Source organism: Nelumbo lutea, chromosome 1 (genome assembly GCF_056320005.1).
Source record: "Nelumbo lutea isolate HS-2025 chromosome 1, American lotus-T2T, whole genome shotgun sequence".
Taxonomy (NCBI): domain Eukaryota; kingdom Viridiplantae; phylum Streptophyta; class Magnoliopsida; order Proteales; family Nelumbonaceae; genus Nelumbo; species Nelumbo lutea.
The window spans coordinates 122,353,339-122,425,427 of NC_142684.1; the positions used below are offsets into that span (position 1 = coordinate 122,353,339).

The 72,089-nt window shown below is 38.2% G+C and overlaps 3 protein-coding genes and 1 long non-coding RNA gene across 7 annotated transcripts; 1 reads left to right on the top strand and 3 right to left on the bottom strand.

Annotated features, from left to right (window-relative positions):
- Window positions 1–13,437: 13,437 nt before the first annotated feature.
- LOC148877233 (uncharacterized) lies at window positions 13,438–24,900 on the bottom strand. Its single transcript, XM_088983265.1, has 3 exons — window positions 24,234–24,900; window positions 23,304–23,410; window positions 13,438–14,630 (listed from the first exon to the last, which is right to left on the bottom strand). The coding sequence occupies exons 1-3, from the start codon at window positions 24,729–24,731 to the stop codon at window positions 13,886–13,888; spliced, it is 1,350 nt and encodes a 449-aa protein (XP_088839391.1). The 5' UTR covers window positions 24,732–24,900; the 3' UTR covers window positions 13,438–13,885.
- A 9,375-nt stretch (window positions 24,901–34,275) lies between these two features.
- On the bottom strand, window positions 34,276–36,685 carry LOC148877234 (putative WRKY transcription factor 7). The gene is made up of 3 exons (XM_088983279.1): window positions 35,531–36,685; window positions 35,308–35,433; window positions 34,276–34,869 (listed from the first exon to the last, which is right to left on the bottom strand). Exons 1-3 carry the CDS (start codon window positions 36,319–36,321, stop codon window positions 34,704–34,706), a joined length of 1,083 nt encoding a protein of 360 aa, XP_088839405.1. The 5' UTR covers window positions 36,322–36,685; the 3' UTR covers window positions 34,276–34,703.
- A 9,824-nt stretch (window positions 36,686–46,509) lies between these two features.
- On the bottom strand, window positions 46,510–47,994 carry LOC148877235 (uncharacterized). 2 transcript variants are annotated; one of them, XR_016112661.1, is made up of 4 exons: window positions 47,670–47,994; window positions 47,380–47,510; window positions 47,070–47,226; window positions 46,510–46,974 (listed from the first exon to the last, which is right to left on the bottom strand). It is a non-coding gene; the product is annotated as an uncharacterized LOC148877235 (long non-coding RNA). The 2 variants fall into 2 exon arrangements; XR_016112659.1 differs by lacking the exon at window positions 47,380–47,510 and having other exon boundaries at window positions 47,670–47,885.
- On the top strand, window positions 47,976–53,694 carry LOC148877236 (putative beta-1,4-xylosyltransferase IRX14H). Of its 3 annotated transcripts, none has more exons than XR_016112657.1 (4): window positions 48,599–49,774; window positions 49,877–50,431; window positions 52,063–52,172; window positions 53,090–53,694. XR_016112657.1 is itself a non-coding variant. In XM_088983291.1 (3 exons), the coding sequence occupies exons 1-3, from the start codon at window positions 49,029–49,031 to the stop codon at window positions 53,322–53,324; spliced, it is 1,536 nt and encodes a 511-aa protein (XP_088839417.1). In that variant the 5' UTR covers window positions 47,976–49,028; the 3' UTR covers window positions 53,325–53,694. The 3 variants fall into 3 exon arrangements, 1 of the variants encoding a protein (XP_088839417.1); XR_016112658.1 differs by lacking the exon at window positions 53,090–53,694 and adding an exon at window positions 52,684–52,807 and having other exon boundaries at window positions 48,764–49,774; XM_088983291.1 differs by lacking the exon at window positions 52,063–52,172 and having other exon boundaries at window positions 47,976–49,774.
- The last annotated feature ends 18,395 nt before the right edge of the window (window positions 53,695–72,089 follow it).

The following is a 72,089-nucleotide window of genomic DNA, read 5'->3' on the forward strand; positions in this document are numbered from 1 at the left end:
CTTAGCGACTGCATTAGCCAAGGAATTACATTAAGGACTAATGTGAGAAAAGGAAATCAGTCTTCATAAGCAAGGAGATATCGTGCTAGATGGCCTCAAGAGGGGAGAAGGATAGAGACTCTGGGGAGGATTTGGCAAGGTCCACCGCTTCAACTGCAACCTTAGAATTTGATTCAAACATGACCTTCTAAAATCCTCCTCGATCTGCCTCTAGACAGACAAGTCTTAGCACTCGTCTTTCAGCCTCCTCAACTAAACCACATAGAAAGAATAAGACACAACCTCCTATAATTCAACTCGAGTGGTCTCTGACTATACAGGCCATCGAGCCACTACTCGTACTCACAATAGAACTAGCATCCGAATATATTTTGATCCAGCCTTGAGGGGGGCACCAAAACATGTCTATTCTCACCAAAGGTAGTTGTTGTGAGTCTAGGGAGGTTAAGGCAAGCAACTCCTTCAACAAGGTAGAACCCAACTCTATCACTCGCTTGGGGGTGATTCTCCACCTTTGGAATGCCAAGGTATTGCGAGCTCACTAGATGCCCCAACAATTAATTACAAATTTTTAGAACCACTCCTCTAAAATAGAGAACTCCGATTGGGAAGGATGAATACCGAACTCCATCCACTCTTTGAAGGATTCCTGAGTAATGTCACCCGAGCGAATGGCTAACCCCCACTAGCTAGCCATAAAGCCCTTGCAAACAGGAACCTACACAACAAGTGCATGACGCCTTCAACAGGGTCGTCACAATGAGGGCAGCATGAGGAAGGAATAATTTTCCTGCTATAACATTAGAGATTGCTCGCCAAATGAAATTTTTTAGCTTGGAGGGAACTTTAAGCTTCCAAATTTTAGCCCACACTTTGCAGCAATAGATCTTGCAAGCTGACAATTGGATTTCATTGAATATTTTCCATCATTGGTCGACTTCCAATGTTTAGGATTATTCAACATGAGCTCTTTGACCATGTGAATGTCACAGTTTGTAGGCATAGGGGTGAAAGGTTTGTGGCCCGATAGATCTGGTATCCAATTATCTTCCCAGATATGGGCTGAGCTTCCATCACCTATGTGCCAAATAAGACCTTTATTAAGCAGAGAGAGCCTGTAACAGATACTCCAAGACCAAGAGGGGCATTGACCAGGGCTAGCTGAAAGTAAAGAGCCACTTGGAAAATAAATTCTTTGAAGGACAGTCTCCCAACAAGAATCTGGATTTTCAAGGAGTTGCCAACCAGCTTTAGAAAGGAGAAGCCAATTAAAGCTCTTTAAATCACGAAAACCTAGTCCTCCATGCCTCTTGTATGAACAGAGACGTCTCTAGCTAATCCAACTTCTCTTTTTCTCCTGATTTTTCTAGCCCCAATAAAAACCGACAAGTTTACCATTTTAAGTGGTTTAAAGCTTATCCAAAATTTTGAAATGGCTCATAATGTAAATTAGAGTGGAGATCGTAGCTACTTTGATTAGCACTTCTCTACCTGCATGGTTCAACGATAATCTTTTCCAGCCCTAAAGCTTGAAGTCAAATCTCTCCATTATATTAGCAAAGGTATCAGATTTGTTCCTTTCGATACTGCTTGGCAGACCTAGGTACTTGGGTAGACCATGCCCCTCTTTGATACCAAGAATTCTTAAGATGATCCTTTTGAACATGCAAGGGGTATTCTTACTAGTTGACCAGAAGCCTTTGCATAGTCTACTAGGTTTTCTGAGATGCACCGCATTCTGGAAATCCACCTTGAAGAATAATAGGTAGTCATCAGCATAAAAGAGATGGAAGACTTCAAGGCTATTGTGCTTGAGTTTCCGAGGCTAGAGACTCCCTTCCAAGATAACATTCTTTATAGATTTCGAGAGAGCCGGAGCTGGCAAAATGAAAATATAAGGAGAAAGAGGGAAAAATGAAAATATAAGGAGAAAGAGGGTCTCCTTGACGGATCCCCTAGTAGGATGAACTTTGCCCCATTGAGTCCCATTAATGTTGAAGGTGTACATGAGTGTGATTAGACAACTCCAAATCAAGTTCCTCCAATGCCCGTTCAATCCCATGCACTCAAGAACTTTCAAAACAAAAGACCATTCAAGATGGTCATAGGCCTTGTTGAGATCTAATTTAATGGCCACGTAAAAGGTTATCCTTTTTTTCAATTCTTTAAGGAGTGCAATTCTAATATTATCAAAGATGAACATACTTTTGACAAAAGCACACTGAGACTGATCCACTAATTGAGGCAACAGGTGTTGAAGTCTAAAAACCAAACAATTAGCGAGAATCCAATAGGAGACATTGGAAGACTAATTGGGTGATACTGTCCCACCTCAATTCTGCATTGGAGAACCAATGTTGAATGGTATAGATCAGGTCCGGATTGATTGTTTGCCAGTAATTTTGGAAGAAAATTATGGAGAAGCCGTCTGGTCCTAGCGCTTTGAGTCCCCAATAGAGCAAGTTGCTTTGCGAATTTCATTCGTTGATAAAGGAGCACAGAGGCCCTCATTCATTTCCTCAAAAAACACAAGAGCTATCAGATCAGTGATACCATTATCCAGATTTGGATGGGAGGTAGAAAACAAACTTTCAAAGTAGTCCAAAATAACAAATTCTATTTCAGTAGGAGTATTAACAATCTGCTACTAGTGGAGTGATTGCACTGAGGTTCTACATCAAGATGCTTCTAGAGAAGCTGTTGTTGGTACCTTGAGGTGCTATTATCATTTTGAAGAGCTGGCAGCCTATTCTTGAGATTTGCAATTCTGGACTGAATGCTTCCAAAATCCTCTCTGTTCCAATTCTGGAGGGCTTTCTTACACTTAATTATCTTGGCACCCAATGATCAAGCAGGATGAGACCATGAGTTTTCAATATCTAGTTTGCAATTCTGGTGAGACATCCACATTGCTTCAAAGCGGAATGGCCTAAAGTCCCTCCACACATATGGGAAGCAATTAAGGATAATAGGGGCATGGTCCGATCCCTGAGTAATTTTGTTGTAAACCCAGGCCTCAAGGTATAGAGTATGCCAAGAGATTGAAGCAAGAAAGTGATCAAGCCATTCCCATATTCTACCATAAAAACATTGGTTGGCCCACATGAAGGCTTGGCCAAAGCACCTCAAATCCACTAATTGGCAATCATTAATAAAATCATTGAAGTCCCTCATGCTTCCGTTGATTGTAGAAGATCCACCCTCTTTTTCAGACAGAGAAATAATAGCATTGAAGTCACTCATAAGAAGCCAAGGGCTAGACAGGTTATTTGTGATACTCCTGAGCTCCTTCCAGACTCTACAATGGAACCTGTGATCTGGGTTACCATAAATAAAGGAAGACCTCCAAGTGCAGTTTAAAGTTAAGATTGTGAGTTATATATCAATGATATTTGTAGAAGAAGAGAGGACATTAATATTGATACCATTTGACCATGCAATTAATAATCCTCCAAAGAGGCCCACTGGATCCACTATGAAAAGGTTTGGAGTTCTAGAGCGAGTAAAGATCTGAGTGAGCTTACTAGTTTGAAATTTTGTTTCAAAAAGAAAGATCACTTGAGGGTCATGGGACCTGATATGCTCCTTAAGAGCTCGAATTGTTGAGGATCGATCCAAGCCCTGGCACTTCGAACAGAGGATCTTCATTTCTCCCGATAACCCTGACTTCTCTTCAGGGTCGTCAATCCTTCCAGGTTTTGTTGAGAGCAAGATATCAAAGCATAAAGACTCTAGGGATAGAGGTGTAAAACGGATCGTGTTGTGAAAGCCTACGAACCATCCTGGGCCATGCCACCCTCTCCAATGATAATTTGGGGGTCAGCCTGGCATGGTCCACAGCTTAAGCTTGTGTAGGCCCATGCCGTGCCGTGCCTCAAGCCTAGGCTAAGCGGGCTATAGGTCGTGTTGTTGGCCTAGGTCATGCCAGGCTGGGCCATAGGTTGAGCCTTGGGCATGAGCCAAACCGGGCCATACTGGTTATCTTTTTTGGCATTTTTTCTTTTTTAATTTCTTTGCTAAGAAAAACTAAAATATTTAACTTTTCTTTGGGAACTAGTTGAAAAAATAAGAAATCTAACAAAGAAATGAAAAAAATAATACTTAACCAAATAAGAAGTCGAAGAGACAAAGACTCAAAGTGAATAAAAAATTGGAAGAAAAATAAGAATTTTATTTCATTTAAATTTGAATGATACAAAGCATAAAATGGTTGGACAAATGAAATATGAAAATTGGAAAATAGAATAAATTAATAAAATATAAAAAATACAACATAGTTACGAATTGAAAATAAAAAATAATTATGTTATTAAAAAATATCAAATAAATTAAATAAAATTAAAACAAAATTGACAATAATTTAAAAAAAAATGCTATACAACTATTGAGTATACAAAAAATATTGACTTCATCATTTTCTCCTATTGTTCTTGACTTTGATCATCTGTTTCAGGTGAAACATTAGGTGTAGTGTCATGCCCTCAATTATAATCAATCTTTAGCATCCATCCAACCTTTAAAGTAGATGCACATCTCTAGACTATCATCATTCATACAGCTTTTCTTGTTGTCAATCACCCTAGTTCTTGCACTAAAATATGACTCTGATGGAACTGTACACACCATAGGGGTTAGTAGATCATGTGCCATGGCAACGAGAACTAGATAATTTTTTCATGTTCATGCGACCAAGCTAAAATATCAAAATTATTTGTTCCTTCTGAGATGAAAAAAAATCACCTAAACTAGAAAAGTTTGCTTGTAAATAAAATTTAAGTTCAGTAAATGAATTTTTTGTCTAAGGCAATGGATTTTTGCCTCTTACTTATTAAATAAAAAGGTTTTTCCCTTCCACTACTGGACTCAAGTTTAGAAGTGGAATATGTAGTTGTGCAAGTTGTAGAATTTTTATTATTCTCTCATACTTTAGATTCATATAAACTATCCATTTCAAATACTAAACTATTAATTTCTTCTTTTTAATTCCAATTTCAATATTCATATTTTCACAATTTGTTTCAAGTAAAATATCTAAACCATCTTTCCTAATCCTAGGATCTAATATTGTAGCTAAGCAATAAAGATGAGAAATATTCTCCCAATATTATTTAAATTTATTTTCCATTATTTTAACAGTACTTTTAAATTATGGATTCTTTCTATATTTTGCAAAATAATCACTAATCATCATTAATTGATAAGCTAAATTATAACTAGATGGATGATAAATACCCGATAATTCATTGGTTGCATTATAAAAAGTTTTGAAAAAAATCTCTTATACAAATTGCCATGTCCTAATCTTCCTCAAATATAATATCAATAGGCATTTTTGCATTATAAAAATCACTAAGAATTTGTTTGTGAGAAATACAACTTTCTAACATTGCATAGGTAGAATTCCATCTATGTTTAACATCTAATATAAAATGTTTATATTTTAAACTATAATTTTAATGTAAATATTTAAATTCTTGTTTTCTTGCTCCAGAACATTTAATATATATAATACAATTTCTAATTTTAGAAATATGAGTAGAAGTAATATTTAAAGCATCTTGAATACATAAATTTAAGATGTGACATGCACATATGGTATGAAATAATTTACCATTTAAATATGGTTTTAATTGAGATTTAAAATATTTATTGTTGAACCATTATTACTAGCATTATCAAAACTAATAGAAAATAATTTATTGCCAATTCCATAAGCATGTAAAGTATTTAAAATACTTACAACAATAGATGGGCTAGTATGTGGCCATTCAAGCCTAGTAAAACTTAAAATTCTTTTATTTAAAATCCAATTTTCATTAATAAAATGATCGGTAACACAAATATAGCTTATGTTAAATTTAAAAGTCCAAATATCAAAAGTAATTGCTACTTTAGAATTAATTTGATAATATATAAATTAAATTTTTTATATGAATAAAATTTTTTTAAAGCATCTAATTTAATAGTATTACTAAAAACTTTTTTAAATTGTGGGTTTATAGAATTTTGGAATCATTTTTCAAGTTTAGTATTTTCAGCTAACAAAAATGGTTGTTCGGCATGTACAATGTATTTTGTGAATTTTTGCCTCATTGTTCGGCATGTACAATTTGTGTTTGTGTTGTTTCTCTCCCTTCTTCTTCTTCTTTCTCATGGGTGAGCAAATGTCTGCCTAAATGGCCAATACCACCCTTGCTACAATAGCTGAAGTCTTTCTTACATTTTTGCAAATAGCTCTTTCTCCCTTCCCCTAAACCTCCTTTACTTTAAATATTTTCCAAATTGGGCTAATCAAGTTAGTGACCTTCTTTTTCTTTCCTCTAATATTAGTACTAGGCGTGGAAGTTCTATCAATATCAATAGCATCCATGTCGGTGAACATGTTGGGGAATTGGTTTCTGGAGGAGCTAACCATTTTTTTTTAATTCTAAAAAATAAAAATTAATTTAATTGTACTTACCTAAATTGCCGGTTCAGAATCCAAACTTAATTTCAACGATTGAAGCCTTTCAACTTCAAGAGACCAAGCCTCCAAAATTGCTAACTTGGGATACTTAAGCTGTTAAGCAAACATTTTTCTTGTTGAAACATCAATAAAGTTGAGAATTGGAGAATCAAAGAATGTATGAGAGATTAAGAAATTGAAACTTAAGAAAGTATGAGAACTAGAGAAGAGGTTAAGAAAATTGCTGAATTGGTGTGATGCGAATGGTAGAGGATAAGGCTATCTATAGGAATTGAAAATAATTTAATTTCCCAAATACCCTAAAAACTAGTTAGTTGTTAGGAGAGGTATTTTGGTCATTGTAAAGTTATTTATCTCTTTACCCAAAATGCCCCCCTAAACTAGTTGTTATATAGTTGTTAGGGGCATTTGTGTCATTCTTTCTCCCCCCAAAACCAAAATATATAAATACCCTTATATAGTTCTTTATAGTTGTTGGAGGGCATTTGTGTCATTCTTTCTCTCCCCCAAAATCAAAATATATAAATACTCCCTGTCTAGTTGTTGGGGGGTATATCTGAAAAAAAAAACCCAAAAAGCTAAAACTAGCCATTGGGACTAGTTCATCGAGCGGCCCAAGCATGGTCTACGAGTGATGTCATGCCAAACCATGGACCTGAAACCCCAGGCCAAGCACAGCCTGAACCATCGTGTCGGGCCTAGCATAGCCCATGTGTTGTCATGTCGTGTTATGCCGTGCCATGCTGGATCGGTTCAAATTCGGGTTGGGTCGTGCTTGGCTACAAGCAACATGCCCAATTTACACCTCTATCTCGGGATGCCCTTTACGAGCGTCTGCCATGAATTCAGAGGTCCTATTGGTAGTTGTTGGTCTATCAATGCCAAACACCTTCTCCGTGTCATCCCCCAACTCTACAATCTTAGCCTTCTTAATAGGTCCTTGGTTAATAGGGTGGAAGGCTCTTTTAAGTTTTTTTACGTCCAGCCGGGTCCATTTCTTCCGATCAGATTTGGGGGCATGGTGGTCCGGGTCCGTAGCCTCCTAGGTTGCAGATTAAAGGGTAGAGGGCTGACCTGAATAAAGTGGTAATATGATCAATGATAACTTCCTTTTTGGTTGCATTCTGTGAAAGGATGTCCAAAGAAGTTATGGTATTTGTCTGATATGGTACTGATCCCAAGCATCCGTCACAGACACCACCTTGTCGCTTAGTTTTATTTTCATACTCAACCGAAGGGCCAACCATCACCTTAGTACTATTGATACGCTTCTGTCTCTTCCTGGTACTCAAATTGATTTGGTGATTTTCTACACACCTTTGATTGCCAGTTGCTTGTAGGTGCTCAAATGTTGTCTTGGGCTAGTGAATGGCTACATCCGCCCGTTGTTGGGTAATTGCTGCGAGCATTAGTATGAACTCTTGCGCTTACTCCCCTATCTCCAGTGTATGGATCGTCACCTTCCACCTCTTGAAGGAGAAACTGACGTTCTTTTTTAAGATGATATTCTGTCCGCAACCAAGGTTCCCAAGGTTTGGAGTTGAACTTCTTAAGTCTTGGACCTTCCTAACCAGAACCCATATCGTCTTCCATATTCGACTTGGTATTACTAGATGTAGCTCGATACGAATAGTTCCTTTCATCATGTCCTAATCTTCCGTAGTTGTAACAAAAAATAGGAAGTTTCTTAGGGCTCTCTACGTTTCCCCTTTAGTGGATACCCTGCCTTCAAAGGTAGGGACACCTCTAGTTGGACCAGTATAGGAATATAATCTTTCCATGTGTGCCTCTTCATGGGTAATTTTAACTACTTGATGACCTCTCCCATGATCGCCCCAAACTTCCAAGCCATGATTTCAATCATCTGGTCCACCGGGAGACCTTGCAATTGTACCCAAAAAATACAATGGTGTAGGGGAATCTCCTTCAAGCTAAGACCAGTCATATAACGTTGACAAAGGATCAGGTTTTCATGAAGCTCCAAGGACCTTTTTTGGCAAAGCATTTAAGCTCCACCTCCTCTGCAAAAGCAAGAAGGAACCTACCATCCACTTCATCCCCGACATTCATCCCCTATCATCCCCAACCCTGAACTAGCATTCTTTTCAAACCATTATGGTTTATTTTCTTCCTGGTGAACACCATGCAAACTAAAGCAAATCCTCTAGGGGTATCGATTAGAGTCTCTTCCTTTCCATCATTTTCTTCTAATGCTTTGAATTTCTTGTTCCATCCCTTGGATCGAAAGGAAGAAAAACAAAGGGGTGAAAATAGGAAGGTGACAAAAAAAAACACTGATGGGGAGAAAAAGGAAATATATAAAAAAAAAAAAAAAAAAAAAAAACTTGCACGATCTACACTTGATCAGTGATGATGCACAATCTACTCGCTCCCTCATGTCTAGGGATTGGGCTCGAATAGGGTTCTGATCTGGTAGTGTCGAGCTGGTATCTATACGTCCGAGCTAGAAAGAGTTGTAAAGAAAAAATGATTATAGTGTCTGGGTAGGTTTTATCCAAGAGAATACTCTGATGCTTAAGTTAGTATGGGGATTTCGTGAGAATGTGTGAGAGATTATAAGTTTGGTGGATTTGGGGTCCTTTTATAGTTATCTGATGTTCAGGTGCCATTAGGCAACATCTTTGAGTCTCTAGCGGAGTTGTTTCTACAATTTAAGGCATACTAGCGTGTCAGTTGCTAGATTTGGGCAGTAGTTATAGGTCGCCCGCGAGTCTTGTAGCGCACAGTTCGACGAGCTACTCCTATGGTCACAGTAACGGTGCCTATAGGGGTGTGGTGCGCAGAATGGTTTAGGTGAGCTCATGTTTGCGATGGCCCGAGCTTGCCCCAACTCGGCTACCCACCTAATGTTGGGTATCACATGTTGACTTGTCAAGATGTCCTGTTGACCTGAACACTGTGTTGTCAACAGCGTCCATGTGCCATTAGTTGAGCAAGGTGACCAAAATACCCCTGATCAATCGGCAAGAGAAAACCTTCACTGACTACACCCAATAAGCAGGAATAGTCATGGTAAGAAACCTGTTTGCCTTGTTCCAAGGTTGAAGATGAAGGTTTTTTCTCTAAATTAATTACAAATCAATTTAATCCCGAATTTAAGCTGGGGTATTTTAATCACTTTACTTTTTCTATTAAGATAACAGTTTATAAATCTAAGTGTAAGTCCAATTTGAAAAGTGAAGATGCTTTAATATTTAGTTGAAATATCAAGGGAGGTTAAAGTCTTTTAAACCCCCCTCCCCCACTCAAGAAAAAAAAAAAAACAAAAAAAACAAAACAAAACAAAACAGAAACAAAAACCTAGTGATCACAAGCCCATTTCTAATAGGACTCTAATATTCCAACCTAACCATTACATTTTCTACATGTGGCAAAAACCATGAAATGAAAGTATTGATACGACCCCACCTTGATTCATGGGTCTTTGGCCCTGTTCGTTTTTCGGTTAGTTATTTACCCATGTTCTTTTATTTCTCATGTAAAAAAAGTAATGTCCATTTTAGCCATAAAAATCCATTATTAAAAAGGGTATTTTTGCCCCATTTAAGTGTTGGCAATTTTTCCTAACCCCACATAAATCTGAAAAAAGAACATAGAATTCTTTGTCAATGAGAACTAAAATCCTATTGACCAACTTTTCCCCCTCTCAGAATCCAAAAAAAGAACACCCCCTTAGTCTTGTACTAAAACAGTGTTGTAAGAAAAAGGAACACTTTCGAAGCAAACCCGGCTCAACCTGCCACCAACGCACACTAAAATCTTACACACCTAAACAAGCATAACGGGTGAAACCTTCACCAAAATTCTGAGGACCCGAGCGCCTCCCATCCGGATGTGGAAATGATAATGCTGTAAGGCCCTACCCGATTACTGGACCCGGTACGAATGCATGATAGACTTTGTATGATCTGAGAGAGAGAGAGAGCATGGTAGGACTTTGTATGAGCCATGTTATCATGTGAGCTATCTATAACTAGGGGAAGAGGACCCCTCACTTATCCTCTTTCCTCTTTCTAATATAAATATAGATATAGATTCTAATTACCACTTAATTAATTAATTAATTCCTCATCATAAAGTAAAACTTCCTGGACCTCTGCTCACTCATTTATCGTCCCTTCGGTTCTACCATGAGAACGAATGAAGACCAGAAATAAGTTAAGACTGCAGCTAACTCGCACATGGTGGTTGGTATCTGATAATTAACAAGGCTTTGAGAATTAAACCACCATATTCGCATAATTAGGAGTTAGTTACATAGAAATATATAATGAGATGAACAAAAAAAGTTGACCAACCCCTTCATCCAATTCCATACACGATAAGGTAAAAGCGTATAATTGAACTATATTTCTTTTGCCAAGTTGCCAACTTGCATGAAGACCAAATAAAAGAGCAAAAAAAAATATCATTTCAACTTCAAGGATTTAATTATTCTTGATTATCATATTTGTTTTTCCAGTCTTAGATGATTCGTCTGAGGGTTTGGACTATGCATTTGTATACAGTTCTGATTGAACATAGAATTTCTCCAGCTGACACCGGGAGAAGGCCTCTGCTCTTAGCTAGTGTTATCTCTTTAGGTGATCTGTTGGAGTCCATCAGTCGATCAACATGAAAAGAATTTTCTTTTTTGCTTCTTCGTGGGGAGGAGAATAACAAAGTTAAAGTGCTTCGTCTTTGAAAGAATCTTACATTAATGGATGTGATGTCATGAGTTACATTAGGGGTGTTCATGGGCAGGGTTGGGCTCAGACCGGGTTTAGCACCTATACAAAGGTCTTTAGTTTGGGCTGGCCCTATCCCTGCCCGGACCAGGCCTAAACGGGCTTGGTTCCGGGCCTATGATCTAGTCATTGTTTTGTTTTTCTAGTACAACTCAAAGATTAGATTTGAAATTTAAAATATTTGCAAAAAAAAATACATTTTAGATTTATTAAAATATTCTAATTTTACTAAGGTGTTGGGCCATGCATAAAGCTAGGCCCAGCTCAGGCCGGGGCATGCATACCGAAGTTTTCCACCAGTTGATGGTCTTTCAGTCCAACTAAAACCATTAAAATGTGATGGTTTGAAGTTGGAGACGATCGTCCAAACAAGCTGCTGTTTTGGTCTAGCAGATCACCCTTTATATTAACGAGTAAAAATACCGTCCAGCTTAAAAGGATTTTTAACCGGTTATAGTTGTCTCAAATAAACTAGGTAGCATTCATATTTAAATAGTATTTTAGGGCTATTCAAAACTTGGACAGAAAAACAATGTCCAACGTTAGAACAAAGATGGCAATTGCAACCAACCACTTCATAATTTTTGTAATAGAGTAGTTGAGATTTTTTTTTTTTCTTTTTTGTAATAGAGTAGTTGATATCGATGTCACTTGATTAAGGGTCCATTTGGTGTGCTTTTTTGGGAAGATCTTCTAGTAGCTTTGACAGTCAAAAGACGTATTAAACTTTTGCATGAAGATCTGAGTAGCCTGAAGCATGTTTGGTAGATGTGCGTCTTTCTGTATCTTTTTACACGAGAATAATACCCGAAAGACACGAGAAGTTTTATTTGGAGCTTCCCGAAATCAGTCCAAAATGGGTTTTTCATGTCTTTTTGGAGTTCCATCTTTTGGTGGCTAGATCTTTCATGTGCCAAACGGAAATAGACGGTCTTCTCGACTTATAAGCAGCCAAAAAATCACACGGAAAGATATGCCAAACAGGTCCTAAAAAAATTTAGAATGCTTAAAAATTTATTAAAAGGTATTATTCCCAAGGCTGCAACCGATATAACAAAAGTTTGGAGCATAAAATCCCCTCCCAAATACAAAGTATTCATGTTCTTACTGCTTAACAAGAAGCTTTCAACGAAAAGAATGTTAATTTTTAGAGGGTTGGATATTGGTGGATCATGTGGTATTTGTGGGGACGAAGTGGGCACTGACCATATATTAATCAACTGCCCCAGTGCTAGACAAGTGTGATTAACTGCTCAGAATACTCTTAAATTGCCTACTGGTTTTAATGGTTCAGTTCAGAATTGATGGAAATACCTTTGAAGTCCCAGAAACGGTCTTCTCTTAGCACAGTTATCAGAGAGAAAATCGTTATTCTTTTATGGCACTCATGGAAAAATCAAGATGAAAAAAAAAAAATTCAACAATAGGAATGTGCCTCTTCCCATCATTCTGGAGAGAAAACTAAATACCGTTTTTTCTTTTAATGGAAAGAGCACTAAACACTTTTATAGAAATAAAATCCTGCTCCAATCCTAGAATTTGCAAAGAGATGTGCTGGATTCCAGTCAAATGGAGGAGCCTATGTTTAGATGCTATTAAAATCAACTTCAATGCTTCTTGTGTTAATTTAAAGGCTTATAGTATAGACTCTACTACGAACAATTTAGCAGAAAGTATGAGCTGTTTGGGAAGCCCAAAGTATAGCTCTCAACTTCAACAAGTGGATTACTATTGAAGGTGATTCCAAGGTCATTAAAAATCGAGTAGAACCCTGTGGAGATTGAAGACGATCATTGAAGATTGCAAGCAATTACTCGTGAAAATAGATAGAGGTGGAGTCTCATCATATCTTTAGAGAAGCAAATAAAGCCGTGGATTGGCTAGCTAATTGTGCTCATTCATCCTCTATAAATGTTAAAAACCTTATGAAAGATTTATTATTAATTTTTGGATTTTTGGGGAAATGCTACCCCCGTTTCTCTGTAGCGGTGTAGCCCCTCATCTCGAGTTATCAGAAGAAAAAAAAGAAAATTTAGCAGTAGTTTGGCCATTCAAAATTTAATTAAAAGAACATTATTTACAATGTCATTAAATTTGAAATTAACACATGCAACCAACAATCGTATAAATTACTTGTTTGAGTGTTGGTGTGGAGTGTGGTGATGGTGTGAAGATGTGATGACAAGAAAAATAAAACAGTAAGAAACAATTCAAAAGCAAAAATAAACAAAATGAGATTCTCTTCTGTCTTGTTAAACAATTGCAGCCAGGAAAATAACAATCATATGTAGTACCACTACCTACTCAAGAAATTGATTAGTTTCCAAGGTATTTTTCCAAAATCCCAACAAATCACGGCCTAATAGTTGGCCAAAACAAAATTTAACAATTAAGCAATTAGTTTCATTATAAAAGAGATATCACAATCTAATCAAAGCTAAAATAAGCTAAGACTTGTATAATTACCAAAGGAATCATTCGCATCGCTACTGGTGCCAACCACCATGAAAGTAACTCTAAATTCTAACAAAAATAGGTCACAGCTACAGGGGCGAATGATCAAGCGATCAAAACCGGGTACAGAGCCTAGTGTTCTCTTCAGCCAGACAGCAACTCCATTTGGTTAGTAGTTGCTTAAAGGTTAAAGCCATTTCCTTTGAACTCAAAATCACTAATTGCGTATATCAACTCCATTTTCCGTTGGCCCTCCTGCATGGCTGCCCTTCACATAAAGTGGAATCCTTGTGCCTAATTCCCTCAGCCGATTTACCATATCATATAGAAACTCAAAGGTAAGCCTGGATTGTGCATTGAGGTCCTCTCTCACCTGCGGATGAATCCTGAACCAGTCTCCTAACATCTTGTGCACATGTGAACGGATTATTCTCCATGGAACAGGGTAGCTCTCACAGAGTTTCAAATACTCCACCAATAGATCTGTTTGGTCTAGTTTGCCATCTATATTGCTTTCCTCATCAGCCTCCACCCACTCAGCAGTCCGAAATCCAGCAAAGAGAGCTGGATTCTCAAGAAGAGACTCTGCTGAAAGCACACCATCAGCACCTGTCTCCTCCAAACATCTGTGAACATCATCCATGTGGCGTATGTTCCCATTGGCCAGGACTGGAATCTTGACTGCACCTTTTACCGCTTTGATGGCATTCCAATCAGCTCGGAATTTCTTTCCATCTTTTTCATCTCTAGTTCGTCCATGGACAGCCAAGAGAGAACAACCAGCATCCTCTAGCATTCTGGCATATGTTATGGTATCTTGTAAATTTGAGAATATCCTGATTTTGCAAGACACGGGAACATGGAGGTTGTCTGCCAACTTCTGCACTAGAGATTTTATAAGAGGGAGATTGTCCATTAAGAAAGCTCCATAGTTCCCTCGCCTTGCAATACGCTGTGGACACCTGCACATTAATTAAAATCTGTAAATTGAAGCCATTAACTCTTTACTTCAATGTTGATACATCTTACACCGATTAAAAAAAAAATAGAAAATCTGTAATCTTAAACATTACCTACAAAAATTCCTTTGGAGTTAATCAGCATATGATAACATGTATAAGATAATAAGTTACAAAATCTGGACACGGAACAACAAACTTCCACATGATGCATGAAAAAACACATTACCCTTCCTCCATTTTCCCTCTTTTTCCATAGCCAACAACTAACTCAATCACAGTTTCACCAAGGAGATCCCTATACACTCAAACAACAAAAACTAGGTCTTCCTACCTACTGAAGAACACAAGGAAACCATATACCCAGGTGAGCATTTAGAACCTCTGAAAACCATTAGACTTCTTGGAAGCTCTATCTCTCTCCTTTTTCCTTTTCTTTTTTGATGAGTAAGAAGCTATATCTCATTTCTGCAATGTTTTTTTTTCTTCTTTCAATGTATTATGGCTTTCCTTTGCCAATGTTTAACGCCATAATAACATGACTGTTAACAGCTGTTATTTTTTCCTATGTATAGTACCACGGGTACTATTGTACTTTTGCTCCTTTTTATTTTAGTTGCTGTCGCCCTAGTATATATATTAAAAAGCTGCGCCACCAGCAGTAATCTTTTTGCTCTCAGTTCTCTCTTCTACTCTCTCTTTTCTCTCTTCTTTCATTCTTCTCTTCTGCATAACATGGTATTAGAGCAGGACTACCAGATCTGAAAGGAGAAGTCAAGCGAACAGTCTTTTTTCTTCTTCGCACCAGATTTCCAGATCTGCCGCCCTCATCTGCTGTTAGGCTGATTGAAGATCTCACACATTGAAGTAACCTCTCTCTCTCTCTTACCTTTTTTTCTGGTCGTGTGCCAGGGCAGAACCTGTACTAGGTCTGCCAATTGAATGTGAGGTGATCAGCACCTCTTTCTTTCCTTTTTTGTGGGGTAGACTGATCCCTGTGAAACTGTAGATCGTGAGGACCTTTTTTTGTGTATTGCAACAGCAGCTTTTATGGTGAACTGTGGGTCAGAAAGTGACCAGTACCTCTTGTGTGCTGCAACAGCAGCTTTTATGGTGAACTGAACATCAGAAAGTGACTAGTACTTGCTGTAATAGTAGTCATGTTGATGCGTATGTCAAGAGATGACCTGTATGCACTGTGGCAACACTTGTGTTGAACTTGTAAGTCAAGGGATGACCTGTTAGTGCTGTAACAGCACCTGTAACAACACTTTAAGGCTGTGTACCCCATTTAAGAGTTGTTTTTGAATCTGAAATCATGAGTGGTGAAGATTCTGCTACATCCGGTGTTTCCTCAATAATGAATGGAATGAGTGGGGGTGTGGACCTATCATTTCCCATGGTTGTTATCCCTCTTGATGGTTTAAATTATTTAGTGTAGTCAAGAGGGATCAAGTTGTACATCACTGCAAGGGGAAAGACAGGTTATATTAATGGGAGAATCAAAGAACCACATTCTGGGAGTGCTGAATATGACAAATGGAACCAGGAAAACAGCATGGTCATGTCTTGGCTTTTAGTTTCTATGCAACTTCAAATAAGAAGGAATTTCCTGTGGGCTGAAACGGCAAACGAGATCTAGGAACAAGCAAAATCAGCATATTCGGAACTACAACACTATGCAAAAATCTACCAACTATAGGCAGAATCGTCTACTTGTAAACAGGGGGAGAGGTGTCTATCTATGTACTACTCAAACTTGACCTATGTCTGGAAGGAGTTAGATCATTATCAGAGTATGGACTGGAAGTGTGATGAACCCTACATATGAATCTATCAAAGTCCAGATCCTAGGTAGCAAGGATCTTCCATCAGTTCAGGAAGATTATGCTCTTGTACAATCAGAAGAAAGCAGAAGGAATTTGATGAACAGTTTTGGAGGAGATGCAGTTGTATTGGCAGCGAAAGGAAGTGTTACTACCAGTGGGGAAAATACTTCTAGGAGGGAGATCTTCAAAAAAAAATGGATGATAAGGACAATTTGTGGTGTACTCATTGCTAGAAACCCCGACACACCCAAGACACATGCTGGGATCTTCATGGGAAGCCGAAATGGGCTCAAGATATGAATAAGAAGCAAGGTTCAGATATGAATAAAAAGTCAAGACAGCAAGGTACAAAAAAACACACTATGGCAAACATGGCTACTCAGGAGAATCAGCCCCCCATTCATACTATGACTCAGACACATTCATCTAGATCTGACCCAAGGGAGGATATTATAAATTCCTTCTGTAACCATTTAGAGCTCTATGGTAAAGCAATTCGTCAGATGGATGCTCCTCCCTCAACTTCATTTGCGTCTACATCAGGTAAATCTGCCACATCTTTCCATGTTGCTTCTCATAACCCTGACACTCCCTGGATCATTGATTCTGGAGCGTCAAAACACATGACTAGTACGTCCTCTTACTTTCAAACCTCACCTTCTTTCTGGAAGAGACAATGTGAGACTAGCTGATGGATCATATACTACCATAGCTGGTCAATGAACCATTTCTCTCCCTCTCAGCCTTACCCTCTCTAATGTTTTACATGTTCTGAAATTTCCCATTAATTTGTTCTCTGTTAGTAGTATTACTAATTCCTTAAACTGCTCAGTGACCTTTTTCCCTTCTTACTGTGTGATCCAGGATCTTGCCTCGGGGAGGACGATTGGTAGAGGATGTATGGTTGATGGACTTTACATGCTGGAGAATAAGACTAGTCTTCAAGTCACAGAGTCTAAGAGTCAATCCTGTAAGAGTCAAGTTTATTTATGGCATTATCGTCTTGGTCATTTAACTTTTGAGTCTTTGAAAGTAGTGTTTCCATAATTGTTTAAGTCAGTGTCCGTTTCAGATTTCTCTTGTCAAACTTGTCAATTAAGCAGTGTATAACTCATTTTCTTTCAAAAAATAATAAATCTGAATTTCCTTTTCACATTGTTCATTCTGATGTGTGGGGCCCAGTTACTTTACCATCTGAGAGTGGCTACAAGTATTTTATTACCATTATCGATGATTATTCTAGATATACATGAGTATATCCCATGCGGACCAGAGATGAAGTACCAAAAATTATCCAAGATTTTCAGCGGATGGTCTTCACTCAATTTCAAACTGAAATCCAAATTTTTCAGTCAAATAATGCCAAACAGTGTTTTCATAGTGATCTCACGGAATTTTTTGCATCACGTGGTTCACTTCACCATAGCTCTTGTGCCCGAACACCACAACAAAATGGTGTTGCTAAAAGAAAGAACTGACACCTCGTTGAAGTGGCCCGGGGTTTACTACTCCATATGAATGTCCCAAAACGCTTTTGGCTTGAGGTTGTCCTTTGTACTACCTACCTCATCAACTGTATGCCCTCTTGTTGGTTAGAGTGCAAAGCCCCACATCAGCTTCTCTTTCCTAAGCCCCCCCCTTCTTCCCATTCCTCCTCGTGTGTTTGATTGTCGTTGCTTTGTCTAAAATTTGTCCCCCACACGTGGGAAATTGGATCCTCATGCTATTCCTTGCATATTCCTAGGGTACTCCTTCACTCAGAAGGGATACCGTTGTTTTGATCCTATTTCTCGAAAATTCTATGTTTCCATGAATGTCTCTTTCTTTGAGAGTGAGCCTTTTTTCCCTGTTTCTCCTCAGGGGGAGAGTAGGAATGAGGAGAAACTGGTTCAGCTCCCTCATCTTCCTGATCCTCCTTTTCGTGTCTTCTTCCATCATCACAAAAGCCAACCAAATTCAAGAGCTGTGGAGAATCCAAAAGTTGTACCTCTAGTGCCATTAAACTCTTCGGGGGCGGATCATACTCACTCAGGTATCTTGGTTCCCATTGATGTCCCTGACTCCATTGTAATTGATACCTCTATTGCTAATGACCTTGACCTTCCTATCGCTTACAGAAAAGGGGTTAGACCGTGCACCACTAAACACCCCATTTCCCACTTTATTTCCTATGAAAACATTTCACCCTCTTTTCGAGCCTTTCTCACATCCATTGACAGTGTCCCTATCCCTAAGAATGTGGCAGAAGCTTTTTTAGTACCTGAATGGACAAATGCTATGAAGGAAGAAATTAATGCCTTTCATAAAAATGGCACATGGAAACTTGTAGATCTTCCTAAGGGAAAGAATCCAGTTGGATGTAAATGGGTGTTCACAGTCAAACATAGGGTTGATGGCACAGTAGAGAGGTATAAAGCTCGTTTAGTGGCAAAGGGGTTTATACAAGTGTACGAAGATGATTATCCAGAGACTTTTGCACCCGTTGCCAAGATGAACTCCATTAGAGTTCTATTCTCTCTTGCTGTTAATCTTGACTGGGATCTACATCAGCTTGATATCAAGAATGCATTCTTGAACGGTGACCTTGAAGGGGAAGTTTACATGATACAACCCCCTGGTTTTCAGGCTCAAGGCAATGAACAAAAGGTGTGCAGGTTGAAGAAGTCTTTATATGGGCTGAAACAATCACCAAGAGCCTGGTTCAACAGATTCCATGCAGCGGTTCAATAGAAAGGATATAAGCAATGTCAATCTGATCACACATTGTTTGTGAAAAGAGGAGAAGGTAAAATTGTTGCTTTGATAGTATATGTTGATGATATAATTATCACTGGCGACAGGAAAAATGAAATCCAAAAGTTGAAGAGTTTTCTTGCCACACAGTTTGAAGTAAAGGATCTAGGTCCTCTAAGATACTTCCTAGGAATTGAAGTTGCCCGCTCAAAAAGAGGTATCTTCATTTCCCAAAGGAAATATGTCCTAGATTTAATCCAAAATATAGGAAAAATGGGAGTGAAGCCAGTTGATTCCCCCATTGATCATAACCATAAATTAGGTGACAGCCAAGGCGAACCTATCAAGGATGTGAAACAATTTTAGAGACTTATAGGGAGATTGTTATATCTTTCTATGACCCGCCCAGACATTGCTTATGCAATTGGTGTCCTTACCCAGTTCATTCATGCCCCTATGACCACTCATCTTGAAACAGCAGAAAGAATCCTTTGATACCTTAAAAGGTTTCCAGGTGCTGCCTTGTTCTTTCAAAGGCACGGACATTTGAAAGTTGAAGTGTATACTTATGCAGATTGGGCAGGATCCCTAAATGACAAAAAGTCAACTAGTGGCTACTATACTTTCATAGGAGGAAATCTAGTTACCTGGAGAAGCAAAAAGCAAAGTGTGGTGGCTAGATCCAATGCTGAAGATGAATATCGAGCAATGGCTCATGGAGTGGCTGAAATTATGTGGATAAAGAATCTGTTGAGTGAGTTGGGTTTTCCAGTGGACAGACCTATGACCCTATTTTGTGATAACAAAGCAGCCATAAACATTGCTGCTAACCTTGTGCTACATGATAGAACTAAACACATTGAAGTCGACAAGCATTTTATCAGAGAGAAAGTTATCACAAGGGAAGTGTGTACTCCTTATGTCAGCTCTGAGGATCAACTTGCAGACATCTTTACAAAAGGACTAAACCACTCAAGACATAATGATTTATGTGACAAGTTGGGCATGACTGACATCTATGTCCCAACTTGAGGGGGAGTGTTAATAGCTGTTATTTTTTCCTATGTATAGTACCGTAGGGGTACTATTGTACTTATGCTCCTTTTTATTTTAGTTGTTGCCGCACTAGTATATATATTAAAAAGCTGCACCACCAGCAGTAATCTTTTTGCTCTCGGTTCTCTCTTCTCTCTTCTTCTCTCTCTTTTCTCTCTTCTTTCATTCTTCTCTTCTGCATAACAATGATTTCATCCATTTAATACATAGAATAAATGTACTTAAATTGTTTTCAATATTTTTCTTTCAAATGGTTCGAATGCTAAGTCAGAGTATCTTTTAGATGTCAATCCTAGGGCCCACTATCAAGATGAAATTACCACTGGCAACTAACAAGAACTCTTGCAACCAAGTATGGTGACAAATTAGCTTCTAATAATCGTAGAAAAATGTAAAATAGAAGCAAGTTACCCTTCTTAAATTGAACAATTCAACCCGGTAGCTAAGTTAACCACTATTCATGGTGGCTCAGTTGGTAAGTTCTCTGCCTAGTTGTAGTGGAGAGGTAGCCCTATGAATCAAATAAATAAAGGTCAAAGATCAAAGGTGAGGTAGGATAGGAAGGTCAAAGATGAAAAGTCATACTACAATGTATGTGATGTGTAAAGAAAGAAACCAAAACTAATATAGGAAACTTAGAAGAAATAACACAAGGGTGTACATTGTGTTTAAACAAAGGAATCAGATCTAATATACAGGAAACAAAGGAGAAATAGAGGGTTTTCAGATCTAAAATAAAGAAGAAAATAGATACGTATACGACAAGAAAAACCACGCAATAGGGAGGGGGTACCAGATTAATATCACCCATATTACAAAATTGACACTGAAACAATATCTGTAGAAACTTGGTTTCTTCTTTCATGTTCTTTTCTTTGCTTCCATATCTGCATAACCAGGATTTTCCTCAGAATACACAAGCACTGATTATCTAGAATACCTTGCAGTGAGATTACAAAATCTGAAAAAGACAAGTTCTAGAAAGAAGATTATATTGGGTTCTCCTCAAACCTTTGGCAACATGAAAGCTTTTAGTGGTACGTACCTGACATGGAAATACATACAAGGCTTCTCCTCACAAGCATAAATAGTTGAAAACTTGTAATTGTGGCTTTGTTGGCACAAATATTCTCAAACTAACTCAACAAAGCCTCATCCTAACTACTTGAGGGTAGCAATATGAATCATGAGTTGCCATTCTACACCATCAAGATGCTATCATCTATCTGTTTTTTCTCATGGCTTCAAACTTTTTCCTTTCTGGCCTTCACCTTGCCCTTTTAGAGCTTCAAAATTGCACCAATATCTGTCAACCTTCTACTGTGATCACCCCCAACTTCTCATAGATAAACTCATTTTCTAATTATAAATCCTATCATAATACCACATATCCATCTCAGTACCCTAACAAATACTATGCTCATGTTGGGAAAACTGGCTTAGGAAAAGAGGAAGAACAGCATGAATAGCTTTTCAAGGAGAGACCAAAGTAGCACTAGGAGGTACACTAGGTTGGTAGGAAGAAGACATTGGTTTGTGGAGTTGTAACAATGAAAGGAAAGAATTCAATTGGCTGAGTAGGGACATTGAGGTGCAATACAGCTGGGTGAAGAGGACTGCTAACTCATTTGCAGATGGGTTAGCCAAGAAAGGGGTGAATAGGGAATCTCTGTTTTGGGCTAATTTTTAACTTTCTTCCAATGTATTCTGTTGGTGGGGAGTTAAGACATTTTACCTCCCCCCTTTGTAATTAAAGTTTCACAAAGCTTCACATCATTAATAAAGTTTTTTTGTTACTAATAAAAAAAAAAGGTACACTAGGTTGGTGAGTTACCTCTCAAAGATGCTTTCCCTAATCTTTATGCTATTTCTCTTTTCAAAAACGAGCCCATCTCAAATTTTTATTCCTCGACTGATGGGATTGCATGGGTGGTTTTTAGAAGAGGGTTGAGGGAGAATGAGTGTCCTTTGGTTGTAGAGTTATCGTAAATCCTTTTACTCAACAGTAGTATATCCTTCCAAGCTTGACGGGAGGATTTGGACACCCCACATGCAAGGTCGTTTCTCTTGTGCTTTCTTTTTCCATACTCTCATTACACAAATACTTGGTTCTCTTCATTCCCAGTGCATGAAGTCCAGTGTAGGCCTGTACCACCAAAAATAGAGGCTTTTTGTTGGGAGGTTTATCATGGAAATCAATACCCTAGATGTTTTGCAAAAAAAAGAAGAAAAAAATGCCTGTTTACCACCCAAATTGGTGCACTCTATAAGGCTAATGGTCAAACCGATTACCACTTACTAATTTCCTGTTCATTTGTTACCTCTATTTGGTAGTGGTTCTTTTCTCTTTTTGGGTGCAAGTGGACCCTACTTATGAGCTTGGATAGTTTGTTTGAGGCAGAAACTTTCAGACTGCCCAGGAGAAAAGGAAGGATAATGTGAAGATGTACATGAGCTGCATTATTATGGAAATTTTGTGAAGAAATGAATGCAAGAATTTTCAAGGAAGAGGAAATAAGCATGAAGGCAATCTTGGAATGCATCATGACAAGGGTGATTCATTGGGTGAAATCTTTGGACCTTTTTCATCTTATGAGATTATATTGAATTGGAGGGAAGTGGCTACTATGCCACCAATGGAGACTTTAAAAGATTGGAATCCACCTGAATATAGTTTCATAAAGTTTAGCTTTGATGGCAGCAGTTTTGGTAACCCAAGTCCCTTAGGGATTGGAGAGGCTTTTAGGGATAAGGATGGAAGTATAATAGCTTTGTTTTCAGCCCAGGAGTTTCTACAAGAGCTGAATTGCTTGCTGTACTTTATGGATTTCAAAAGGCAAAAGAACTGAACATATAGAGATTGATAATTTGGGGATAAGGATGGAAGTATAATAGCTTTGTTATCGGCCTAGGAGTCTCTTGGCTGCCACCACTGCCCTACATTACATATAATCGACATTGAATAATTATTTTATGCAATAGAAGTACCAATTATCATGCAATAGATACTCATGCAAACATTATAAGTGGGATGAGACACAAGAAGTTTGTCAGTTACCCCAAATTAATGTCAACATAGTCACAATGAGGTTCCACCATTTGTGCAGCTTCCAACAAGATATCTGGGTCATTGGCACAAAATTGGACAAATAATGGATGATCCTCCTGAAATTTTTATAAGAGTTAACATGAACTCAGAAACCTCTTCTAATAGATATCCAAAAGATTTTATAACACAAAAACAAAGAATACAAATCTGTGATAATCATGGTCTGTGAATGACTGAAAAAGGATGCCATAGTCTGTGATAAAATATCATATACATTATTTATCAACCCACACACGACAAGCCCAACCATGAGATATCAAAAAGCCCATCCACCACACCAAAAGAATGTGCTATGACTCAAGCCAAACCAATGACATAGCCAAGGCAGCTAAGTCTAGCGAGGAGAGTGAGTGTAACCCCACCTTGCTAACTGAACGACTCGCAATTCTTTAAAATTATATATATAAAAAAACTCCCCCTTCAGGGAAGAAGGCCCAAATCCTTGCTAATTGACTGTCTTGCAGAAACTTCAATAGTCACTTCCTTATCAAGTCTAATTGTTTCATTCAATTTCTTTTTCTCAACCAAAAAAAAAAAAAAACATCAGAATCTCTCATTTCCAGCCACAGTAATACATTATTCGGAAGGAAGGTGTCTGAACCCTCCTTTTAGGAGCAGAATTTTAACAATTTACTCAAAAAAAATGTTTGATTATTTGCACTCAGCAAATTCTTGTTAAGGGGATTCATCCCAGTTTTTGTCATGACATTTATCCCAGTTTACTTCCATATCAGAGCATTGCAAGTTCCACCACATGATAGATCCAGTTGCATAATCAGAACCAAAACACTCAACATAAGCAACTACATCAAGACATTCACGACTAAAAGTGGGCGAGACAAAAACTTTAGCCCCTGTTTAGAACGACAGGAAACGCACCTTGCAGGTAGTGAATTCCTGAGTCCGATACTTTTCGTTCTCCGAGAAGATACGGGAATGCAACATGGGCGTGTAGGCGGCACCGGCGCCGTACTTGCGACAAAGCATTCTGAAAGGGAGCTCCGAGTTGTCTACCATCGGGGCAACCATCAGCTTGGGTTGCCCCAGTTTCTTCCAGTGAGTCCACGCTCGGTCAATACGCCACTCTCCGTTCAAGCAACGGGCGGGAGAGCCCAACGAAGACGACGGGGATGGGGATTCAGAAGACATTGGCAACGCCGCAGAAGATGAAGATGAAGAGCAATTTTGCTGGAGTGAAGAACATCCAGAAGCGGCTGCGCAGAGACGGTCGTCTGGATCTTCGTGGGAGTCGGTTTGAGTACTGAGAGTAGCCATGAAAGATGGGAATATATTGGAGGAGAGAACGAAATAGATGGGATGTTTGAGGGACGAATTAAATCCAGAAAAGGAAGAAGGAGAACGGGGAGTAAACTTCATCAGCGGACGATGGGTTCAACACCCATCGCCGCTGCCGCTGTCGCAAGCCAACAAGGATGTCTGCGTTACATCCGGCGTCCCTCTCTTGCGCTTAAGTCCTCTTCTCACTTCGCGTTTGGGACCTTTGGGTTATTCCTGGGAAAGAGGAGTTAACGAGATGGAATGGAATAGATGCAAACGCTGCCCACTCTTGGATTAGAATCTTGTTATCCGGATACGGGACACCTGATGGGAAGAGCTCGGCATGTGTAGGGCTGTGAGAACGGTAACCAATTGTCTGAACTCTGAATTCGAATTCGATCCCTTAATGATCCGAGTTCGATCCGTTTGTAATTGGATCAATTACGGTCCACCCCTACCCTATTCCATTTAAATATACATTATTATATATATTAGTAGAATTGCTTTAAATAGTTGTATTTTTACTAAATTGTCATAAGTTCAAATTTCATAAAAATAATTTTTAATTTATTTTATTTACAGAATACAATATCAATCATTTTTAGTTTATTTTATTAATAATATTTAATATTTTGATTATATCATTTATAATTTAATAATTAAAAATTTATATGATGCCGAAAAGACTTGATACTAGAATAGTTTTCACCAATCAAAACTTTTCGAGTTCTTCCAGCATCATAATCGGACCCTTAATTTATTTATATTAATTCTATATTTTATTTCAATCTGAATTCGATTTTCAAATCCGATGACTAAGATCCGATTCAAACTTCAATATAAATGATATATTCATATCCGATTTGATTTCATCCTTTTGCAACTTTAGTCATAGTGGACTTACAATAACTACCCACAAAATAAAACCACAATGTCTCAATAAAATCTAATAGCAATAAAAATAAATAAACACAAGTATCATCATGAATACAAAGAATATGTAAGTACATTTACCCACATAAATGTTTTTAAGTAAAGTTGCTTGAGTAAGTTTACTTACCCATGTTCTTTTATTTTCCAAATAAATAATATAATGATTTTCTTATTTATAAAAAGTCAATTTAAAATAGACAATTTTATCCCATTACATTTTATAAACTTTTTCGGTAGATGAAAAGGTTACTTACCCACCCAAGAGATGGATAAGTTTTACCCGAACAAATGAAACTAATTTTACCATAGGCTCAATACTTGTTGAAAAAATAACACTGTAAAGTTGGTCAATGGGTGTCACTTTCCCATTGACCAACTTTTCCCCCTCTTATTTATCAGAAAATGAACAGGGCCTTAACGTCTACATTTAGGAGAGAAATGAAAATTATTTTTCACTATGAAAGAAAATGAAAATATTACATTATATATTGCAACTTGCAACCAAACCAACCCTTATACACCCATTTTCCCTTTCCTCTCTCAATCCAAAGAATAAAACACAAGGAAGAAAAAAAAAAAAAACAAACTCAAAGGCACACTTATACCAAGAACACATTTCTTCTCTCAACTTCTCTTTTTTCCTCTTTAACAAGAAAAAGAACAAATTTTTCTTCTTTCTTTTTTTAACCTTACGTATCTTTTATATGTAAAGCCACTTTAATGTAAGGGAGGGATCATACCAACCATTAGACTACTCAACCTAATCCAATACTTGAATACTAAGATGTAATCCCAACAAGTCATGTGATCTATAAAACCTCATGGGGCTCTCATAAATCATACACATTCTATTTATCCCATGATTCAAAAATCAATCCCTAAACTGTTGCCCAATCCAAGATTATAAAAACCATATTATATTCCGAGCTAGGCTATGAATACATGATTAGTGTTGACCATATGTATTTTAATGATAATAAATTCATTGAAGGTATTAATGGTTTGGAGTATGTTTGTAAATGCAAAGAAACAATCTTCATCTGAGCTTAACAAAGATGAAGAATAAATTATTTACATTAGGCAAGAAAGAATAGCCGATTAAAAAATAATTTAACATGGGTTTAAATAAGACCAAACTCAATTAACTAATCTTAGAAACCAATGGCTAGAGTTAAATTTGGTTCTTAGGTTTTCCTATACTTTAACTAAGCAAAGATGTGAAATTTCATATTCAGAAGCCTAAGAATTTGATTCTCGAACTTGTGGAATGGAAATCTCTGAGTGTTATATGATTGGAAGCTGACAAGTAGTAGCTTGCTAGGAGGATTGAGAAAGTAGTAGACTACTTTACACAAGAAAATGCTACGAATAGTGCAATAGTAGAAAGAAAGAGAAAAGTCACTCAGTAGTTGACTACCAATGACCCTATAATCAATTACCCTTAACAATAGTGACTTAGCAATAGTCGACTACCAGCTTGTGAGCTGGCAATTGACTACAACAGGAAGAACATATTCTTACATGATTTCTATTTGACCACTTGAGATTTAACAGCTCTTTCCTCCTTGGGAAATGCAATGCATTAGACATCCTAAAATAACATTTTACAATTGTACCAACAAAGGATTAATGAGTCATAATGTTCAAATAATGATAAAAAATGACTATATTGTTTTGCCTATAAAAATCTGTAAGGGTAAAAAATATAAGGGCTACTATGTGAGTTTTAAAGGGTTTTTGAAAAGAAAATAAGGAGGAATCGTGTGCTATTAAGGTTATGTTTGGTTTGAAGGAAAAAGTAGGGAAAGAAAAGGAAACATAACAAAATCTATGCATGATTTGTAAAGGTTTTCCTACATTTCCCTTATTTTCCCTACTTTTTCCTTCAAACCAAACACAGTGTAAAAGAATTCATATATTTGGTTTTCCCATGAACTAAAAGGGAAAAAAACTCTTGTGCTTCAAGGATGAAGAAAGCCTCATTTGAGCTCAAAGTACTTATAGTGTTATCTTGTATATTGGGTAGTTTTGGTTATATATATTTGCCTATTTGAGAGACATTTGATTTGTATCTAAGTTATCATTGTAATATTAGTTGTAACAAGTGGTGTTCAAGTCTAAGAGCACTGGCATGTATTTGATCGGGACTTGGAAGACCAATCAATGTTAGGCAAAGACTTGCAAGATCTGTCGATTCAGGTTAGGCAAGCACCTGCAAGTTCTATTGAGTTCAAGTAGCATACATAAGTCTATCCAAGGTATTGTAGGCACCGAAAAGTTCTACAAATTATAAAGGCTTACCGGCACCCAAAAATCCAGTAGTGTTGTGGAATGCTTATGTGGTCTACTTAGAGAAAGAATGTAGATCAAGTTTGGCCGAATTTATATAAAAATCTTGTGTGTTCTTTCTTATTCTTGTTCTTTATCTTTGCCTCATATACCCACACCTAAGTCATTTCGTTCCCAACATCAACACTTCACTACAACATCTAGTTTGAATTTAAAGTTTCAAAAAATGTAAAATCGGCATAGACAAAACATGAGAACCCAATTTACCTCCCTCATGGGTTTAGAAAATTGGGTAAGAATTAGGGGTGTTCATTGTATGGTCTATATTGCCAAAATGGCAACAAAGAAAACCAAATTAGTGGTTTGGTCTAGTCTAGCCTTAAAACGATTTGATTTGGTTTTAGAATTCCTCAGGTTGTAATTTTCTAATTTGATCTGGTTTTCTAATTTTAGAAACTAGGCCAAACCATAAACCAAATTAAATTGAATTATTCATTTAACATTTCATACTCTATTGTTGTTTGTTTCAATTTTTAACTTATAATTTGATGCCAAAAGAGCCATTTGTGTTTCACAATGTAATTTATATAATAGTAATAGGTGGAACTTGTTAGCATTTCACTTTGATATTTTAATTATATTTGTTATTAATGTAGGTATGCATATTATGTAGGCTTTCTAGTTGGATAAACCTAATAGAATGGTCCAGACCGTATTAGAAACTAGACCGAACCAAACTGTCTTGGGTTTCTATACTGAAATTGTTTGATTTGATTTGAAAATTTCTCAAAATATAATTTTCTTTAATTGGGTTGATGCTTTGGAACAATAACACAACCCAATTGTGTGAAGGTTTTATTGAAATGGAACAAAGTTGCATCCCTAATTCATGTAAGGGAACATATGCAGGTTAAAGATGTAGATTATATGAAATAAAAAAGTAAGTTCACAATTTGTCATCTAAGAGGAGTAAGGCTATCAATGGGTCGGAACAAGGTGTCTCAATCCCGAACCGATTATAAATTGTGATAAAAAGTTTAAGGTTGGTTTTTATAATATAATCTTAATAAAATTGAAAGTAAAATGATAAATTATTTGTGTTAATAAATCAAGTGTTTTTAATTAAAATTATGTTATATTATCTATCAAATTTGCACTTTATAAACCTTTACAAGACCAGAACAGAACTGGTTTAGGACAAGCAAAACCAGAACTGGCCCAATTATTAATTGGAACAAAATCTCAATACCAGAACTGATGTATTCTGTTTGGTCAATTGGGTAGAGCCAATCCATTGACAGCCTTAAAGAGGAGTCTAGATCACCTGAAAGAAAAAAAAAAAAAAAAAGTATGTGTATTAACACATTGAGAAAACGACTTACAACTAGGCCAAATAGATCAAATTCAAATCAGATCCAACTGCATCCACATCTAATTATCATGTTGGATTTCAAATTGAATTTAGATTTAATTATTCATAATATATAATTTATTAGATTCAGATCTTAATCGAATCAGATTAGATAAATCCACAAATCAAATGCAAACTCCAACATCCAAATCCAAAATAATCATATTCATAGTTGAATTGAGTATCAGACTTTCAGAGCCCATGGACAATCCTAAATACTGTTGCAAATTGGAAATGTTTCCTTGTAAATAGCATAGGAGATATTCTCGTTATGCAGTTGGATGCTATGCTCTCACTCTCACCATGTTCACACATTTTTTTTTATTTTCTTTCAGGAAATTCCATCTTTATATAAAGCGATCAACGAAGTTGGTACAATATAGACACTGGTTGATTGCCATTAGTTCGTACATGCTACACAATATGCTTTTGTCTTGATTAAAATTACTTTTTCTTCTTCTCAAATGAAATCCTGATCTTGCTCTGATAAATTGGTGTCACTTTTTTATTAAATGTTTTTATTCTAAATTGTTGGAATAAATGATAAACTAATACATGGTACCCTCTACCCAGCTTAGTCGGGTTAAGGTGAGTACTTGGTGGGGTTGAATTGTAATTGCATTAGAATAGAGAAAAAATATCTATTAGAGAAACCATACAAGAGTAATAAACCGGGAGCAACACCCATTGGTAATGTTAATGTAGGTTGTGTTTGGTATTATTTCCACTTTTAATTGCAGTATTTTAGGCTGTTCAATACAAATTTTATGAGGATATATTTATTTTACCACAAATGCTTTGAGTTATAAATACAACATTTTGTATCATTAATGTTTTTTAATGAAACATTAAATTTGGTGTTTTTACTATAAATGCCAACACCCAATCCAATGCCTATATTTTTTTAAGTAAATGTGTTTTTTTTATATGATTTGACAAGCCAATTTGGCAAAAAAAAAATGTACTAAAAGACCTAAAATGCTGCTAGTAGAAGTGGCAAAGATACCAAACACAGCCATAATCATTCTCCTTTACCTAAATAAATACACACACAAGGACGGCAAACAAACAGAACCCTCCCTTATATCCTATGTCATATCTTTTGCCAAAAGTGAAGCTAATCTAATTTAATTCTAATTAAAAGTTATGGGACTGCAAATGGGTCGAATTGGATCAGATACATGGCAGATCTAAATTTTTGCTTGTCTATTTTTGAATTGGAATTGGATCTTATATATCAGAATTTGATCTTATCTATTAGAATTTGTAGGATTCAAATTGAATTTGGATTGTCATCGACATTGAATGGTATAGATAAATTAAATTAAAAATATCAAAATATTATATAATATAAATATAATGAATTAAAAATGACTTTGGTATTACATTTTTCTGAACAGAATTAATTTAAAATTACTTATATGAAACTTTAGCAAAAACACAACATTCTAATCAACTTTACTTAAAGGCTTTGGAAAAAATATCAACATTACTAGTAGAAGAAAATTTAAGTATATACAAGTACATAAGTAATATCTTAAAATGCTAGAGTGTGTAAAGCGTATTTGACGTTTGAACATGTGGCGCTTCATGGATTTGACACATGCACAGGACACACCTCAGTCACATTTACTAATTTTCATTCTTCCTCAACACACCACGTCAACATGTCTCTCCTTGTTCCATTATCTCCCACCCTACATTCTCTTTACTCTCTCTCTTCTCCCCTTCCCACCATTCCCATTAAGCCATGTCACCATTCCCAACCCAATTACCTAAAAATATTCTTAGAATCTCTCTCCTAATATATCTCCTCTAAACCATTAGGAACTTATCATGTTACCCCACTCCCTAATCAATTCCTAAAATCTCTCCCCTAATCTATATCCACTATTTCTCATTTAAAATATTCATATTAATTAATAAATAGTTAAATACGGTTAATATTTAATTTAACCCATATTCAATGAGTATTAAATAGTTTTATTACAAAATTTAATAAATACGGTTAGTAAATTACCAAAAATTAATAAATACTATTATTAATTAACTCATCATGACTTTTTTATTTTTTAAAGTATTTTGGGTAAATACTGTTATATTCATGTTAATTAATAACATTTTATAGAAATTGAAAACTCTAACTAATTTCTATAAAAAATGAGAATTATATTTAATAATTATAAAAAAGTATAAAATTTTAATTATTGCTATTATTATAGTTAATAACCAAATGCAGATGGGGGAATAAAATATTATAATGTTGGAATTAATTAATTTATATTAAGAAATAAAAGATAAATTAGTGTATTTTGTTAGTAAACTACTTGATAAAAAATAAATATTTAATAACAATTTAAAATAATTTTCAACAAATCTCCATAGTTACACAAATGTAATAAGTTTTTAAAAATTTTTCATAAAACTATGTTTTCATAAAATAACATTTTGGAAATTAAAAGATATAATATTGTACTTTTGAAAAATTTTTGAAAGTTTATTTAAAATGTATTAAATAATTATTGGAATATGTTGGAAATTTTAGGAAAAATTATTACATTTCATAGGTTTTGGAAAACTATTGAGAACTTATGTAATCTTCATCGTAAGTAATTGAAAATTACTTAAGATAAATGAGTATGGGAAAGGGAAAACTATAATTTGAACCAATAACTACACATATTATTAAGATAAATTAGTATAATATTGAAAAAGGGAAATTATTGGTTAATTTATATTAGAAAATATAAGATAAATTAGTGTAATTCTATAAGTAAACCATTTAAAAAGAAAATAAATTATTTAATAACAATTTAAAACTAAATTTGAATAAAATTTCAAAATTACACAAATGTAATAAATTTTCCAAAAATTCTATAAAATTACATTTTGAAAATTAAAGAGAATTTAGTGTATTTTTAGAAAATTTTCCATGTAATTGATACTCAATATATCCTTTCGGTCATTTTTGTCATCAAATTGAATATTGGGATTGATGGGGAGTGGGTGCCTTGCCTTGGACCTACCCGGCACTAGGGACATGGTAGGGAAATTTTGAGAATTCCCCATCCTTGATGAGAAGTGGATGCCTTTCCCTGAACTCACCCAACATTGAGGACGAGGTAGGGAAATTCGAGTATTCCCCATCCCTAACATGGAGTAAATGTCTTGCCCTGAACCTGCTTGACTCTGATGAGGAGGTGGGATGGGGTAGAGTGTAGGGTAGGGACAAGGATGGGGTGCCCTACCCCAAACCCGCCCCATTGTCATTTTTATATAATTGTTAATTATTAGTGAAATTAAAAAAAAAAGCTTTTGTAATTATTTTTATTTATTTAAAGTCAATCAAAATTTTCATTTAAAAATAATAAAAAATAATAACAATTATTAAAATTAGGGAAAATTCCCGATTAGTACCCTATACTTTGGGCCTAGTGCCACTTTGGTCCCCGAACTTTAAAATACAACAATTTAATGCCCGAACTTTCAAAACATGACAATCTAGTACTTGATGTTAAGTAGTTGTTAACCAACCGTTGAGTGGCATTTGAAAAAGACACAAATGCCCTTTAAGTGTCATCTAATTTTCTTTATCAACCATCCAAACATTGACAAAAAATTAAGTCTCAAATCCTTGCCTCTTCTATTCAAGAAAGTTGGGTTCACCAGAATGCCCATTCAAACATGACCCCAACTTTCTTGAATGAAAAGGCAAAGATTTGGGACTGTTAATTTTTTTGTCAATGTTTAGATGGTTAATAAAGAAAATTAAATAACACTCGAAGGTTATTTGTGTCTTTTTCAAATGTCACTTAGGATTGTCACATTTTAAAAGTTTGGGTACTTAATTGTCGCATTTTAAAGTTCAAGGACCAAAGTGGCACTAGGCCCCCCTAAAAATTTCACTTAAAATTAATACAAATAATTAATAAAATATAATTTATTAAAAACATTTGTTTATAATAAATCAACAACAATTATTTTCTATAAATCAACATTAAATAAAAAAATAAAATTATTAAAATTTTAAATATTAACAATAACTTTGAATATTTTTAATTAATTAACAACAATTTTTGATTATTAATTATTCAATTAATTAATAAGTAAAATTATTCAATCTTTCCGATCCCACTAGTATATATTGTTGCGTTACACAAGTTAGAGGTTCCACTTACCAATAGTATATAATTCTGTTTTAATACGGTAAATACTCTAAAGGCTTTCAGATCTTTTCTTTAAACTATTTCGAAACATAAAATTAGTAAAAATACACGTTTATTTCTTCTTGCGGAAAGGTCCTCGAAAGAACAAATTCCACAATTTTGAGCACTTAAAAAAAATAATAAAGGCAAATCCGAGCGAAAACTAAAAACTTGAAAATGAGTTGACGATGAGGCGGCAATGGGGGAACCACATCATCATTGAATTGAATTGTAAATCAAAACAATAGAGAAGGGCATTAGTGGGAATGGGACCCTCCCCCTTCTCGTATATTATAATCACCTCCACCGCCCATTTTGACTTGCCAGCTTTTTATTATTTCCATACTTGGATCATGTGGTCAGTCTCCACTCCTCAAGTGGTTCAGGTTGCCTTCCTTTCAATTATCAAATTCAAAGTCGTCGTCGTCGTTGTCGTCTTTCTCTCTCCTTTCCTCTCTCTGCCACTGCCAGACAAAACACGCCATATTTAAAGCCTAAGCTAAGGCGGACAGGCCCAGCCCAAAAGTCCGAGTGTCCAACTCCCCTCCTCCCTCTCTTTCGTCGAGTCGAGACGGTTGGACCCCACCAGCTACCACCCGCCACCCACCTCCAGTAAATTAGCAGTCACGTTAGATGGATCGTCAACCGTCCCACACACGACACGTTCGTAAAGAAACAAACAAACCTCTGCCATCCCCAATTCCCCATTGACCACTTCTTCCTCTTAAATAAATGTCTAAAGCTTGTAGCGCTCGCTGCTAGTTGGGCTGTAGAAATGAAAATTCAATTCAACCATAAACATAAATAAAGTAAAAGTGACAACGTCAGATCGGATCTTATCAACTTTGCACAATAATCCATGATTAAAAAGAAAAAGAGCAAAAGCAAGGAAGACAACCCTCCTACTCCTCTTCTTCCATTTTTTTTTCACCAAATCCACAATCTTCTCTCTCTCTCTCTCTTTCTCCACTTTTGGATTTGCAAGGAAGAAATAAAATAAATTAAACAAAGGGATCCAATATTGTACAGCGAACGAAAAAAATAACCCAGCATTCTCCTCGGAACTGAGCTTTCCTCTTCGGCTGCTGCTTCATTTCATTGCCTTCTTTTCCTCTCTTCTCACCTGTGTCCTATCTCTTCCTTCGCCAAACGATTGAGACTTTTTTGACGTTTCTTTTAAGCTTCTCTTAACAGTTTCTTCTCTTTTCTTTTCTTCCAAGTTCCAATTATGACTTAAGAGGACTCGAGGATGAGACCGGAACCAGAGGGCTCTGTAACAGATCGGGAGTGGTTGTGCTCGCCTTCGTAGGTGACGATCAGCATAGTTGGATCATCCAAAGCTCGTTCCACGTGTTTACGTGCGGGACAACCTCTAACGCTACTGCACTTGTAGTACCCCCTGATGAACCCACCACCATAACAAAAACGCGAGTTAGGTAGAAATCAAAATCAGGGAAGAACATTATAGAACTCGGTGGACTTTTGGATAGACTCAAACAAATTAATGAGTCAACTCGGAAGACGCATCCCTGCCTATAGGCAGGAACCAGGAATAACCGTACATCCAATTAATAGATTCTGAACAGTCAGTCGTCAAGTGAGACCACATAAAAAATGGAGACAGTCAACCACATAAAAGTCTACTTTGGAGATGGCGGGGAATCACCATCCACCATTAATAATTGTTCGTAATAATTCATGGCACAAGTGACCGAGTTTCATTTCAAAGAACCCGAGTCAGCGATTCCAAATAACGAGTCACGAGCACAGGTTTAAGGAAAAAAAGAAATAAACAGCAAAGCAGAAGACCATGGGTCCAGAACTATAAGGAACAAACCTTGGATGCGGGGATCCTTTAATGGGTTTTTGTCCGTACTTCCTCCATGAGAAATCATCAGGAGGGATGTCGGCCATCTTCAAGCTTATGGCGGGAACTTTCACCACCCTCTTCACCCTCGATTTCCTGTTTAACAGATCAGATTTAACAGCTTCGGATCATCTCCCAAAGATAAACAGAGAAAAAACAAAAGGAAAGGGAAGATGGGAAAACGACTTATTACCTTCGCTTGGAGCAATGGCACCGCCCAGAAGAGACTCCGCACTTGCCAGCCGCGTCATCAGACGAGTTGCACTTTCTCTTCAAAGAAGATGAGGACAAAGGAGGACGTCCGGCCGTGGAAACTTGCGAGAGATGGGTAATCTGAAAAGCGGACGACGACGAGGGCTGCTTGCTGTCGGTATCGCCCGTCATAGACGACATAAAAGAATTTGCGGCAGAAATGGGGGGAGAGGATGTGAAACTAATTGTGGTCGCTGATTCCTTCCTCTCAATGACGCCGTTCTTCGGCAAAGAGAGGGGAGGATGGTTGTGGCTACTGTTGTTGTTATTCTGATGGTGGAGGTGGTGATGGTGATGAGAAGGAGGAAAAGGAGGGAGGCGTTGGATGGACGTAGTAGGACAGTAAACCCTAGACCCAGAAGGCTGCATGTCCTCCTCTTTCTGAGGAGTGAAGGAAACGGAAAAGGAGCGGTCGGTATCATGGTTCTGTTGGGGGGGAGGAGAACTACCCAAAGGACCCCTTCTGAATCGAGCGTGACCGGTTCTTGTCCGACCCAGTAAGGAAATCACTTTCTTAAATTTGGTTACGGCTACATCTGCGACGGCCCTGCAATCCATCTCCATCTCCATGTCTGCTTTAGGGTGTTGCTGCTGTTGCTTCTGGGAGAGCAACCTTATGAGCTTTTCGACGCTCTGAAGGCCAGCAGAGGCAGCTTCTTCGACTGCATTCTCCTCCATGTTTGCTGATGCGAAGCTATCGCTCCTGTAACCCATCATGAAATCCACCGCCATACTTGCAGAAGCATCCACTCGAAAAGATAAATAGATCTTGTTGGAAGGAGGGGGAGGGGGAAGGCAAGGAGAGAGAGAAAGGATGAAGGATAAGACTTAGGAGAGGGAAAGCAAAAGTAAAGGGGGAGACGGAAGACGGTATAAAAAGAAGTGGGGGAGGGGAGGGGGGTTGTGCATTCCGTGGAGTCAAACTGGGTTTCGCAATGCAAGGCATAGGGTGACTGACTTGTCGCTTCTGGCCATCTGCCGTCAAAAGGAGTAACGAGTCAAGTCGTACCACGTCTAGGCAATCTGTTGTTGGGACTCTCGAGTCTCGACTCGGTGTGGAGGAAAGAGGTGAAGAAAACCGCTTTATTAATAGTCCAAAGGAGCAAATGTCACGACATTGACCGTCTCTTTATGAATGGGGCCGTTCACCGTTGGGTTGTAAAAGTCGTTCAGACGGGAGTTCTCGTGGTTAAGGGTGGATCATGGATGGGGTGACACGTGACAATACAAGAGGCAAAGCGGGAGATAAAATCTCAGAGTCATAGCGCTCTCTTTCTCTCTCTCTCTAGCTAGATTATCGTAGTTCATAGAATAGATGACAATCGACAAGGATCAAGGAAGCGTGAAAGATGAGCGAGAAGGAGGTCAAAGATTGTAATATATCCGTCCGATCGAAGACTCGGTAAAATCAGGGGGTTAGTTAGTGCCAGTGAGATAAGGGTTGACCTTTACTCCATATGGAAGGGGGACATCTGACAAGCAAAGCAAATTGGTTCTTATTTTTTTCTTTCCTTTGTGTGGGCTCCACTTTTCTTTTTATTGGCAACCGGAAGCGGAGATCACTTAAAAGTCCTGGCATATACGGCTGGTGTTGTCAGCCGAGTCGACACTATAACGCGAAGCACCGTTGTTCCTTGATCCTTGGCCTAGTCTTTGATGAATCTATATGAGACAGAGAGAGAGAGAGAGAGGCCGGGGTACATGAGTGATAATGAGCAATCTTCTTCCGAAGATCCAGCATCCAGGATTTTAGTTTCTTATTTAATCTACATGTACTGCTTGAATTGAAGTTTATTGGTTTGTGTTGTGTGCAAACAAATAAAAAGTCAAAGATAGATTGCTAGGGGCCGGAGGGCTAAGGGCTAAGAGGAGGCGACCACGGACCACCCTTTTATTTCACTCGCCCCACTTAGAACATAGTTCAGGTTGCTTAATTAAATTAGCTACCACGCTCAATTAACTATGGATAGTAGAATAGAGACTACTAATTGCACCTCAACTAATGAACACTACTACAACTGACCCTCTGAATTGTCCATCTACTATACCTCGCTATCCCATTTAAATATTAAATATTATAAACAACAAATAAACCCGATAAAATAGGTTCTCGATTGGCTAACTGGAATTTGTTTTTTTTTTTTTTCAAATTTTCCTTCAGAAAAGTCCAGTGAATTGAGAATCTGTGGGCCCTGTTGGGCCTCCAACTATGCTATCACATGTGGGTCTCCTGTTTCCTCTGGATCACCTCCCTAAAAGGGCTGAACCAGGAGGAAACCCCCGTGACCTATTTATATGTGATAGTATTAATGATGATAGTGTTCTTTGTTTTTTTTTTTTTAAACACAATAAGCAGATGTGGTAATCATCTAGAATAAAATGCGTAACACTTGCTTGTCTTTGCATTAAATTATTTTATTTAATGGTTAGTAAGTGTTTTTAATGCTGAGTACTCATTGTTTAATTAAAAAAGTAATCCCTTTTCTTAAAAGAAAGTCGGACAGCCGTTAACATTTAATTTATTTGATCCCGTGAATAAAGTCAGGGTGCCATTTGAATTTTAAGTTTGTTATACCCGAAATTTGGTCCAACTTAGTTTTCATGCTACAGTTTAAGTTGACATATTATGGCTCAAGTCGGTTGTATACAACACCTGATCAAATGGGTCTTCGTTTTTCAACACCAAAACCATAATAATAATAATAAGAAGAATGAAAAAACCACAGGCTTTGAAGTTGAATAAATGCTACTAATTCAAATGACATTTTACCAAGAGAAAAAGATAGATAATTAGTCGGGAATTTTACAGCTTCTAGAAGAGCCGGGAGAAGACTTGTAAACCATAGGCGGCTTAAACTGTGGTTACATTATTGTTGATATCATAACTTAAGCAATACAAAATATTTGTTCAAAGGGAGTCTAATGTAGAGGGTTTGTACCACTAAATCTTTAGGATCAAGTCCTGTCCCTTGGCCTGTAGTGACTGACCATTGACTAGCATCTTTTACTTTTTTTGTTTTTAGGCATTAAACAAATTAAATTAGGGCTGTGTTTAATTGGCATGGCATCCATTTTGACGTTTTCATTGTTTGAAGTTTGAACTCGTCAGATATCATCGCTTTCGAGGAATTAAACAGTGTCCTAGTGGTATTACGAAAATCAACAATGCCAGAATCAGAAGCGATGCCAAACACCACACTCAAGAAGCAAAACGAATCCACAGTTGGCAATTTTGTGGTTTTAGTGATGCTTTTATAAAACGACCTGGAATGGAATAGTTCTGCCATTGATTTTTGGGTTGGAGGTTCGATCATTCGGTTCAAACGGATGATTTATTCAGACAATAAAATAATAATTAAAAATAAAAAATGATTAAAAACCATTAAATGGGTCGATAAATTAATGGTTTGACAGCCCGGTTGTTTGGACAGTTTCTGAGCCAAATGATCCAACCGTCCAGATCAACGATGGTTCAAAAATCATGGTTTTAACAACTAGCAAATCATTAAATAATGACAATTACAGCGTACGTGCAAGATACATCTGTTGGCACTTAATTCAACCACCCATGGAACCCGGATCAATGGTCCGGTCGGCTTGTTTGTTTAATCACCAATTCTATTTCTATATATGTAGGATATGTAGGAGTTATCTTTTTCTGGTCAAGTATAAACTATTGTACACAGCCTCTGCTCTGTACCATATTAATCGAAACTTGTTATATATATAGAGAGAGAGAGAGAGTTTAGGTGAGACTTGAGAGATGTTGTGGGTGTGCGGTTGTATCCGCTATATATCCAATATCCATTGAATGGTGACGATGGCGGAAACGTTGCGCACTCCTCCCACTTGGAGATGGAGGAATGTGCTTTTGTTTTTAACCTTAAAAAGCTAATATATCATTGACCTTTTTAAATTAATAATTAATTGTTACTTGTGGTCGGTCATATTAATTAACTACTTGAAGAGTTTGAAACCAGTTCCTTTCGTCTTTAATTTGACATACAATGGATAACTGCCACCTAAAGTTGCTCACTTGTGGTTGTGGACGATGGTTTGATGAGCAAACAACAATAGTAGTGATCATCTTAAATAAATGTCAACGGGTAGAAAGCCTCACATCACATGCGCCTACCTTATGCTATGAGTTACGACTGGGCTGGGCGTAGGGGTGTCAATTGGATTGGATTTGGTCCAATTTGATCCAGTCTAATGTGAGTTTTTTATAAATGGATCAGGTCCAATTCAATCTAATAAATGTTTTGAATTAATTTGGACCGATCCAATTCAATATTTGGACTGTCCGATCTGTTTAAATTTATTTTGATTTAGATTGATTTCAATCCAATTCAGTCCATTAGCATGTATATTCTTTTTTTATATCAATAGACTAGATATTAACTTAATCCAATTCAATTCAATATAAATTTATTATGAACGGACCAGGTCTAATCCAATCTAATAAATATTTTAGACCGAATTGGTCTAATCCAATATGCCTTGCTGGTCCATCCAAATTAATTTTAGACTGGATGGGGTCCAATCCAAAACCGATCCATTGACACCCTTAACTGGGCCAACCTCAACCTCCATTTAGGGCTGCAAATGAATGGGCCACCGACCATTCCGGCCTCTCGGGGCCCAAATTCAGTCCAGGCTAAAATCACCATGTTAGTATGTTGTAGAGAATAGAGCAATTCAAGGAGAGGTAGCAGTAGCAGGATATGATCTCGTATCGCTCGCTGTTCACACACATTCACACCTATTGAGTTAATTGCACACATTTTCAATGTTTTTTCTTCTTATGATAATAAGGTGCATGTGGCAGCCGGGGGAGAATACCTGATCAAAATAACCTGCAGCCAAGCAGCTGTCCATTCGAATAACCTAACAGCAAGGTGAAACCCAATACCATGGCAGCAGCAGCTCAGCGCATTGAGAGTGCCTCAGTGCCTCACGGAACACTGAAAATTGCATGGAATTAATAAATGCATGATTGACATTTCACCTAACGATCGATGTTATTAGCTTCCTGCTTGTCATTGAAGAAGTTTGGGTTGCGACGTCAACGTGGGGATACGAAGAACTCAAGCGTAGGGTGTGGAGGATTCTTAATCAACCCAATTAATTCCTGAACGCACTCTACAATCAGTCGGCCTTTTTGCTTTTAGGGTTTCATAAACTGATGGCGCAAGAGAAATTAATGTAACAAAGGAATTGTGAGGAGATATAGGCTATGTTTGATTTACTGTTTTGGGCCTTATTTTCTAAATTCTTACTCATTCTAGATAAGAATGGGTAAAAATAAATAACATTTTTTTCATGATGAAAAATCAACTTCATAGCATAAAAATTGAATATCTTGCAACATAAAAAACAATCATGTCCCATCTTGCTCATTTTATTGTGAAGGAAACTCTGCCTACAAAATTGTTGTTATAAATGTTTGTTTTTGCTAAAACACTTTTATAAAAGTTCTTTTATATGAAAGCACTTTTATGAATCAACTTTTACGAAATCACTTTTATGAAAGTACTATTACACGAAAGCACTTTTTGCAAAAAGTACTTTTATGAAATTACTTATTTGGAAGTACTTTTATAAAAGTACTTATATAAAAACACTTTTATGGAAGTACTTTTCAAAAACATTTTTTTTTAAACACTATAAAAACACTTTTACGAAAACACTTTTATGAAAATACTTTTACAATAGCACTTTTAGGAAATTACTTTAATAAAAACACTTTTACAAAAGTACTTTTATGAAAACACTTTTATAAAAGTACTTTTACGAAAACACTTATAGAAATACTTTTATAAAAGCACTTTTAGGAAAGTACTTTTACAAAAGCACTTTTGCAAAAGTACTTTTACAAAACATCTATGCCAAGTGGTAAACATTCACTGTTGGAGACATATGTTGGCAGTTTGTGAATACCGACATGATTTTTATTTTTTATTTTTTGAAGAATGAAAATGAACAACATAGGATAGGACATTTGTCAGTATGACAAGAATTCATTTTTAGGAAAAAAGTGTTTGGTAAATAGGCTCACAGAAATATTTTATCATTCTGTATATTTTTTACCAATTCTTTCCCATTTTAGAATTTCATCTTGGATAAGAATGAGAAAAAATGAGAATTGAACCAAACATGACCATAATATATGTTTGGCATCGAAACTGCAAATACAAGACCACTTTCTCTGTTGATGTGTGGGTTGGAAGCAACAATGTCTTTTTTTTCTGTTTGGAAACATTAATGCCACTTTGCTAGGTAGGACATTTGCTAGAACAACAACAACACTTTCTGTTTGCTACCAATGCTCCATGTCTGTTTTCAGTACTGGTACCCATTATAGGAAGTCCATGTCACTGCCACATCATGTACTCATTGGCAGCAACAAGATACAATATGAGAAAACACCAAATTTGACATTACTCCAAACCATGCCTTCTTGATTTCCAAGGCGTGGCTTAGAGTACCGTTTTTTTGAGAAAAAACGGTTCTAAAGAAACAAACATTTCCTAAAGCACCTTTTTTTTCCGATGTAACGCTGATGTGTCACCATTTTCTGAAGCAACGACATATGCCAAACAAATGCATAATGATATAGGGTGCATTAGTTATACTAGTACTGTAACATATATAAGAATGGAAAGATCAATAGTAAAATGATATTGCTGTACTGTTGCGTCTTATTTGTTGTGTTATGTTGCCTTAGCTAGCTGGCCTGTCATTTGACATCTCTAAATATTGCAAGGAAAGGGGGTCTATGTCTATGTTATATGCATCCAACTTCTCTTGTAGACCTGTTCATGGGCCGGGCCGGGTCAGGCTCGGGCTAGGCTTTCATTCTGTATTAACAGAATTTTCTAAAGCCCAAGCCCGAGCCCAGCTCGACCGCTTTCACTCTGTTAGGGGCCTGACTATTAAACCACCGTTTCATGTCTATGTTGGCAGTTTAAAAGGCTAAGCTTACAGTTTAGCTAGCGCTGGCCTAGTTCGTTTTTCTTGTAGTGAGGTACTCATTGTTAAGATTCATCTTTTTAAGGCCTATAAAATTCCTTGATTTATAGTAGACTAACCCCACTCCCCAATTCCTTGATTTATTCATTTCTCATTTGCTATTATTGTTTTTCTTTTTCTTTTTTAATGTTTTCTGTGAGCATCAACATTTTTTAATCATACAGAGGTTATATTTTAAAAGGGATTTGAGCTTAAATTAGGCTTTGGAATTTGGTAACGTCTGTTTTTTTTTTTTTTTTTCAGAGCAAAATTAAAACACCTAAAACATAAACACTTGTATGAAAAAAATATATTTGTGCCAACTATCCACAAAAAATGCATAAGGTTGAAATGTATATGCCACATGGCAAAATTAGTGACATATGGCAAGATATATGCCATGATATCTATAAATATATGACTCATGGCATAAAAATATGACCGTGTTGCCATGGTTGATTTTAGGGGTAAGCAAATGAGTAAGTTTTACCTAGAACCGAATGGAACCGACTGTAGATTGGATAGGGTTGGTTCTACTTGAAACTGATCTCGAATCGGCCTATAACCAACCCTACCCAATCTGTTACAAGTAGAGGTGTAAATCGGGCTGTGCCGCCCGCGACCTAGCACAATTGTATGGGTTGTGCCGGGCTTGGGATTTCAAGTAGCAGGCCGGGCCAACACAACTTGTAGGCTGGCACGACCTGACCCATATGTATATTTTATATAATATATATAATAATTATATATATATATAATATAATATATTATATAGTATATAAATTATAATTATATAATAAATTAATAAAATAAACATTTTTTTTAATCTGATTTAATTATTGTATGTATAAGCAATTGTATACATCAAAATTCATATAAAATTAAATTTTTATTTTTCAAAATTTTTAAATAAATAACTTTGGCCCAATCAACGGCCTGACTTGGGCCAAACAAAAGCCCACACGGGCTTCGGCCATGGGCTGTGCCAGTTTGACTCCTCAAAATTTCTCAGGGAAGGGTGGCATGGCCTAGCACGACCCGTTTTACACCTCTAGTAATAGGGTAGGGTATAGTTCCAAATTCTTGGAATTGACCCTCACCCAAACCAGTTCTAAGGTTTAGGGGTTTATCCTATCCAAACCGACCTAATGAACATGCCTTGGTTGGTCTTGATGGAACCTACCTTAGAATTGAATTTGCCTTGAAATAAATCCCAAAGTACTTTGGGGATATAAAGATTTGAATCCAAGAACTCATCGTTACAAAGGCCATGGTCTCACTTGACCATTGAGTTACTTAATGACTTGATCGTTTGTTTTCATTTTAATATTTGAGTATATACAATAACTAATGTAAAAAGTAATGTTTTCAAAATTTAAATTAAGTTTTGAATCATATAATAATAATCCACATATTAAGTTACTCAATTTAATCAATAAAGATGATATAAGTTTTAAATTATATATTATATTTTATTAAAAATCAAATTTTTAAAGAAACATGCTTCTTTTTATTGAAGGGGAGAGTAAAGAAAGAACAGGTTCCATGGATAGAGCTTGGAATTGATCCCGGAAGCACTAAGTCCATAACTGACCTTCATAGGATAGCTTCCAGTTCCAGAAACCTGGAACCAACCCCTTCCAGGTTCTTCCATAAAACAGAATCAAACCGAACCGATCTATACTCACCCCTAGTCAATTTCATCACCTGCGCCATTTGCATGTCATTAGCTAGTATGTCACCAAGTGTGTCTAGGGTAGGGTGTTGCTTGCCTTTTGTGCACGAGAGAATGTCAATGGCATATTCATAATTATCAATATAATTATTCAACATTTTGATGTATTCTTTTAGACCCCTAAAAGCTTAACATCTTCTCTACACAGGGAGGTAGTTAATTAGAAGGGAACTATCGTGTAAATGTTAAGTACGGAGGCCCCTTGACACAAATGTGTGCTCGTACTTAACATATTAATGTAATACAAAATGCTTTTTAATAATTCATGTGCTGTTCTTTTTTTGTGTTGATTTATTTTGTAGGCTTACTTCACCGTCTGAGCATTGCACAAGCTCGTTGACTAACCCTGTGATAACGTGACAAAGTTGTAAATATAACAAAATATATGCACTCTATCAAATTAATTACACATGGAAAAATATATTCCATGTTTGATGTCCACAATGTGGCAAAATATATAACATGCGGCATTAATTTGTACCACATGGCACAACTATGAGTCATGTAACATTTTTATATTATAAATTATAACAAATAACAGGTTGATACATGGAATATTTATGACATAATAAAACAAGATGGCATAACCAAACAATTATTTATGCTTTTAATCACAAAAAACATGGTTTTAAAACAATACTTTACTAAACTATAAAGTTTATAGTAAAATACCAAACATACTTAATGCTTATAAAAAGACATAAAAAGAAAATCTTATCCAAACATAACCTTAAGATTTATTTCTCACTTTAACTTCATAACGAATGAATTTTATGGGCCTAAATAAGGCCTTCTTGTTGAGTTTTCTTTGACGCCGAGGATTGGGTTTTGAGAATGAAAATATGAAGTAAATGCTTTCATTCATAGTTTCATAGCATGTTTATGCTGTAGCAATAAGTCACGAGGGATCTTGTGTGTTGCAGCCTCTCTCAATCCATGTCTATGTTTTTGCCGCATCATCAGTTTTAGCCCACTACAACCCCCTTGCCAAATGGCAAAGAATCCTATGAATTTGAAATTCAACAATAAATATATGGGTGGTGTGTTGGATTGGAGTTCACATCTCTGCCCCATAATGTCCCACCCCACAGCACATTCCCGCCGTGTATTGAGAACATCTCCCGATGATGACATCATCGATTCTTGTACATCATTGGGAGATGTTCCCAAAACACGACGGGGATGTGCTGTGGGACATTGTGGGGTGGAGATGTCGTCTTGTTGGACTGGACCAAGCCTAAAAGCAACAAGCTATAAAAATGAAAGGGAAAATTTTCGATTAGTCCCCTGTACTTTGGACCTAGTGCAACTTTGGTCATCGAACTTTAAAACACAACAATTTAATATCGAACTTTCAAAACATGCCAATCTAATACTTGCCACTAACCAACCAATAAAGTGGAATTTGAAAAGACATAAATACCCTTTAAGTGTCATCTAATTTTCTTTATTAACCATTCAAGCATTGATAAAAAATGAACAGTCCCAAATCCTTTTCTCTTGTATTCAAGAAAGTTGGGGTTAGTTGAATTAATGGACATTTTGATAACCCCAACTTTCTTGAATAAAAGAGGCAAGAATTTGGGACTGCTCATTTTTTGTCAATGTTTAAATGGTTGATAAAGAAAATTAGATAATACTTAAAGGGCATTTGTGCCTTTTCAAATGTTAATAATGGCTGGTTAACGGTAAGTACTAAATTGACATGTTTTAAAAGTTCAAGTATTGAATTATGCGCTTTAAAGTTTAAGGATCTAAGTGGCACTAATCTCAAAGTAAAGGTACTAATTGGAAAATTTTCCAAAATGAAAAACCCTCAGGTATTCAGCACTTGGTCCCACCCAATGATTTGTCTTAGAAATTGGTGATGGGAAAATTCCCGATTAATACCCTGTACTTTGGGTTTAGTGTCACTTTGGTCTCCGAACTTTAAAACTTGATAATTAAATTCCCAAACTTTCAAAATGTGTAAATTCAGTACTTGGCATTTGAAAAGACATTAATACCCTTCAAATGTCATCTAATTTTCTTTATCATTCATCTAATTCACGTCAAACTCAGTGGAGTATTCAGTCAAACAGAGATAAAAAAAAAATGCAAAAATAAAGAGAGAGAAACCGACTTAGGCAATCTAATCATCACGGAGTAGCATTTAACTAAACAGGGAAGGCGAATGGTAATATGAGAACTAAAAGCATTAGTAGAAAAAGATTGAAGGACCAAACGTCCCCTCTTCTTTTTTATGAACAACAATCACAGCAAAGGAAGAAAAAAAAAAAAAACCTGAGAGACATTAAGATGTGTTCATCAGTTTGCTAAGTGGAATTGTGTTTTTCTCTAGATTGCAGATAATAATACAACAATTCATTCTAGGTATCAGGAATGTCGAAGAGGCACAAATGGCTGCAGTCTTGAATACTTGAAGGACCCTTCCCTGGCTTTCTTCCATATATAGATGGATGACCATATGTCCTATATTCTGACAAACTAGTTACATTCAAGAGAGTTGCAGGAGTCTTCATTTGCCTTAACCTCTTCAGTAATTATATTCTTTTCCGGGTAGTCTGTCTGATCCTGAAATATTGTTGAGGGGTTGAATAGATTATTTACAGTGCCCCCCGGAATTTCATTGACCTCCCCTGTTCAGTAAATTCATTTTACTAAGCAGCTGAAACAGACTAAAACACAAGACAAGAAAAATAACAGATTTGTTTTCATAAAGCAGTGAGCTAACCTGAAATGGGAAGGTGCTGAGCTTTGAAAAAAAGCTTGGGTCTTGTGTGGATTTATATGCCTATAAACCCATGATGCCCAAGTCATCAAAGCTCTTCGGAAATCAATAGACATCTAGATGGGGATAAACTTGGTTACCCTCTTGGTAGTAGTTCACCCTGTTAATTGAAGTTTCGTTGTTATAGCGTTCTATGATAATTGACTAGATTCTTCAAATGGAAATAGAGCAGGAATTAATAAATGAATGCTCAAATACAAAAGAATAACGGAATTAGAATTTATAGCAAAAAAACCGAAATTAGAATAAATACTTGGCGAAAGATAAGGGTGACAACTAGCGCCAACATTGAAGACTCAGAGAACAATCTAGCTATTGGAATTTGTTCTTTAGCAACCCGACAAGGCTCTGGAAAGAGACGAATGTAGAGATAGCGATTCTTCTCTATCAACAAGTGCATGTATTTCAATGGAAAGAGGACCAAATCAGGCGAATATTTCGGAATTGAAACACAATTGGATGAACTCAGAAGAATCAAACTATACTAAAGAAAAAAGAAAGGGTGGGTTTCATGGAGAATTATACAAGGAACAAGTGTATTACCAGTTCCAAATTCCGGCCTTGAAAAGGTCAGACCGTCTGTAAGAGCATGGACCAAAGTTCTCTATCTTCCGTTGAGCAAGTCTTGAGATCGTCTCCACCTTCGAATCGCTGCTCAGCTCTCTCTCTCTCTCCACACACAATTCTTACCAACATTCATTAAAGAAACATGCACCTACCCAACATGCTTTACGGAATTGGTAATTTCTTTCATCTTTTCGAAGAAGAGAATGAGGGATAATGTTTTATTTATAAGGGTAATTTTAATATTTTCAAAAGTTCTAAATCATATATACTGTCATGTCATACACATAGCTACTGGTGGATTAAGCTAGATATTAAATTGATACATTTTGAAAATTTGAATACTACATGGTCGTGTTTTAAAGTTCAGAGACTAAAATGACATTACACCCAAAATAAAGGATACCAATTGAGAATTTTCCAATTGGTGACAGCAGAAAGAAAACTTTGACTTAATCAGGAATAAAAAGGACTTTTTTGTAATCGTGACTATTGGCCTCCTATATTTGAACTTGACTTGATTATCCGCACCATTTCAACAGCCTTTAGCAACTTTGCATTGGGTATATCTTCCCATAAAAGAAAACACATAATTAGGAAGATATTCTCAATGCAAAGCTGTTCGAACGGATTTCTACCTGATGGAGAGATGTTCTCAGTACAAGGTGGGAATGTGCTGTGAGGCATTGTGATGCACTCGCAAATGTGAATTCCCTGACGATGGAAGCAGAACTCTCAAGACTCAGTTTGGAAAGAATATAAATGCAAATATATAGAGTATAAAATCTTATATTATATTTTTGTATTATTTTATATATTTATACTATACATATTTGCATTTATACTCTTTCCGAATTCAGGCTAATATGCGGAATTCTTTGAAATCAAGGATCCACCCACCAACCGACGCCGACTTGGCTATCAGGGCCCGAAAATACCGACTGGAGGTCCAAAAAAGAGTCCCCGTCTCTGGTTCTCCCTCGTCCCTACTCCCTACTCCATCTCCACGGAAGAAGACAAGCAGGCAATCAAGCAATTCGTATAACCAAAGAAAACCAATCTCCTCAAAAACAACTCCAACCCACATATAATAAAAAAGGAAAAAGTCTGAATCTGCTTCCTACTCAAAGCTCTCCTCTTTCTCCTACAAATCCAAACAACCGAAAGCAACCCCATAACAGAAACCAACACCCTGCTTTAATTTGAATTGATAGAAAAACCAAACATCCAACTTAAACACACTACAAAACCAACTACTACCTCTCCATCTCCATATCTTCCTCGATTGCCCCTCTCTCTCTCTGTCTCATAGTAGGAAGTAACACAGAAGGGAGCCAAATGAAGCTCTCTCAGCAGCAAAACTGCAACACTCGCAGGAACAACAGCTTCAGAACAACTGGTCCGCTTGACTCTTCCGTCGACAGCGCTTTTAAACCTCTGGCGTCATTCTTCTGGGTCGTTCTCCACGGTCTCTGCTGCCTCATCAGCCTCGTTTTGGGTTTCAGGTTCTCTCGTCTTATTTTCTTTCTCCTCTTCTCTACTAACACCACCTCCACCACTAATCACTATACCATACCGGCGCTACTCCGGATCACTAGCGATGCCACCCAAACCCTAACCCTTCAGACCCCTCCGGTCTCGATTACCGACACGCCATCGAACCGAACAAACTCTGCCACTACCAGCAGCCGCGTTGTTGTCGGCCGTCACGGGATCTTGATCCGTCCATGGCCACATCCCAATCCCATCGAGGTTATGAAGGCGCATCGTATTATTGAAAGAGTTCAGAGAGAGCAGCGGCTTCAGTATGGGGTTAAGAACCCAAGACCCCTGATAATTGTTACCCCCACCTATATCCGGACTTTTCAAACCCTGCACCTGACCGGCCTCATGCACTCGCTGATGCTCGTCCCCTACGATCTCACTTGGATCGTCGTCGAAGCCGGAGGAACCACCAAGGAGACCGCTGTTCTTCTCGAGAAGTCAGGACTTCGTACTATCCACATTGGATTCGAGGAGAGGATGCCAATAACGTGGGAAGCTCGACATCGGATGGAAACTCGGATGCGCCTTCGTGCCCTGAGGTAAATTCACGGCTCTTTACTTGTTCCAGTTCTTTCTTGTTTGAGATTTCTTTTTCTTCTTCTGGGAAGTCAACTTGATTTAGTAGGTATACTGATGTACAGAGTCGTGAGAGAGCAGAGATTGGACGGAATTGTGATGTTTGCAGATGATGGTAATACGCATAGTATGGAATTGTTTGACGAGATCCAATCGGTTAAATGGATTGGTGCCCTTTCTGTTGGAATTCTTGCTCATTCTGGGAATTCAGATGAGTCATCCTCATTGCTTCAAAAGCAGGATGAGGAGAACTTGCCGTTGCCTGTTCAAGGCCCGGCTTGTAATTCGTCCGGTCAATTGGTTGGTTGGCACACTTTCAATTCTCTGCCGTATGTAGAGAAAAGTGCGACTTACATTGATGACAGGGCAATAGTACTTCCTAGGAAGCTGGAATGGGCTGGGTTTGTTTTGAACTCGAAGTTGGTTTGGAAGGACATTGAGGATAAACCAGAGTGGGTAAAGGATCTAGATAAACTGGTTGCAGATGAAGAGGACCTCGACAGTCCACTCTCTCTTTTGGAGGACACTTCTGTTGTCGAGCCTCTTGGGAATTGTGGGCGCAAGATTTTGCTATGGTGGCTCCGTGTTGAGGCTCGTGCAGACAGCAAGTTCCCTCCTGGGTTAGTTTTTTTTTTTTTTTTTTCCAACTCTTTTTCTGTTGTTTATATTTTGCTTCCTTGTTACTTATATTTTTTCGTTCTTTATATTTTGCTTCCTTTATCTGATACTGGTTATGATCAACGATACTACATGTTTTTTCTTTTTTCATGGCATTTTTTGGTTGTCATATCCTTTTATTTGCATCTGATGAGTGATGATCTACCAGAATGCATCCATATGGCATACTCATAAGTGCATTTGACAAAACCTGCCATTAATTTTGTAAAAATGAGGTAGACCAATCTCAATTTTGAATGTTATTGTATTTGGGAGTTCCATTTTATAAGTATTCTACATCATTTATGAAAATCTGTTGTATTTCTAAGTGAGAAAATGAAGAAACCAAAATCAATTTAACTGGTCACCGATAGACATATTATATGTATAAAAAGGATAGGTGTAATAACTAAAACTACATTGGTATAGGAACGATATACCGACAGGGGCTTCTGCAGTGCAAGAAGAAATGGAAACAGAGAACAGGGAAACAAAAGCATAATATGGCAAAGATGAGGACTTACAAGAACAAAGCAAAATAATCTTAGTTCAACTTTACCAAGTATATACAAATACATTTTTAGTCTGAAAATATGTGAAGAACACGGATACAAAACTAGAAAGAGAGTAAACCTCACACTTCCATTGAGGGACCAACCAAGTCTGTTAAAGTGGTTATTACTTATTACCAATTTACCACACTGGATATATGTTTAAAGTATCCTCTTAGACATGTTAATATGCCTCTTTTAGTGATTTCATGCTAAGGTCATACTCCAGCAGCTAGGTCATGCCAAGGTTAACCAGTATACGAGAATTTTCTAAATTATTTAGGTTAACAAAGTACTTAAGAGGAGGACTGATCCTCTGAAACTTAGGAAAATGGGTATGTGGAAGGTGCATGAGAGGTATATGCTTATACCTTGGGGCATAAACCACATATAAGGTTCACATGAAAGAGAAAATACCCAAAAATCATTTTGTTTCTTCCTTTCTGCATTTTCCAATTCGTTGGAATTAGAGATTAATAATTTTTAATAAATTTATTTACTCTTTTACCGTTAACACAATCAAACGTTTGGTGGCTAGTCTTCCACCTATGTCAAAACTATTTGTATAGGAAAAGTTGTTCAACACATATGAAGAATGATTAACATGTTTTGTGGATCTTTTTTTTTTCAAGTTCTTAAATAAGTTCTATATGTTTATGCTCTACTACTTTTTTTTATGGGGTCAAAGTTACTGATATTGATAAAAAAAGAATGAAAGTAAAGATCTCAATTTGAAAATGATTCGATTGAATGAACTTAGGTGGATTTTGGCAAAATTTTCCATTCTTCAGAACAATCCATTTGTTTAAGATACTAGTAGGCAACCGTTCGCTATAATAAATGTATGCTGGTTGTTTTCAGTGTTTAAAAAAGTTAGTTGGGATGAAAACTGCCAAGTACCAAAACAAAGAGGTTCATGCTATTGAAAGTCTTTAGTCCTTACTGTTAGTTGACAATTCCATGTTATTTAATTGTGACAAAACTTGATTGGTGAGACTAGAGAAAAGAAAATAGGGGTTTTATATGTAGTTCAATGGGTACAGGTGAGGGGACAATTTATATTGATGACCAAGGAGATACTCAATTTCTCGCATTTGGAATGATGATGTGGCAGATCCAAACTTCCACCATGTGGAGCACTTTGATTGTTCAGGTGTTCAATTCTCCAGTTCAAATTAGTCTTAAGCACACCTTATATTCGTGTTTATTTTATTTTTTTATTTTTCCGATAAATATTAGTCATTCAATTTTCACTTTTTCATGAGAATTCCTAGAAAGGGCTTATTATGGACACTTGACAAGTATTTTGGTGCTGAAACTTGCCTCATGAATAGAGGCTACAAAAACATGAAGGACCCTTTTGGACTCCCAACTAAATAATATTAATATCATTATCATATAATGTTATAATATGCAATATCTGTATACTTCTATATGGTATTTACTATTTAATAATAGTAGGTACATTTTAATTGAGCCTTTATAAAGGCAGACCTGAATCCAATAAACTCAATTAATCATTAGGTCAGTTTTAGACCTGCTACCTATAAATCCTTAGGCTGCTTTTGGTTTGAAGGAAAAGGTAGGTTTGTACAGGTTTCCCTACCTTGCCCTTCAAACCTTATGGTCTGAGCTAATTTTAGGTATGTGCATTTTCTTAATAGGTTGGTTCCTGGTTTTTTCCTGATCCAGCCCGGACCTAACCAGTTGATGGCCTTATAGAGACATAGAGTGAACCTTGATGTGTTAGAAAAGGGATTTGCAAAGGGGGACTATGTACATAATCAGGTACATTCCTGTTGTAGGAAAGGTCCGAGTTCATTTGTTCATTTGATGGCATTTGATCTTGTAGTGCTTTTGTTAATATGATTAACATCAATATCAGCCCATAGAGTTGAGGTTGAGATGTTCTTTTCCAATATCCTAAGGTTGACATTCAGATAATGTGTATGATATCAATATCTTTGTTTGGATATGCTTTAAGTTTCACCTGCATTATGGTTATATTAGATGGTTTTCCTACAACTGTATAGTGTTTATTCTGAGTGTGAGTTTGTTAACTGCGTGTAGATGGATAATTGACCCTCCCTTGGACATCACTGTCCCTGCAAAACGAACACCGTGGCCAGATGCACCTCCAGAACTCCCATCTAATGAAAATGTGAGTGGCGCTCAAGAGCGCATAGAGAAACCTTCCTCCAAGACAGGCCGAGTCTCCCGGGCAAGACATTCACGTAGTAAGAGGAGGCGTGAATCAAGAATAGCAGATTCACAAGTTTCTGGGAGGCATGCTGAAGAGAAGTGAAGACCTGAAAGCTAAAATATTCCAATTTTCAAGATCCAAGTGCTGTTGTTTGCCCTACATGAAGTTGGGACCAGGACACTTGGGCCTCTGTTTTTGAAAATTCTCAGAAAAAAAAAATTCAAGGGAGATGATGGTCTTCTTACTGGGCAATTCCTTCAAAGTATGAATTTTTAGAGTTGAGTTTATTTGTATTTGGGTGATATGATGTTATTTTGTAGCCAAAGGTGGTGCGTTTCATCATCCGATTTCAATCATGAATCAACATCGGCTGCATCCATTGCCTCTAGTTAAACTTGTACTTCATATTTTTGAATTTTGTACAAATTTTTTCACATGAACTTGTTGATTTCTACTCTCTTTTAGATTGAAAGGTTTTCTTAAGAGGCTCGATCACTCTACTTTCAGGCTTCAGCTGTGATCAGCTAATACTCTTTTTAATTTCTTTTTAAAAAGAGTATTAAAAAGGATAAGGAAGCTTATAATTTCGTCCGTGGAGAAGAGGCTACAGGTAGGGCTGTCAACAGGTCGGGACATGATAGAATTGGAATCGATTCAATAAGAAATATCAAGGAATCAGATCATATACGGTCTATAATTTTGGACCGAGAACCAATTAATCAGTTCTCGGGACTGTTGGAAGTATATCGGGTTGGGACTGGATAGAATCAGTTCCGAATCAATAATAATTGGGACAATTGATTAAGCAATCGGAACTGATCCATCGGTATAGATCCTGGAACCAGAACTATTGGCTCAATTGGTATGGGTCTATTGGGTCAGACCCGACCCATTGAAACCCCCAACTATAGGCTATGCCCGAGAAGAGAAATCCCTCGGCAATGGAGTAAGGGAGGTCTTTACGGTAAAAAATGACAAGATGCAATGCCGTCTATGAACACAGGCCCGTGTATCGGCCCGTATACCTTTTTTAGGTTTTATTTATTTATTTTTTAAAACTGGTTTAGAGGGGTCGGTTTAATGTTCAGTTACCCTCTGAATCAGTCTGATGTGATACAATCCTTAGAGGGATGTATCAGGAAGCCATCAGCACGATACGTATCGGCCGGTATGTACCATTACTGTAAGCCTTGATGCCATCTTAATCTGTTCCTTACAGAATGCTTCTCACACTGATCTCACAATGTCTCAGCAACACACTGGGAACATCTTCAGGGGAGATGTTTCCAATGGTGGGATGTGACTGCGAGGTCAGTGTGAGGAGCACTCTTATAAGGAGTAAATCCCAATTTGTCTGTTAGTGTAATCCCCCATATCTATGTTTTGGGGTTTGGTTCTTTGGGACTTTGGGTACGTTTATAACCAGAATGAAGAACTCTAAAACAAGAAAGCTGAGGTAGGGGCTACGGGCTTGACATGCACTGAAGGTGTGAAAGGAGTTTAAAGGAGTTGGGATTTTTTATTAAGGGGGCCAGAAACTAATAGACTTGGATTGGGTGAGCCAAAAACTAATAAACATGAGTAAATGGGCCAAAATATATGTAAGATGAAATAAAAATTGTGGGGATTTTAAATGCATAGAGGGGGCCATGGCCCCTCTCCACCACCTAGCTCCGCCTCTGCTGTGAGACATGGAGGAAGTTGTTTGGCAAGGTGGTAAGGGCTTGTCCTGGCCTGGCATCACGCCTAACTAACCCGTAACCAAACATGGAATATGAGTAGCTATAAAAAATAATTAGGTGTAAAACATGGATATTTTTTTCTTGGCATAAAAGTAAAAGAAAAGTTGATATTAAGGTTAAGGTTCAAAGTATTGATATGCATTGGCGGATATGTATCATATCGAGAACTTTGTGATATATTTTTATAGAGGATGTATCAAGGTTTTGACCAATTTAAGGGATGGACAGACCTTAAACCAATCCCTCTGAACCAGATTTATAAAAAGACTAAAAAAAATGTATTGATACTGACTGATATACCTCTACGGACATATTGAGTATCAATATTTTGAAGGAAACAGTTCCAGTTCAGCTCGGCTTGGCCGGTCACAGCCATCAACAATCTAATTGGATATAGGATATGGTTAGATATTCAACCCGCAACCCAATGGCAAAAATGGTTATGTGTCCTGTCTCAGGGGTGAAGGGTGAAGAGTGAAGAGTGAATTTGCTTCTAGATTAGTGGGAATGGTCTGTTTGTGAGGACTGTTGAAGCGTTGATACAGCTGCTTTGGAAAAACCTGTAAAAAAGCTTAGACAGAAACTCACATTTTTGGCTTCTGGGGTTTTCACCAGACATGGTTCATAGGTTGTTGGGGAAATCCACTTGAGTCAGCTTGTCCGTAGTCATTAATTGAATTGAGCCCAATCAATTAGACCCTTAGTTTGTCCATAGTTGATTAGATGAATTCTGTGAATCAATTAGAGAATTAGAAAATGGATTAGCCGTGTATCAGTCTATGGGACAAATCTGCCCCACATCAGCCAATTAGTGCATATGTTGAATAATTTATGGCTTCATAATGCATCACACCATCCATATATCACATGTAGCACTATAGAATCGTCAAATGATATCTCAGTGTCACGTAAATAAGCCTTGGGAGTATTTCGGCCATCTGTTATTTGTCTCAACCTCCTCGGCCCCATTTTGGTAGGACGACCTATTTGGGAGATATCAGGTTAGTGTGAAAAAGCAACCTACTTCCGCCAATCTAGCCCAGGTACAGTTAGCGATTGGCGGATTTAACAACCTAACAAGTGCATTAGTTATCAAGTAGTATAAAATATCGTTCCCACGGGGATTTAACAAAATAAGTATTAGAACCACAGTCTTCTCTAATTATTTGGACAATCGAAATTCAGTTTTGAGCAAGAACTACTGAAAATAAAAATTAGAAAAAGAAAATAGAAGCAAGGGTGATCACTAGCTGAATATGCAATGGATGAAATCGCTAGGGCTTTTGGTCCACTTAACTAATGTAATGAATATTAATGGATTCGATTAACAAAGATTATTTGTCATTCCCATAAACTGAGGTCTTTCCAATTTTATTTAATATTTTCTCTTGAGATATACTAAAACTACGTCCATCAGGTAACCCTTCGATCTCTCAAGTAGAGCTCTCAAGATGTAAATGCATTAAGTCCAAAAAAACCATTAAGTTCAGATGAATCATGTATATATATCTCTATACCATTCAATTCACACTATGAATTATTCAGTCGATTATGTGAATTCCTCTCTCGAATCATTTACATAACACAAATCAATTAAGAGGTGACCAAGCTCTTAATTGCATTAAACACAATAATTCATAGACTATATGGAAATCACAATCTTGGATAAATCATAAAGATAAAAATATATTCATTAACATGGTTAGGCTATTCATAGCCCTAGCAAGAACAAGTCAGTTCATGATAAGAGAATTAAAGCAAACAAAGGGAATGAAAGAACTCTTGAATTCACCCATGGTGCTGAGATCTCCTCTTCTTACCGCCACTTTCTTCTTGAAGTTTCTTAAATTCTTGATCACCTTTCCTCTGTTTTTTGACTTATTTTCTCCTCTCTTGACTGATTGCTAAATGCAATTCGTGATGCCCTTGGGCTGGTGCGCCCAACTCTCATATAGCTTACAATTTCTTGGAGTTATCTCAAGAATGGATAATCCAGCCTTGATCCAAACTCCTCCTATCCTATCTTATCTTCTCTCCTCTCTCTTTATCTAAAACCTTTCTTAATCTTTCTAGAATTACATTTAAAAGTTTAAATCTAAGAGGACTCTCAACTATTAAATTCGAATGGGCTGCTTTAATAACTTGGGCCGCCTTCTTCTGCGAAATGGGCTTCAGCTGAGAATTGGGCCTCATTACGAAAGTGCTCCATCTTTGGGCCAGGATTTATCTTTGATGTAGGCCGATTCTACGAAATCCCAAAACATGAAAGTTGTAGCTTTATCTCTTATCTTTTCAGTGGATCTTGAATCAGCCCAATGGGAGCTCGGATATGAAAGTTAGGCCCGGATTATTGATCGCTACCGAAACTGTAAAAAACCCATCCGATTAGCCTTTCTTTGCTCCTAATGCATTCTTTCATGCCCTGAATCAAAATACAAGAGATATGAGTCCAATTAAGTACTAATTAGGTATGAAAGACAAAATATTGGGGATAAAAATGTAAAAAATTCTACCCTCATCAAATTCCCCCACACTTAAACCTTGCCCGTCCTCGGGCAAAACAAAACTGAAGAAAAAGAAAAAAAATTAAAACAGAACAAGCTGACTAACTACTAAAATTTTTGGAGGTCATTTTTCATAGGTTGTTCGCCCTCTTTCATGCTTTGATCAGTATTTATGATCCTTTCCTTCGTCCACCTCTTTTCCTCTTTAACTTGTCAAAGAATCATCTTAAATCGCCAATCTTCTTGATCCCAAATGAGATCGACAATCGAGGGAAACAAGCATCTCTTTGCATGAATAATTTAGGACTAGAGTAAGCCCTTTTTTATTTTCACAATCACATGCAGTAAGATTCAAAAATACCCTCTCATGATTTTTCAGAACGAAACAAGGAATGTTATCACCATAAACATGCTTATGTATCACATCTCCACCACTTATCATGAGTCCACTGCATCAAAAGGTGAATTAGGGTTTGGGATCTAAGAATGAGTGCATTTTATGCTCCATCTCACCATTTTCTTATATTTTTGGTGTGAGTGCATTTTATGCTCCATCTCACCCTTTTCTTATATTTTTGGTGTGAGTGCATTTTATGCTCCATCTTACACTTATTCAGAAATAATTGTTTTTTTGGATTAAAATCACGTTCCAGTCCATGAACTCATTATCGCGGTCTCAACATGCCTAATAAGACAAGTTCTAGAATAATCAAACCATGTTTGTCCGTCAGAAACCGAATGCTCACAAGGGTCAAATCTGTATTGCATCTTGCCTGTTGATCATTCAAACTATTGAGAGACCTTCCATAGTCGAAAATTTCAGCTAGATTTTCCTGCATCATTTCTTGTCTATCTCACCTAAGCACATGATTCATGACGGTTTACAATCGTTCAAAAACAAGTCTCTAAGGAGCAGAAATTTCGAAAAGAAAGGTTAGAGATGGGGCAATCGAAGCATGCTAGAGTCCAAAAAAAATTATCAACCCTTTAATCCTCCCTCACACTTAAGATATACATTGTCCTCAATGTGCATAACAAGAACAATGAGAGAAAGATTTAAGAGGACTTCCCTGAATGCCTCGTTGAGATCCTGCAGATGTGAGATACGAAAAAAACACACATAAAAAAACTGAACAAAACAAACAACTAATTAATGGGTTGCCTCCCACAATCGCTCTTTTTAAGTCGTGAGCTTGACTTTCACCTTTCTTTCATGGCAGTTTCAATGAGAATGGACCCATGGTGGATGGGTTGCTCTCCTTCAATATAATGTTTCAACCACTATCCATTTACCTTGAATGTACTCCCATCATCATTACATAGTTCAATTGCTCCATGAGGGAATACCCTAGCCACTTCAAAGGGTCCACTCCGCCTAGACTTCAACTTCCTTGGGAAAAGCCTGAGACAAGAATTAAAGAGCAAAACTTTGTCACTTTCCTAAATTCCTTACTTACAATACGAGAGTCATGCCATGCCTTGGTTTTTTCTTTGTAAGTCCAAGTACTCTCATATGCTTGATTTCTCCATTCTTCTAATTCATTGAGCTGGAGCTTCCTTTGGTTACCTGCATTTCTTAAATCGAAATTCAGAAATTTGGTAGCCCAGTAAGCTTTATGTTCCAGCTTAACGGGTAGATGGCATGCTTTGCCAAAGACTAATTGATAAGGGGACATACCGGTTGGAGTTTTGAATGCCGTACGATAGGCCCAAAGTGCATCGTATAGTCTTATAGACCAATCCCTCCTAGAAGTGGTAATCGTTTTTTCCCAAATCTGTTTTAATTCTCTATTAGAGATTCCTACTTGGCCGTTAGTTTGGGGGTGGTAGGGGGTTGCAATTCTATGTGTAACACCATATTTGTTTAATAGTTGTTCGAATTGTTTGTTACAGAAATGCTTCCCCCCATCACTTATGATAGATTTAGGTGTTCCAAAATGAGTGAATATGAATTTTTTTATGAATTTAATGACAACCCGAGCATCATTAGTGGGGTATGCACATGCTTCCACCCATTTGCTTACATAATCCACAGCCACAAGTATATAAGAATTATTAACAGATTTTGGGAAAGGTCCCATGAAATCGATGCCCCATACATCAAATATTTCGTAAACAAGAATGTTGTTTAAGGGCATATCGTTTCGCCGGGAGATATTACCTGTCCTCTGGCAATGATCGCAAGCACTTACATATGTGTAGACATCCTTGAAGAGTGATGGCCAATAAAAACCACTTTGGAGAGTTTTTGAAGTGGTTCTTGATGTTCCATGGTGACCTCCAGCTTCTCTGTCATGACAGAATTTTATAACACTGAGTATTTCCTCATCAAGAATACATCTCCTTATTAGTCCGTCCTCGTAGATCTTGTACAAGTATGGCTCATCCCATAAATAATGCTTTACATCAGAGAAGAATTTCTTCCTCTGCTGATATGTCAGGTGAAGTGGTACCACCTTCCCTGCCAAAAGGTTAGCCAAATCAGCAAACCATGGTTCATTATTACCATTAATCGTATATAGTTGCTCATCTGGGAATTCATCATGTAAGGCTGAATTATCAATATTTTCAACATATTTTTCATCTAGCCTTGATAAGTGGTCAGCTACTGCATTTTTACTACCCTTCTTGTCCTTAATTTCTAAATCAAATTCTTGCAATAGCAAGATCCATCGTAGCAGCCTAGGTTTTGCATCTTTCTTAGCAAGCAGATATCTCAAAGCAGCATGGTCAACAAATAAGATCTGAATTTTTCAATAGCAAATACTACTGCAAGTAGTTCCTTTTCTGTAGTAGAATAATTTTTTTGTGCTTCATTCATGGTCCTACTTGCATAGTAAATGGTATGAAACTTCCTATCTTTTCTTTGCCCTAAAACTGCGCCTAAGGTATCATTACTTGCATCACACATTATTTCGAAGGGTAGTTCCCATACAGGAGATGATACAATCGGCGCTTGAACCAATTTCTCTTTAAGGGTGTTGAATGCGTGCAAACAATCATCATTGAAATCGAAAGGTACATCCTTGACTAGCAGATTTGTTAGGGGCCTGGTGATTTTTGAGAAATTTTTGATGAACCGCCTATAAAAACTAACGTGCCCAAGAAAACCTCTAACATCTTTTACTGACTGAGGTGGAGGTAGTTTTTCAATCAGTTCTATTTTAGCTTTATCAACCTTGATGCCCCGGGAGGACACCTTATGCCCTAGAACGATTCCTTCCCTAACCATGAAATGACATTTTTCCTAGTTCAAAACAAGGTTAGATTCCTCACACCTTTGAAGTATCATTTTTAAATTCAGCAAGCATTCATCAAATGATGATCCATAAATAGAGAAATCGTCCATGAAGACTTCCATGAAGTCATCGATGAAATCACCAAATAATGACATCATACATCGTTGGAAAGTGGCCGGTGCATTGCACTATCCAAATGGCATTCTTCTAAATGCAAAGGTTCCATATGGGCAAGTAAAAGTGGTTTTTTCCTGATCTACTAGTGCAATGGGTACTTGAAGGTACCCTGAGTAGTCGTCTAGGAAGCAATAATATTTGTGCCCTGCAAGTCTCTCTATCATTTGGTCAATAAATGGCAAAGGGAAGTGATCTTTCCTAGTGACCTCATTTAGTTTTCAATAGTCTATGCACACCCTCCAGTCAGTTATTGTTCTTATGGGAGTTGATTCATTATTTTCATTTATAACTATAGTAATCCCACCTTTCTTTGGTACGACTTGAACGGGGCTTACCCATGATGAGTCAAAAATTAGATATATAATACCTGCTTCGAGCCATTTCAGAATTTCTGCCTTTACTACTTGTTGCATTTTAGGATTCAGCCTCCTTTGTGGTTGTGCCTTGGGGTTGCAGCCCTCCTCCATTAGAATTTTGTGTGTGCATACCAACGGGCTTATCCCTTTTATGTCGGCGATGCTCCATCCTATGGCCGATATGTGTTGCTCGAGCACCCTCAAAAGCTTTTCCTCTTGGAGACCTGTCAATTCAAAAGAGATAATTATAGGTAAGGTGGAACTGTCTCCCATAAACATATATTTTAAATGAAAAGGCAAGGGTTTAATTACCGCTTTGGAGAATTTTTGAAGCGGTTCTTGATGTTCCATGGTGACCTCCAGCTTCTCTGTCATGACAAAATAGTACTTCCTCCTCAGGAATACATCCCCTTATCAGTCCGTCCTCGCAGATCCTGTACAAGTATGGCTCATCCCATAAATAATGCTTTACATCAGAGAAGAATTTCTTCCTCTACTGATATGTCAAGTGAAGTGGTACCACTTTCCCTTCCAAAAAGTTAGCCAAATCAGCAAACCATGGTCCATTATTACCATTAATCGTATATAGTTGCTCATCTGGGAATTCATCATGTAAGGCTGAATTATCAATATTTTCAACATACTTTTCATCTAGCCTTGATAAGTGGTCAGCTACTGTATTTTCACTATCCTTCTTGTCCTTAATTTCTAAATCAAATTCTTGCAACAACAAGATTCATCGTAGTAGCCTAGGTTTTGCATCTTTCATAGCAAGCAGATATCTCAAAGCAGCATGGTCAGTGAATATGATAACTTTAGACAAGAGCAGATCTGAAATTTTCAATAGCAAATACTACTGCAAGTAGTTTCTTTTCTGTAGTAGAATGATTTTTTTGTGCTTCATTCATGGTTCTACTTGCATAGTAAATGGTATGAAACTTCCTATCTTTTCTTTGCCCTAAAACTGCGCCTAAGGTATCAGTGCTTACATCACACATTATTTCGAAGGGTAGTTCCCATATAGGAGCTGATACAATTGGTGCTTGAACCAGCAAAGAGTAGATCGGTACTATAACGCCAAGGTCAAGAAGTAAAACCTCCGCGTCGGTGACCTAGTCCTTCGTAAGGTGATGGTACTTGAGCCCAGCGCTGGCAAGCTCTAGTCCAACTGGTAAGGACCTTACCGAGTGAAATGAGTGCTCAGGGAAGAAATATACGAGCTCAAAACCCTAGAAGGGAAACAAGTACCTCGAGCATGGAGTATTGTCAACTTAAGGCAATATTACCTATAACTACTGAGTAGACCGCGAGTCACTCCCAGAGCCTAAGGGCCAAAATGCCGAGCTAACGGGACCTCGGTGTAATAAGACCCAGTTGCCTTCATGGCATAGGCGAACTCCAAGAGTGGACTATGAGTCACTCCTAGAGCCTAAGGGCCAAAGTGCCGAGCTAATGGGACCTCGGCGTAATAAGACCTAGTCGCCTCCATAGCATGGGCGAACTCCAAGAGTGGACTATGAGTCACTCCCAGAGCCTAAGGGCCAAAGTGTCAAGCTAACCTGACCTCGGCGTAATAAGACCCAATCGTCGCCGCAGCATGGGCAAACTCCAAAGGCAGACAATAAGTCATCCCCCGGCTTATGGGCTAAAACACCGAGCTAACTAACACCTCGACATCAAGAAAGACTTAGCCATTCCAATGATGAAGGCAAAGTATGAAAAGCGTAAGCAGCTCGGGTTTAAGCCCCGCCAAGCATAGTTCGTTTCAGTACGTTGATTGAATTAAAGAATAACCAACAAGCGTATGGTCACACATGGTAATCACTTCGCTGCGCACCATAGAGATGCCTTAAATGATTAAGGGGTAGTTTGAGATAACGACTATCGAGAAGTCTTACTTCGGGTATGTAGCTCTAATAGCTTGGGTGTTGAGATCGCCTTAGCAATAACAAAAAGAGCACATCATACTTGCAAGAAAAAGAACAAATTTCATTACCATATATAAAAAAAAAGGAAAGGAAAACAACAAGGCAATAACCAAGCTAAACAGCTCAAGAAATTCTGACAACCAAAGGGCACAACCGCCCAACAGAAGATCTTTGCAAGACCAGGTTTATGGCATCCGGGAACCACCAGAAGTCGAGAAAGACACCGCCAAAGCCTCAGGGATCTACCTCCTTGTCTTCATCCTCTGGAGAGTCAGGCTCCTCTTCCTCCACCTGGTCCGCCATCTCGGGAGACAGGCCCTTCATAGTGACGCCGTCGAGGTTAAGCTGGGAGAATTTCTTCCAAACCAACCACCGACAAAGCTTAAACCCAGAGCAGTACGAACTCAAGCTGTATTCCACTTGAAGGTTGTGATATTCCTGGGAGTCCTTGAAATCCCAGATCACCTTCTCTCGCTCAGCCTCCACCATCTGGTCAAAATTTTGAGTTCGATCCAGAATAGTAGACTCCAAGTCTCGCACCTGTTGCTGGAGGAGTTCCCTCTCCGCCACTACCCATGATGACTCCTCCCTATAACGCACGCTCTCTTCGGAAAGCCTGACAATCTGTGTCTCCTGGTCGCGGACAAGCAGCTCCTGAGATTCACTCCCCTTGCAAGTGTGATGGAGCTCGCCCTGGAGCTTCTGATTGGTAGCCCTTTAGTCGATGGCGTCGCCGCGGTGGATGCGCGCCTAGAGGGCCATAGCATGGATGGCGGTATTCACCTACCAAACAAAAAGAGGATTAGAGGACAACAAAAGGAAGCAAAACGAGAGAAGAAAGAAAAGAATCACTTACCACCATGTAGTGAGAGGAGGCAAACGCGGCGAGGTCCTCGGGCTCCATTTCCCCCCACTTGGTGACCTCGTCATTACAGATCGCCCTCCAACTCTTCCGTCAAGCCATGACGTAATCATTCACCCCCTCCCAGTTCCCCACTGGGAACCGCGGATAAGGGAATGGCTGGAGAGGATTACGAGGAGTCACCCCCTACCGTGGGATCTCTCCCCCTTTGAAGCCAGCCCCACTAGCTCCTTCTTCGAGAGGAGGTGGCAAGATTTCAGGTGGCGGAATCTCAAGCAGCAGAGAGGATAAGACTGGCTCGGCAGATCCAAACTCGGTGCCCCCCGAGGGGGGAGTCCGATCGGGGCGCGACCTCTTCTCTTTGCGCCTCTGGTTGCTTGAAAGGAAGCGACGCGAGTAGATACCAGACATGATGGCTGCCAAGAAGAAACCACAAAGTGTTAGTTCGATAAGAACGAAGTATATGTATATGAACACAATGTTATGACAAGTACTACACGACCTAAAAATGCAACCTACCCGGGCTCAGGCCGGCCTGCATGAGCTTCTCCTCGGTCAAGTAGTTTGAACAGAGGAAGCCTACTGATGCCTAGGACAACATTGTTTTCTGAGTATCAGGGTCCAACTCAACCCCGGAGTCTTGGATGGTGCCCTTCCAAGAAGTAGGGAAGGGCCACCCTTCAGGGTTGCGGACCAAAAAATAATCCCGCTTCCAAGCAAGAATTTTTTTCGGGAGCTCATGTAAGAGCTTGTAGCCACGGTGGGGAAAGAAGTAATAGAGACACCTCTCCGGTGGAGCCCCGGGGGTGGCATTCTTTATACAAAGGATAGTGGAAAAAATATCGAGATTCAAGGGAAGACAGTATTCCCAACACAAGGATATAGTTCCAACCATGTTCCGAATGGCATTGATATGAAGCTGATCGATGGTGACATTAAAGTGGTTTAGCACCTCCACTATCAAGGGGTGCAGGGGAAGACGCAGGCCAGCCTCGAGCTGCTCTTGGTAAATGATTATCTCATTGGGACTATGCTCCCACGGAAAGTTACCGGTGGGAAGGCAGTAGAGGAGGTCCCTAGGAAGGTGAAAATAACTAATTAGAGACCTAAGCCTCCCCTCTGTCATGGAGGAAGGGCCAAAAGAATTGGGCTCCCTTCCCCGAGAAGTAGAGGCTCTGTCACCAGAGGCCTCCCGAGCCCCCGAAACCTACTCTCAAGCTCCCCCCGAGCTCGAGAGAGCATCATCGTCCTGGTCACCGCTCTGATGATGAGTATGGTACGGGTACCCAGACATGACTGACAGTAAGTAAGACTCACCAAATGGGACGGGATGAAGTTAGTTGAGGAACTCGAGTAGACTTGACAGATGCGCGACCTCAGAATCCGAAGACAGCAAGATGGCGTGAGGGAAAAAGAGACCCAGAGGGCCCTCTTATTTATAGCCCCCACTCCCTCGAATCAATGACCTGAATTAAAGCAGATCGAACGGCTTGCAGGCGTACTGACCGCATGCCTTCTGAAAACGGAAAGTGATTGGTTGCACATCTTCCATGATTAAGGTAGTGAAGGCTGCACAACATCCGGAGTTAAGTGCCACTTCAGCACGTTTTCAGAATCTGAAAAGTCAGAAAATCTCATGGTTCCCGCGAACGCATTTAATGTGAGTAGTCAATCAAGTTTGAATTCCGGTCAAATCAGTCTGTCATATTTCATGAACTCCTCGCGCTAAGACGACACTCTCAGCCCAAGGAGTGGGGGGCAATTGATGGAGGATGATTTGGCCCGACCTACGAAACGGTGACACATGGACTCATAAAGCAGCTCACCGCATCGTAGCTCATGAAGAAGGAGCTCGCCACAATGCAAGCTCTGGGTTCCCCGAGCTACCCTGAAGGGGATATTCTGAGGCACTTTAGCTCGTGAGATAGGGAAACCAGCTTGCCCAGACCCCCAAGCAAATAAGCCATCCTAGGGACCAATTCTACTAAGGGTAACCCTGAGGTATTCCCTAGCTCGCTACAAAATGGTTCGCAAGTGCACAGCATGAGCGTTCCTCAGGAAGATTCTATCTGACAGGTTGTACCAATCAGACTGTGCCACGTCCCTTAACTTATGGCGTAATCCCTGTCCTTTCGACAGTCTGCGCCCACGTCTCTCAGCAGGCGGAGGTGTGCCTTTCCCTTGGAAACGTGTCACTCACCCGGGTAAGGAGTATATTGCAATGGCCACCTACACAGCCCTGGCAGGTAACGGCTGTGGCAAGGGTCCAGTGGCGGTTATGCCCGATCTGACAAGAATACCCCTATAAAATCCCTCAAGGCATAGGGGAAAAGAGATCTTCAGACTTTGGAACACTTTAACATTCTCATACTCTAAACTGTACACATCTTTGCTCGTGAGCTAATCTCTCGAGAACAGTGATAAAGCGCAACCTACACTCTTAGCTTTAGCACTCTTCTTTTCTCCTACCCTTGCGTTCTGACTTAAGCATCAGAGTATTCTCACCTGGTAAATCCCCGAGAATCCTTCTTTTCTGTCTTCTCAGGTGCCGTCCGTCGCCAACAAGGAGCCAGTCAGCGGACAACTAGGAGTGCCCAGATCGTGCCGCATCAGTAACCTTATCCTCACTGGATTTCCTGTAAACACATGGCTCATCCGGATTTTGCTCAAAATTAAACTGTTTGACGATAGATTCAAACCGGATGCTCCAACTCCTGTAAGCTTGCTTAAGTCCATATAAGGATCGGTTTAGTTTACATACCATGTGTTCCTGACCCACAACTATGAAACCTTGCGGTTGCTACATATAGATATCTTCACTAAGATCTCCATTAAGGAATGTAATTTTGACATCCATTTGTCAAATCCCGTAATCATGGTACACTATTACAGTTAACATGATCCTAATGGATTTAAGCATGGTCACGGGTGAAAAGGTTTTTCTCATAATCGATTCCTTCTTTCTGAGTGTACCCTTTCGCCACAAGATGAGCCTTGTAGGTCTTAACCTTACCATCGGGGCCCTTCTTCCTCTTATAGATCCATTTGCAACCAATTGGTTTTACCCCAGGGGTGGATCTACCAGAGTCCAGACTCCATTGGTCTCCATTGAGTCCATCTCAACTCTCATGGAATCTAGCCACTTCAAGGAATCTATGTCCAACATAGCTTCCATGTAAGTCACAGGATCCTCCTCATTGGTCGTGGCTTCCACCAAGTAACTATCTTGGTCATATCCGAAATGAATTGGAGGCATGGAAACCTAGGTAGATCTCCTAGGTTGGTCATTAACTGGAGCTTGTGCGATATCTCCCACTTCCCCTGAGCTCTCATCATCAAGAACAACTTCTTGATAATGGTTGTTCAGGATGTAATCATCTTCCAAGAAATGGGCATTTCGACTACAGAACACCTTTTGTTCTCCTAGGTCATAGAATAAGTTGTTAGACAGTCTTGTATGCCCTTAGCTTCAATCAAAATGATGTACTTTATGAGTTTATTGTAAATGAATAAAAGTGCATATTTGATTCATGTTCCCATGGTATGTTTCTGTGTAATACCCTTAAACTGGACACTTAATGAGACTCGTGTTAGTTTAGAATGTTCACAGCCAGTGGGTCGGTTTGGGGAGACCTATCCTGACAAGGCTGACACTGTTGTGCTATCAAGTCGGTTGGGGTGGCTTGTCTCAGCTACCGGGGTGAGACCCTAGGCACATACAACGTGGGATTAATTGAACCTTTGAACTGGACCAGATTTCCAGTATTGCCCTGGATCTTGGAGATTGATGGGCAAAACTGAAAAGTTACACCCGACCCCTAGACTCGATTATGATACTACACTAGGTGTCGGATTGGGCTGTCTTTGATGTACCAATCGGTGAGATCCTTAGCGGGGGTCAAAACCTAGGTATGCTGGGACAGTCTGATAATTCATCTGAGTGGGTGATCATAGTGACAGGATCAACCCCTTTGTCGGACAAAGGTAATGATCGGGGATGCGCTCTCACTGATGGAAACCAAGACTGTCGGCAGCCGATTTCAATCGTTGAGATTGGTTTTGCAAAATATATTTTATATGAGATATAAAAGTATATAAATTATGGTTTCAAAATATTTGCAAAAGGGTTTTAATTCCCGAGATCCATACTTGAGAGAGTGTGACACTGTTCCTTGCAGCCGAGGGAGAGGTCCTCTCTTGTCGAGCAGTGTATGATCATTATGGGCTGAGAGGTTAAGTGTACGACCATTGAGGATAATACCTGATTGGCTAATCTTGCATCTGCCCACAGTCCCTGGGTGTTACAAGGTGGCTTGGCCCAGGGACCACTTAGGGTAAGTGTTGGGCCCATAGAGCCCATTTGATGGGTTTCAGGTGGTGCACTATCCATAACAGTGTATTTGGGTCCTACGCCATACAAGGAAGCCCAACTAGGTAGCAGTTTGGAAGGATAAATGAATACATAACCCTAAATGGGCCTTAAGCCCATTTCGAACTAGGCTAATTTGATTAGTCTTTAAGGGGCAAATTCTGAGATAAGATCAGCTGATAGGATTGGGCCCACACCCTATCCACTCAGAGAGTCCAAGATCTAAATGAGATTTAGATTTGAAAACTTCCTAATTAGATTAGGAACTGATTGATCTAATCTGCAGATAAGATAAGGATTATCTCTTATCTTAAAGGGACTTCTAATCTAGATATTATTTGGGTTAGCAACTCCTAATGGGATTAGGAGCTGATCCCTTTAAGTCTATAAAAGGAAAAGGGGGCGGCAGCCTTTAGACATCCAACACAACATTCAACAGACTCAAGTCTTGTCTTCAGAGCTGAGATCACAGAAGAGAGAATTCTGCACCCTGCAAATTCTCTTTAGCCGCCTCCTTCCTACAGCCGCCGCCTATAGCAGTTCGATCTCCTTTCCTTGGGAGAAATCAAGATTGGATCTTGATTCCAATCTTTTGGAGAAAAGATTGGTAGGACTTGTATTCACAAGCCGTCCAGGTGATTCTTGGGAAGAATCAAGTTCTTAGGAAGGACAATGCTGATTCTGCTCCACCTTGCATTGTGCCATCTTCAGTGGGAGCAGATTTTGGTTTCTACCTTGGGCGTGAACACCTCCATTAAGAGATATTATTTCTCTGTATCAGGTATTATCTCTCTCTCCTCCTTTTGGTTCAGATCTGGTTCAGTTTATGGTTCAAGAATGATCCTTGAAAATATGATTTTCTAGATAAGGAATTCGATTCCCAATTGAAGGGAAAAGAAAAATTTTTGAAATTCGCCCCCTTTATTCCGCAATATTGGGCGTCCATATGATGGATTTTCTACCCCTTCATAAGTAACCCACAGAGCCTTTGGGGTAGCCTATGAATAGGCAACGACTTGTCTTGGATTCTAATTTGTCCGCACTTGTTCTTTTAACATGTGCTGAACAACCCCAAATCTTCAAGTGTCTTACACTTGGTTTCTTACCAGTCCAAAGCTCATAGGGAGTCTTCGGAACTGATTTTGTTGGAATTTGGTTCAGCACGTATATCACAATCTCTAATGCGTAACCCCAAAAGGATGTGGGTAACTCTGAGTGTATGAGAAGTGATTAGATCATATCCAATAAAGTCTGGTTCCTCTTCTTTGACACACCGTTTAGCTATGGTGTAGTAGGAGGAGCTAGTTGTGATACTGTCCCATTAACCTTTAAGTAGTCCCTGAATTCGTTAGAGAGATACTCGCCACCTCGATCTCATCGAAGGGTCTTAATTTCTCTCCCTAACTATTTCTCGACCTCTTGTTTGAATTGTTTAAACTTTTCAAAAGATTCAGACTTATGTCTCATTAGGTACACGTAACCATATCGTGAGTAATCATCGGTAAATGTTATGAAGTAAGCATGTTGGTTACGTGTCCTAAAATTCATGGGACCATATACATCAATATATATAAGGTCAAGTGTGCTTGTCAATCTTTCAAGCTTGCCGTTAAATAGCCGTTTCGTCATCTTACCCTGAAGGCAAGGTTCACAGGTTGGAAGATCTTCTATAGTTAGAAAATCCAACGGACCATCCTTTACCAACCTTGTGATACGATCTATGTTAATGTGGCCAAGCCCGTAATGCCACAAGCACGTGGGATTGACTGTATCACGGGTTCTTTTCTTGGGGATATTATCTGACGTAGTTTCGGTTATGTTTGTTTTTAGAGAAGGATGGAGAACATAGAGACCATTCTCAAGTTCTCCGTATGCGAGGAATTTGTTATTTCTTTTAATAGTAATCATATTACTAAAGAGAACAGAATATCTATCTGCACATAGTTCTAAAATAGAAATCAAATTTCTTCTCAAATTCAGTACATAAAGACAATCTTTTAACGTAATTAATTCTTCTCTGAAATACAATTCTACAGTCCCTATGGCTATAGCTGCAACACTTGCAGAAGTCCCCAAGTAAAGAATCACCTCTCCGTCATTCAGTCTTTTGCTTGTCCTGAACCCTTGTAGTGAGTTACACGCATGAGTTGAAGCCCTGGAGTCAATACACCAGGAAGTATAAGTTACCAACAAATTGGTTTCTATGACAAAGGATTCGAAATTACCTTGTTTCTTGGTCTCTAGGTACTGAGGACAGTTCCTCTTCCAGTGGTCGGCCTGCTTGCAGAAGTGGCAAGCATATGATGCTTTGTCCTTCTTCTGCCTTTTGGTCTTGCTAACTCTCTTTTGAGGCTTCTTCTTTGCCTTCCTCATCTTCTTGCCTGATTTGTCACCTTCAACAACAATGGGTGCATCATTCTTTATTAGTTCTTTGGCCCTCTGCAACATATTGTTGAGTTCTTGGGTGCTAACACTTAGCTTGTTCATGTTATAGTTCATGATGAACTGATTGAAGGAAGGAGGCAAAGAATTTAGGATGGCATCAACCTTGGTGACATGATCAAGCCTGGACCCAAGAGGTTCAAGTTCATTGATGTATCCCATCATCTTAAGACAATGGTCATGAACTTGTTGGTTCTTGGACATTTGCGCAGTCATGAACTATTTCAAAACCTTCTGATGAGTAGAACGATTCTGCTCCTCATACATCATCCTCAGACTATCCAAGATATCATTGGACAATTCGATCTGATCAAACTGTTACTGTATCAGATTATCTAAGGAGGCCATGGTGTAGCACCGGACAAGGGAATTTTTCTCTTCCCATTCTTGATAGTCCCTTCTACGGGCCTTAGAAGCCCTATCACCCAGACGTTTCGGGGTAGGGTTTTTATCTACCTTGTCCAATTTCTTGGATGTCAGGACCAGCATAAGGTTGCAATACTAGTCAGTGTAATTTGGGCCCTTAAGTTTGTTGTTGTCTAACAATTTAGCGAATTGTCCGTTTGCCATTTCTGATAGAGGGCAAATAAAATATTAGTCCACAACCTTATTTGATTCATGTTATCTACATAGATATGGCTTTTATTCTATGTTCAATTTCCATTTGTTCATCTCTGAGATTTTCCTCCTGTTTCAGTGACAGAGACTGCGAATTATGTCTTTGAAAATGTGAAAAATCACATAGGGTGCATGGAGCTAACTGTTTCAGCTGCATAACCCCACCACCTTTCTGTGAAGGATCATATCCATTCATCTTATGAGCTTTTCCTTTGGCCTTTGTTAGACAAGGTTCATTGTCATTTTAGGTTAAACCTTTATGTCCAATGAGTGCTCACCCATCATATTCGTGAACGCCAAGGTACCGTGAGAGGGTCTTCCATTTTAGGATAGGCCCCTCCCACATCGGTCTATGACACCCCTATCATCTTATGAAAGAATCCAACAGATTCAACAGTAAATGGATAACCCGATTTTATGGTGTGTTTTCTCATTACTAAAGGACCCATCTTCATGTTAATGATGAAGGCCTTTAGAGAGTTCATCATATGAATCTCCCTATCACATGCACTCATATTTCAGTGGAGGGAATGAAGTATTACGCCCTAGTTTGATTTAGGTCAAACCAAAGTGGCTTCCACTGGCTTCCATAAAGTTGGATTCAAGTGGGCCCTAAATGGCTAGAGTTCC

What these genes read in the sequence shown, in the direction of transcription:
- LOC148877233 (XM_088983265.1), bottom strand. Translation starts at nt 24,731, where the DNA reads ATGAAGTTTACTCCCCGTTCTCCTTCTTCCTTTTCTGGATTTAATTCG. An exon ending in AGGAATTCACTACCTGCAAG is followed by an intron (nt 23,411 to 24,233) that starts GTGCGTTTCCTG and finishes TAAAAATTTCAG; the next exon opens with GAGGATCATCCATTATTTGT. An exon ending in TATGTTGACATTAATTTGGG is followed by an intron (nt 14,631 to 23,303) that starts GTAACTGACAAA and finishes ATTAATGTGCAG; the next exon opens with GTGTCCACAGCGTATTGCAA.
- LOC148877236 (XM_088983291.1), top strand. Translation starts at nt 49,029, where the DNA reads ATGAAGCTCTCTCAGCAGCAAAACTGCAACACTCGCAGGAACAACAGC. An exon ending in ATGCGCCTTCGTGCCCTGAG is followed by an intron (nt 49,775 to 49,876) that starts GTAAATTCACGG and finishes ACTGATGTACAG; the next exon opens with AGTCGTGAGAGAGCAGAGAT. An exon ending in GACAGCAAGTTCCCTCCTGG is followed by an intron (nt 50,432 to 53,089) that starts GTTAGTTTTTTT and finishes AACTGCGTGTAG; the next exon opens with ATGGATAATTGACCCTCCCT.
- LOC148877234 (XM_088983279.1), bottom strand. Translation starts at nt 36,321, where the DNA reads ATGGCGGTGGATTTCATGATGGGTTACAGGAGCGATAGCTTCGCATCA. An exon ending in TGCCATTGCTCCAAGCGAAG is followed by an intron (nt 35,434 to 35,530) that starts GTAATAAGTCGT and finishes TCTGTTAAACAG; the next exon opens with GAAATCGAGGGTGAAGAGGG. An exon ending in AAAGGATCCCCGCATCCAAG is followed by an intron (nt 34,870 to 35,307) that starts GTTTGTTCCTTA and finishes TGGGTTCATCAG; the next exon opens with GGGGTACTACAAGTGCAGTA.